The sequence below is a fragment of the Mesoplodon bidens genome (assembly GCF_964165515.1).
Source record: "Mesoplodon bidens genome assembly, chromosome: 16".
Classification (NCBI taxonomy): domain Eukaryota; kingdom Metazoa; phylum Chordata; class Mammalia; order Artiodactyla; family Ziphiidae; genus Mesoplodon; species Mesoplodon bidens.
The window spans coordinates 76,937,684-77,005,415 of record NC_138173.1 but is presented as its reverse complement, the minus strand read 5'-3'; the positions used below and the strand labels follow the sequence as shown (position 1 = coordinate 77,005,415).

Below are 67,732 nucleotides of genomic sequence, written 5' to 3'. Positions count from 1 at the left end.
GACTGGCCCGGCCCCTCACTGCCCCTCCTCCGGCCTCTGGCCCTCTTCCTCTCCACCCCTCTGGTTAGGAGCGTCTGCTTAGTTGGTTTTTTTTTGTTTATTCTTTTGGCTGCGTTGCTGCACGTGGGCTTTTCTCTAGTTGCAGCAAGTGGGGCTTCTCTTATTGCGGAGCACGGACTCTAGGTGCGTGGGCTTCAGTAGTTGCAGCGCGTGGGCTCTAGAGCGCAGGCTCAGTAGTTGTGGTGCACGGGCTTAGCTGCTCCGTGGCACGTGGGATCTTCTCGGACCGGGGCTCGAACTCGTGTCCCCTGCATCGGCAGGCGGACTTTCAATCACTGCGCCACCAGGGAAGCCCCTTCTCGTGTTTTTCAACTGTAAATTTCCATGTAAGCGTAGCAGCAAAATAAATCATTAAAGCAGTATAAACGTGAGCAATTCTGGCCATTGACGCCTTCTACAAAGGCCTGGCCTGTGCTCCAGGATGCTTACAGCCACACCTGTGCACGGGTATGGTTGTCTTCTTAAATTTAGAGCCTTCTCCTGAACTAAAAGAAGTCAGCTATGTTACGATACAACACAACGTGTGTAACCAAGCGTGACTTAAGGAGCAGGATGTTGTGGGCCGGAGGGTGGGGCAGGGTCGGCTCCCTAAATCAGTGTATCTTCCGGCGTCTCCAGGGAAGTCCATGAAGTTGAGCTTAGCAGCTGAGGAGGTTGCCACGTTTTATGGGAAAATGCTGGATCACGAATATACAACAAAAGAAGTTTTCCAAAACAACTTCTTTAGCGACTGGCGGAAGGTACGTGCTGCGCGGCCGCGGTCTCTGGGTGTCGGCCTGCTGCGGTCAGATGCTTGCCCACCCTCGCTTCTCTCCAGTGGCTGGAAGGCCAGGCAGAGCCAGGCTTGGAATCTCCAGGAAAGGGAGGTGGCGGGGTGCCAGGAGTGGCATTTTCTGGCCCCCAGGAAACAGAGATACTCGTTGGCAAGCTATCTGAATATAAGGTGCTAGTTGTTTTTTCTTTTCTCATTGAAAAAAAAACTGGGTTCTGTGTGCGTCTGCACTCATCTTGGCTACACCTGTGGACTCCGCCCGGAGAAAGCGCACCCCAGACCCCCTTCCAGCTGCTTTGGGCAGGACACCAGCGCCGCGTGTGTCCCCTTCCCGGCTGGCGGGCACCTGGGTTCTGCCACAGGGTGTGGTGCGGCCTCACACCTACCTCTGCAGGGACCTGGGGGTTGGTGGGGCTGCGGGCTGTGTGTGTGTGGCTGGACTGGGGACCGCCAAGCACGTGTGTGTTCCCACCGCGCGTGGGGCGGTGGCCGACTCCCCTGGTGGTGAGTGAGGGGCCCCCTACTGCCATGCGCAGCCCACGCGGCAGCCAGAGGGGGCAGTTCTTCAGGTGCGGCCACGGGGCCCAGCTCAGAAGGCCATTAGGAGGAAGCACTGGGGCCTCAGCTCTCCATCCGGCCACCTGCACACCTGGGCCACCTGCCTGAAAAGGCTCTCCTTAGGGGACAACTGCAGAGGCTGCTGGTCGGGGTGGCCTTGGCGTCTTTGCCCGGAGTCTGCTCCTCCTGCTTCTGGGACGTCGCCATCCCCTGTGGAGCGGGACCCCTGCCGTGGTGGGGGAGGGTCCCCACTGCCCCTGTGACTGTTGCCTGTGTTGGATGTTGCGAGCGCGCATCTGATTTGGGGCAGGAAATGACGGCAGAAGAGAGGAGGGTAATCAAGCACCTGGACAAATGCGGCTTCACGGAGATCCACCGATACTTTGTGGGCAGGACCGCCGCCCGGAAGGCCCCGTCCAAGGGGGAGAAGCAGGTCGGGCTGCTCTGGGGCTCAGTCTGGCTTGGGCCCCTGGGGCCTTGCGTGGGAGGCTGCTGGTACGCAGAAGACGACCCCCTCCTCTCACAAAAGCCGTTCCTGTGTGATTCTTCTAGACGAGCCCCTGACAGGGTGTGGCGAAGGGGCCTCTGATTCTGCTCCGTTATTCTCAGACACTTTTGAGTTAACGTGGCCCCTAAACGCGTTTAAAACGCGCTCTGCCCACCCAGAGCACGGGGGACAGTGGCCCCGCCGTGTGAACTGGTGGCTCCGTAGTTCATGCTCCGTGGTGACGGTGGACCAGCACAGCTGCAGCCGGGAGCCGGGGGCGGCCGCCTGCCTCGCTGGGCCTCCCGGGCTCCTCCCGCAGCAGTGAAGGGGCTCTGACGAGTGTCGTGCACCCGGCAGACGTGGGCACCGGGCTCGTCCTGTTTCTTCACCCCTGACGCCTACACGCTATTCTATGAACGCAGAAGCTCAAAGAAGAGGCGGAAAAACTTCAGCAAGAGTTTGGCTACTGTATCTTAGACGGGCACCGAGAGAAGATCGGCAATTTCAAGACCGAGCCCCCTGGGTTGTTCCGGGGCCGCGGCGACCACCCCAAGATGGGGATGCTGAAGAGGAGGGTCCTGCCAGAGGACGTGACCATCAACTGCAGCAGGTGCGCGCGGGGCGGGGGTGGTGGGGGTGGTGGTGGTCGGTCCTGCCTCTCACCGGGGGGAGTGGGGCCCAATGTGGGGCGCGTCTCCGCCACTCCAGGCTCTGTGGGCCGGGTGGGCGGGCACCTTCCCCGCAGATGGACGCTCCGCGGCGGCCCACGTGGCGTTTGCTGAACCAGCCCGTGTCACTCTGCCTCCTGCTTGAGGTTTCACTCCACCAAGAAGGTGTGTCCGTGTCCTTCCAACACAGTTTTCCAGAGTTCAGGTGGTCGAGATGGTCTAGTAACACGTGAGCGTTTGGGACTCCGGGCCACGCTCCAGCAGGAGCTTCGGTCCCTCCGCTGCGTGGACCACGGCCGAGCCGGGTCGGCAGAGGCGTCCTGGCAGCCTGGGCCCATCAGGCGCCCGGCGGCGGCTTGTGTCCCGTGGAGCTGCTGAGCTGGCAGTGTGTGTGGCCTCGGGGGTGGCCGTCCCGGTTCACGTGTGGTAGCCACTCTGAGTGAGCCCCTCACGTGCCTGGCGACACAGAGGCCGCGACGCGAGGGCGTGGCCTGGGCGAGGAGGCACCTATGGCGCCAGCGCAGTCGCAGGAGGCGGCGGCGTTTGGCCCGTGTCTCAGGGAGCAGAGTCTTGCATCGTCGGGTTTGGGTCACTCTCCTGCTGCAGGGACTCCGAAGTACCCGAGCCTCCGGTAGGTCACCGGTGGAAGGAGGTGCGGTGCGACCGCACGGTCACGTGGCTGGCGGCGTGGACAGAGAACGTGCAGAACTCCACCAAGTACGTCATGCTGAACCCCAGCTCCAAGCTGAAGGTGAGCCGGCTCTGACCCGCTGCCCCCGGCTGGGCCCGGGCCGCTTCGGCAGGGGGTCCCTGAGGTCATGGGCACTAGCAGGCCGGTTTTGAAGTGATACCGTGTCCAGCGGCCATTTGTCTTAAAAAACAAGGTATTTAGACTTACGCTCTCTTTAAATTTCGCTGAGTTTGGAGTCTGCCCCCCGGCCCTGAGCCGAGCAGGTGAGAGCGGCCCGGGAGAAGAGTGGGCGGTTTCCTGTCTGAAGGGATCCCCGGGGTTTCCTCTGCTACTTTTGCTCCCTTCGTCAGGGGGAGAGGGACTGGGAGAAGTACGAAGTGGCTCGGCGCCTGAAAGGAGTTGTGGGCGAGATCCGTTCTCAGTACCAGGCCGACTGGAAGTCCCGAGAAATGAAGGCGAGACAACGCGCCGTGGCCCTTTATTTCATCGACAAGGTGTGGATGGTTCCAGGCTTCCCCACCTGCTGTTCACAGACGCTCCAGTCGGTCGCAAAGACCTGGTTGCACGGGCAGCCAGGGGAGCCGCGGGGCTCGTGTGTCCTGAGCCGGAGCCTCGGGCAGGTGGAGGGGTGGGTGTGTGCCTGAGGGGGCGTGTCCGTCTGTGCCCCTGTGTGTGTGCACCACGTCCTGATGGGCCCCGTCCGCTCAGCTGGCGCTGCGAGCCGGGCACGAGAAGGAGGAGGGCGAGTCGGCTGACACGGTGGGCTGCTGCTCGCTCCGTGTGGAACATGTCCAGCTGCACCCAGAGGCCGACGGCTGCCCGTACGTCGTGGAATTCGACTTCCTGGGAAAGGACTCGATCCGCTACTACAACAAAGTGCCGGTGGAGAAGCCGGTGAGTGCCTGGTGTGGGCGGTGGCTCGTGCCCCACGCTCGCCCCTGAGATCTGGGCGCTCTCTTTCAGGGAGCATCAGAGGAAGGCACAGGGCCACGAGGCCCATTTGCCTGTCCCGTCAGGCTTGGTGGCAAGGCCAAACGCCCGTAGGCTGAACTGGACCTGCCCTCCAAGGTGCCAGTGCCGCCACTGCTCTTCTGGTGGGTTAGGGTGGCATTCTAGAGGCCAGGATTCCGAGGGCAGGGTGTTGGCAGGGCCGTGCGCCCTCTGCGGCTCTGGAGAGAAACCTTCCAGGCCCCCTGGCGTCTGGAGGTGCCCGTGCATCCTGGCGCGTTGGCTCGAGGCTGCAGCAGTGCAGCTCCGCCTCCGTGGTCCCCGCGCGTCTGTCTCTCTTCTTGGGAGGACACGGCCCTGTTGGAGTTGCCCCCCACCAACTGTGACCTCGTCTTGACTCATTGCATCTGCAAAGACCCTGTTTCCGAAAAAGGTCACGTTTTGAAGTTTTGGGAAGGACGTGAATTTGTGGGGGACGCTGTTCACCCCAAGGCACCTGGGAAGGGTCTTCTGGCTGCTGGGCGTGCAGCTCGCTGCAGCCTCTCTGGCGGTGTCCTGGGTCTCCCCTCTGTGAACGGTGAGGTTCAAGGCTTGAGCCTGCTGGCTGACCGCCGCGCCCACGGCGCCTGGCCTCACACCTGCCAATGGAGGGATGGATGGAGTCGGGGGGGCCCGGGGGGTGAAGTCTCTGGTTTGCAGAGAGTTCTGAAGGGAAATCAGGATTTCCACTCCTTCTGGAGTGATGAGCCCTAGAGTGTCAGTCACCCTGGCCTCCGTCTGGGTGGGCCCCGTGTCATAGCAAGGAGAGCAGATCCAACACTGCCCACCTGCAACTTACACACAGACATGGCTGCCCGAACACAGAACCTCGGGAGGCCTGGGGAGACCGTCGAGGGTGACAGAGAAACACCCACTCGGGAGGGGCTGCACGGCGTGCCCAGGCATCTGAAATCTGTTCCAGGGCATGAGTTGGTGGGGAGCACAGGTGAGGAAAGGGAGAGGCTTTCCTTGGGGCAGGAGAAGGGGTTTTAGTAACAGAAGATAATCACCACATATCTCAGTTCGGGCCACTCTGATGAGGCACCTGGCCTGGGCACCTCATTAACAGTGCTTCCATCTCCTGGTCTGGAGGCTGGAGTCGGGAGCTGTGAGCCGGTGAGGCCCCTTCCTGGCGTGGCCGTGCTTTCTCACTGTCCTCACGTGGCAGAGGGTGAGGGAGCACTGGGGCCACTTTCCTAAGGCACAGACCCAGTCAGGAGTCGGGGGACTTGGGGGCCGTGGTGCCGAGAGTGGGGGATGTTCCGGTCACTCTGGAGCTGGGCACCTGGTGTCCAGCCCCGTGGGGCACATGCAGAGCTGCATGGAGAGACAGGCCCAGGCCGACACGAGCCGGGAGGATGTTTGCGCTCCCTTAGAAGGACGGAAAGGAAAGTGAGGGTGGAGGGAAATTGGACAAAGGGACCTTGAAGGTCCTCTGAGGCGCTGTGGTGTCGGGCGAGTCTGACTGTGGACGTGGGGTCACCTGGAGGGACCCGGCGTGGGAGACGGAGGAAGGAGCCAGGGTGTGCGTTGTGACGGGCCGCGCCAGCCTCGCGATAGACAGCAGCCTGGATACGTGGCGCGTGACCCTGTGGTGGTGCTGACTGCTTCCTGGGAGAAATCCAGTCTGCTGGTCTCCCAGTTCTGTCGCACAGCTGGCCCTTCGGGCCCCTCGTTTACCTCCATCTCCTTGGCCCCAGGAGGCTTCTTCCTGCCCGGGGCACGAGGGGGTCTTTGTAAAGGCTTCTTCTCTCTGCCGCAGGTGTACGAGAATCTGCAGCTGTTTATGGAGAACAAAGGCCCCGGGGACGAGCTCTTTGACAGACTGACCGTAAGCCTGGGGCACTCAGAGCAGTGCTGATGGGGTGACGCAGGGCTGCAGCGCAGCTCGGCCTGTCTGCGTCCAGAAGGGCCAGGCTGACGCCACGGGGCGAGCGTGAGCGCCGACTGGCACGTTCTCCTGCACGAGAAGGCTGAGGCCATCTGTCTAACCACCAGCTTCCTTCCACCCAGAGGTGTGGGGCGGGGGGCTGGGAAGAGTGCTGTGAAACTGTCCACAAAGGAGACCACGTTTTGAGACCCACCTCCTTCCTCGTGTTCAGACCGCCAGTCTGAACAAGCACCTGCAGGACCTGATGGATGGCCTGACGGCCAAGGTGTTCCGGACCTGCAACGCCAGCCTCACCCTGCAGGGCCAGCTGAGAGCGCTGACCAGAGGTGAGAGTCCCTGGTGTGGGGACAGGGCGCCCACTTGTGGGCTGGTGCCCGGCTGCTGGGTTGGTACGGGATGCCTCGTGGCCGGTGTCCAGGGCAGAGTGGAGCTCCCCTGGCCCGCAGGGACGGGTCAGGGATGTGCGGGTCCCCAGGCCGAGCCATCCCTGCAGGGCCACCCGCACGGTTAGGCCCGCTGCCCAGTCTCCGCGTCTGCTCCTCGGCAGAGTCGGTTTTGAAGCGCCCGTCCAGCTCTGCGTGTCCCCCACTGTGTGCGGGAACCCTCTTCCTGCCACTCCCACCCCCAGCGGGGGCTCCTGGACGTGGGCCCGATGCTCTCGGGGGGGCTCTGGGGAGGCCTCTTCTCTGCCTCTTTGGTGAGGCCCTTGGACTAGGTGCGGAGCCTGAGTCCTGTCCTGTGAGCTCCTTCCTTGGGCGGCAGTGGCTGTTGTCCGGTGGCTGCCGCTGTGTAACAGACTCCTGTCTTCTAGCTGAAGACAGCGTAGCCGCTAAGATCCTGTCTTACAACCGAGCAAATCGGGCCGTTGCCGTTCTCTGCAACCATCAGCGGGCAACTCCCAAGACCTTCGAGAAGTCGATGCAGACTCTTCGGTCGAAGGTGCGCGGCGGGCACGGCGGGAGGGCCTCTGGGGGCGACTGTGCGGCTCTCCTCCTCTCTCCTCCCTGGGACCGCACGGCCCTTGGAGGTGCTTTGGCAAATCAGGGCTGCCCGGGGCCAGGTGCTGGTCAGGAGGGGAGAACTGGCTAAGGCAGGGCCAGAGGCTGTCCTGCGCGGCCTTCTGGTGTGGAAGGGCCTCTAGCCCAGGAGGGAGGTCAGCGGAGCAGGGGGCCGGGTCTGGCTGGAGCAGGTGGTATGTCTGGGGCCTCTTGGCCTCACCCTGTCCCCTGGCCACAGAGTGACCAGTCAGGGCCAGCGCTCCGGCACCCTGACTGGGCGGACGGGTACCCAGGGGACCCGGTCAGCTGGGCCCTTTCAGGGCGTAGGGCCTGCAGGCTGTGGACGGTGGTCCCTGGGGCTGGACTGGGCAGGAGCAGCCCTGACTGGGCCCCTCTTCTTTTGCAGATTGAGGCGAAGAAGCAGCAGGTGGCCGAGGCCAAGGCAGAGCTGAAGAAGGCAGAGGCTGACCACCAATCTAGAGGGGACGACAGGTCCAAGAGGTGAGTGTCCGGAGGCCCCAGCCCATCCGAGTCACGGGGTTGGCAGTGAACCTGCTTTTCTCTTCACCAGTTCTCTGCTTTTCTTTCCAATCGTATTTTCTGATTCAAACAATACAAACTATATTTGCGCCAAAAGGTGAAGCAGTGCAGAAGTGCAGGAGGAGAAACGCCTGTACTCGGGCACCCGAGCTCCGGGCCGCGTGGTTCTGTCCTTCAGAGGCTCTCGGCTCTTGACTGCGGGCGAGCGGTTCCGGCTCGTTCACAGAGCTGCGCAGCCATCGTCACCGTGCATTTTAGAGCGTTTCCATCACTGCAAACAAACCCCCTCCCCTCCCCCAGCCCCTGGACATTCGCACAAATGGAATCCCACCATCTGTGGACCTTGTCTGGCTTTTTTTGTTTAGCGTAATGTTGCTGAGGTCCAGCCGCCTTGTAGCCCGTCAGTGCTTCAATCGCCGAATATTCCGTGTGTGGCCAGACAACGTTTTACTGTCCATGTGTCTGGACATTTGGGTGTTTGCATTTTGTGACTTTTGTCGTAGAATTGTTGGATTGCTCTGTAGCGCCAAGGTTTAGCATTTTAAGAAAGCGCCACCTGTTGTCCACCGTGCTCACGTTCTCACCAGCCGTGCGCTGGGTCCCAGTTTCTCCACATCCTCGCTGGCACTTTTCTCATCTTCCCTCTTTTTGGTTACAGTCCAGTGGGTGTGGGTTTGGTTTGCGTTTCCCCGATGGCTAATGATGTGTGAGGATCTTTTCTCTGCTTACTGGGCATTTGTGTGTGGTCTTTGGAGAAATGTCTGTTCAATCCTTTTTCCGTTTTTCAGTTGAGTTCTTTGGTTTTTTTTACTGTTGAGTTACAAGAGCTCATAATTCACTCCAGATACGAGTACCTTTTCAAATATATGATTTTTTTTTTTTGGCCGTGCCACGTGGCACGCGGAACTTCCCCAACCAGGCATCGAACCTGCGCCCCCTGCAGTGGAAGCGTGGAGTCTTAACCACTGGACCACCAGGGAAGTCCTCAAATACATGATTTGAAAAGACTCTCTCCCATTCTGTGTGTTGTCTTTTTACTTTCTTGGTAGTATGCTTTGAAGAACAAAAATCTTGATAAGTCTAGTTTTCATTGCTTATTCTTTAGGTATCATGTCTAATAAGGCTTTGCCTGACCCGAGGTCATAAAGATGCATTTCTAGGTTTTCTTATAAGAGTTTTGTAGTTTTAATATTTACATTTAGGTAGTTGATCCATTTTGAGTTATTTTTTGTAGATGGTGTGAGGTAAGGATTCAACTTCATTTTTTCTCATGTGGACACCCAGTTTTCCCAGCACCACTCCCACCAGCTGAATGGTCTTGACACCTTGTGGAAGATCAGCTGATGGCAGGTGTTTCTGGGCTCCGTTCTGTTCATGTTCATCGGTCTGTCTGTCTTCCTGCCAGTACCACTCAGTCTTGATTCCTGTAAGTTTGAAATCAGGAAGTGTGAGCTCCAATTTGGTTTTCTCATTAAAGACTGTTTTGGCTATTCAGGGTCCCTTGAAGTTCCATATGAATTTTAGGGTTGCCTGGTCAGTTTCTGCAGGGAAGTCAGCCTGGATTTTGATTGGGATGCGTTGACGCTGTAGGTCAATTTGGGAAGTACTGCCTTCTTAACAAGGCCAAGCCTTCCAACCTGTGAACACTGGGATGTCTTTTCAGATGCATTGTTCTTCTTTCATTTCTTTTAGCAAAGTTTTGGAGGACAAGTTTTGCACTTTTGGGGGTTAAGTTTATTTGAAAGTGTTTTATTTTCGTTGCTGTTGTAAATGGAATTGTTTTCTTAGTTAACACTTTTGGGTTGTTCATTGCTAGCTTTGTTGCATGTCCCCGAGCCCACCCAGGTTCAGTGATTCACCAGGAGGACTCCCAGGACTCGGCATTGAGCTGAGATTCCTCACAGTGATAGGACACACGGATGGTTCTCAGGCCCTCGGGCTGTGCACACGACTCATTCCCACTCCCTGGGCTCAGCCGGTACTTCCGCCTCCTCCCCAGGGACCAGGATCTCAGGAGTGTCCCCCGCCTTGTTGTTACAAAATCATGTTCGTGGTCAGTCATCATAACTTTGCATTGCTTTCTTTCCCAGACCTTTCATCTGGGTTTTGTGCACAAGGGGCAGAAGTGTTGCCACAGAGAAATGTTTGTGTGCATCTGGGCCAGAAAGACAACACCACATCCAGGCGCTGGTGGGACGGACTCTGGATTTTTCGCAGAGGTTCTCATGTTTATGTAATGTCCACGTGTGTACGGCTGTATCCTCCTGCTGATCCGGTGAGCAGCAGAGACAAGATGGGCTGCATCTGGGGGTCCACCTGCCCCACTGGGCTGTGTGCCAGGGCAGCCCCCTCCCCTGCTACGGGCTGCCCTTACCTGGAGAGTCTCAGGTGGAGTGCCGAGGCATCCCTGGGGCAGCTGTCCCTGTGATGTGCCCCCCCTGCCCCCCGCTGGCACACGTGCAGGATCCACAGCCTGGGCCGCAGGCAGTCTCTGCATCAGAGACACACGGCCCAGTGCACTTGATTTCTGACTGCCCTGCCAGAAAAACAGGCCTTTTCCTGGGGGCATCTGCAGGTGACCCCAAGGTCCAGCCAGCGGCTACGTCTGCATGGTTAGGGTCCCGCGAAGGGGTGTCCCAAATCTGCCACAACCCTGGGGTCTGAGGTCCAGTCCTGGAGCCTCCGTCCCACTTGCTCTCCTGCTGCAGACGGTGCTGGGTTTCTGCCTAGAGTCAGGCCCAGGCAGCAAGACCCGAGGTTCCCCGCAGACCGGTGGCTTTCCTGCAGCAGCAAAGTGGAGACGCCGCCAAGTCCAAGTCACAAGGCTTCCCTGAGCCTTCAGTCACTTGTCCATCCGGAGGTTAGAAGTTGATCTGCTCCAAAGGGCACACGTCAGGCCAGAAGGTCACCAGCCTGGGTCCCGTCTCATGAGAGCTCGTTAGAAATCCACCCAGCTCTCCAGACTCCAGGACGTGTCTCCCTCTTGGGACAACCTCCTTCCTCACGTGGGCCCCTTCCCCAGAGATGTCAATCGGCAAACAGAGTAAGAAAGAATCGTTTATGGAGATGTGTTCGCTGCACTCAGAGTTGGAACTCTAACCCTCCCACAGGCTGCAGCACAAGGCTGTTGAGTCCCCTTGACACTTTTCCTGGGCATCCTTTCTGATTGGGATGATTCCTCTGGCATTTATGAAGTTACAGGGATTTTCCTTTTTTTTTTTGGCCGTGCCGTGCAGTGTGTGGGATCTTAGTTCCCCGACCAGTGGAAGTGCAGTCTTAACCACCGGACCGCCAGGGAAGTTCCAGCCATTTTACATTTTAGGTCAGCTTTTTACTCTACGTCCACACGCGGTAGCCACAAAATACAGAGCCATCGCAAGAATTGTACTGTTTTTCTTTTTTTTTAATATTAATTAATTTATTTGGGCTGCTCCGGGTCTTCGTTGCGGTACACGGGGTCTTCGTTGCGGCCTGCGGACTCTTAGTTGCGGCGCGCGTGCGGGATCTAGTTCCCCGACCAGGGATGGAACCGGGCCCCCTGCAGTTGGGAGCGCGGAGTCTTACCCACTGGACCACCAGGGAAGTCCCTGTCCTGCTGCTTCTTACTGCTAATTTTTCCAAATCCCTAGCAGGTAAACCTTCACAGGGTTAACGTTACAGCTGCCTGGGAAGATCCCAGCTGGAATGGGGGTTGGGGAGGGAGAGGCGAGGGCAGCAGCCTTTTCTAAAACTTGTTCCAGGCTTTTCTGCTTGGAGGGGAGAGCCGTGTAAACTTCTCACATTTTTGGCCCATCCAGAGCTCAATTTTGGGAATTTTTGGGTCCCTTCTCCCACCCGGAGAACAGAAGCCCAGGCATCACCTGAGCTGTATTTTCCCCCCTCACTTCAGCCATGGTGGTCAAAAGCAGCCTGAGGATCCGAGCCCAGTCAGCTGGGGTTGGACCTGTCATCTCCAGGCTCGCCTTGTCACAGCAGACAGCAGCTCTCCTGCTGTCGTACACCGAGCGAGACTCGGGGCCACCCAGGGACCGGGGGGGCGTGTCCTGCGCCAGCCCTCCGTCCGTCCTTTCCAGAACAGTGTCCTTGCCGTGTTTCACGGGTCACAGTGCTAGCAAATACCCTTTCCCGCTGACTCCCCCGACCACCTGTAGGTTCAGTGATTCCGTAGGACTCACAGGACCCTGCACAGTCACGGCTGTGATTTCGTACAGTGAAAGGTCACGTGGGCACCCTCTGCCTGGCACATGCCAGCCCTCCGGACTCCGGAGGAAAGCAGGAGCTCAGCAGGACCTGTACTGTTGGTACACGACTCTGGGCTCCGTGAGCCTCTCTTTTCTTACTGTTCAGGGAGATGGGCGCCCTCCCGACGTCCAGCCTTGTAGGCAGGCCTTCCTCTCCAGGGCTGGTCGGGCCTGCTGTGCTGACTTGTCCTCTGCAGACCACGTAGAAGTAGACTTGATGCGTGTGGGTTGGTCTCACACCCTGCACCCCACTGAACTCACCTGTTAGCCTTAGCAGTTTCTTGGCGGATTCCTTAGGGTTTAAGATCATGTCGTCCTCAAGTAGAGATGGTTTCCGTCTTCCTTTCCAACCGGGATGCCTTTTACTTCTTTTTCTTGCCTGATGCTCTGGCTGGACCCTCCAGCGCAGTGCTGAGGATGGTGACCTGTGTAGACCCCGAGTCTTGTTCTCACCTCACGGGCAGAGCTTTGACTGTTGAGGAGGAAGTCAGCTGTGGGTTTTCTTAGGTGCCTTTATCAGGGTGAGGACGTGCCCTTCTGTTCCTTTTGTCGAGGTTTGTTTTTTTCCTGGAAGGTGTTGGATTTTGTCAGATGATTTTTCTGTATCGAGACAATGCTGTGTTGCACTAATTGGATTTTGGGTGTTACATTCTTGCATCCCAGGGATAAACCCTGTTTGGTCATGGTGCAGAATCTCTTTTATACATCCTGGGTTAGGCTTGCTGCTGTTGTGATGAGGATTTTTGCTTCTGTATTTACACTGGATCATGGTGTATGGCTTTCTGGTGGTGTCTTTGGTTCAGTGTCAGGGTGATGCTGGTCTTGGAGGGACATGGGAAGCGGTCTCTCCTCTTCTGTTTTGTGAAAGTTTGTGAAGAGTTGGAGTTAATTCTTCTTTAACCATTTGGTAGAATTCACCAGTGAATGCCTCTGGGCTTGGGCTGTTCTTTGGTGGGATGTTTTAAAATTGCTGAGTAATCGCTTTGCCTGTGTTCCCTGTCGCGTCAGCACTGGTGGCATGTCTCCCGGGAGCTGGTCTGCCCCACCAGGACACGGTCGTCTGTGGTTTCCCTCATCTTCCTTGTTTCTAGCGGGGTGACCCCTTTTATACGTGGCTGCTGTGTCTGTGAAAGCATGAAAGTTTCCTCAGGCGCAGGCAGGTGCTTTTTAGTCGTGGGGTGTGTGTGTGTGTGTGTCCAGCCACTGAAGGGTATTCATGTTCAGTGAAAAATGAGGCTCCCCAGAGGCAGCTGCTGGGAAGCCTTGTGTCTTCCAGGAGGACTAGTGTGTGCCCCCTGCCCCTCCCCTCTTGGTGGCATCAGCAGCCGCCTGCCGTTTGCCGCTGGCACCTTGGCGTTCGGTTGGTGCTCTGGAGGCCACTGTAGAGCGGTGCCCGTGGCTGCGGCCCACCCTTGTGCACAGCCTGGGGACAGACCCCGCCTCACACGCTCCGCTGTAGTGTCTGTCAGGGCCGCTCAGCCTCTGTGGCGTTTCCTCCACCCGCGGTCCTTCCACACGTGTCCAGGTGGGTTCGGAGCTGGAGTTTCTGGAACAAGGACTGGGGTTGAAGTTCACGTGCACATGGATGTCGTGGCTGTGCCTGTCCTGTGCCCTCTGCAGGGTGCCCTGTCTGGCGTCTCAGGAAGGGCATGTGGAGGGTGAAAGGAGGGTCCTGCCTTGATAAATCAGCTTTTCTCTAAAACAGTAGAAATAAGGACTGAGCATCTTTCACAGATGTGAAAAGGCTTTTGTATTTGATTCTGTCCTTTGCCCCCTTTTCTGTTTGCTTGTGGCCTTTGGGTGCTTCCTGTGAAGTCAGGTCTGGGTGGATGGTCCCTGCTTCGTGCCGAGGGTGGTCTTCCCTGTGTTCCAGCCTTCTGGGACTCCCCCAGGAGGTGGAGGAGGGCAGTGAGGGGCAGCACAGGCCCCCCCGTCACTGGGCTCGCCTGGCCTGAGTGGAGCTGGGTGGTGCCAGCGTGGGGGCTTGTGCCCCTCCTTCTCTCGCCAGCTTCCTGGAGAAGAGGGGACGGCTGCTGGAGAGACTGGAGGAGCAGCTTGGGAGACTGAGCACGCAGGCCACGGACAAGGAGGAGAGCAAGCAGGTGGCCCTGGGCACGTCCAAGCTCAACTACCTGGACCCCCGGATCAGTGTCGCCTGGTGCGTGGGCCCAGGCTGCCGTGCCCACTCGTGGCCTCGAGGAGGGGACTGGACCCCTGAGTGGCCCCAGTTCAGTCCCCTGGGCCCTGTGGTCAGCGCAGGTCCTTCCTGTGATGGGACCTGACTGGCTGGTGTGTTTAATGCTGAGTCCTGGGTCACTGGTCCTCTCTGCCCGAGAGCTCTGGGGCCGTGGAAGGCTGGGGTGGGACCCCGAGCTGCATACCAGCCAGAGAGCCCAGCCTGCCCACTCTGAGGTCTGCATCACTGATACTCTTGTGTTCTCCACGTTGAGACTTGGCATCAGTTTTCCTTTGTTGTCTGTGGAGGGTACTGGGAGGTGCTTTTGCTCTGGTGATTCATGTCTCTTAGTTCTGGGAGAAAATTAACATTATTTCTCTGATAATTTCATCCTCACCATTTTGTTTCCTTTTCTTCCCCCTAGAACTCCTGTTAGTCTTAATCTTTCTGTCTTATCATCCACCTCCTTGTCTTCTTGTTCTTGTAAAAAGATGTTCTCAACTTTACCTCTCAACCGTCTTACTAGTTTTTTTTAAAAAATTTTATTTTTATTTGGTTGTACCCGATCTTAGTTGCAGCTCGAGGGTTCCTTAGTTGCAGCATGCATGTGGGATCTAGTTCCCTGACAAGGGACCGAACCCGGGCCTCCTGCATTGGGAGCATGGAGTCTTAAGCACTGTGCCACTAGGAAGTCCCCTAATTTGTGTGTGTGTGTGTGTGTGTGTGTGTGTGTGTGTGTGTTTTATTAAGTTGTATTTTTGGCTGCGTTAGGTCTTATGGCACGCAGGCTCTTCGTTGTGGTGCATGGGTTTCTCTCTAGTTGTGGTGTGTGGGTTTTTTCTTCTCTGGTTGTGGTACACAAGCTGCAGGGTGCGTGGGCTCTGTAGCTTGTGGCATGTGGGCTCTAGTTGAGGCGCGCGAGCTCAGTAGTTGCGGCGTGTAGGCTTAGTTGCCTCGCAGCATGTGGGATCTTAGTTCCCTGACCAGGGATCGAAACCGCGTCCCCTGCATTGGAAGGCAGATTCTTTACCACTGGACCACCGGGGAAGTCCCCCCTAATTTGTTTTTAATTTTGCTTATCACGTTTTTAAGATTTGTTTCCTTCTTTTGAATTGTTCCTTTTAAAATACTATTCTGTTTTTTTTTTGTTTGTTTTTTGTTTTTGCTGCAGTGCACAGCATGTGGGATCTTAGTTCCTCGACCAGGAATTGAACCTGTGCCACCTGCAGTGGAAGCGTGGAGTCCTACCCACTGGACCACCAAGTAAGTCCCCTATTCTGTTCTCTTTTAGTGGACACAGTTCCTTCTTGATCTCCTTGAAGTTACTAACTACCATCATGCTCACTTTTTCTACATTTCTTGCACTATCTCTGTTTCCTCTGAGTTTGTAAAAAGCTCCTTTTCTTTGATTTGACCTCGCACGCGCATCGAGAACCTCCTCAGCTGTCTGGTGCTGGCCTTCCATCCATGGGGACGGGGTGGGGGCGTTCTGAGCCCAGGGGAGCCTTGCTGCCTCTGGAGCAGCTGAATGCGGTTGCCACTGAGGTTGGTCTTTATGGCAGGACTTTGTTGTTTCTCTGAGATGGTTCCTGTTCTCTGGTGAGGACCCTGTAGGCCCGCCGTCTCCAGTCATGGAGCCTTCCCAGAACTTCGCACAGCAAATTGGCGGGCGTCTTACGTCCGGAGGCCCCTTGGTGGACTCCTGCCTCTGCCTACTTTGTCTTCGCAGGTACTGTGGTTCTTAGTTACAGGCTCCTCCTACTAACCTTACTGTTTTAACTGGACATTGCATCTAGTTAGGTTTACTGTGATTATGAACCTATTTGGGTGGTTTCTACCATCTTACTCTGATTAGCTTTTTCCAGATTTTTCTTTTCCTGTTTATTTTTTAGTTGATATAGTAAGTTTTTGTTCATTTTAAATTATTGCATTTTTTTCTATTGGACTGGAAACATACACACCATTTATATATAGTAATTAAGGTTAAACTATACTATGCATATTTAAAGTCTAAAATTAAAGTGTGTTACAGCCCTTCCCAACAAAGGAGGCTCTTAGGACCTGAAAGTCCCTTCTGCCCCCGTGCAGGGCCCAGTGGACGTCCTCACACAGTGTGGGTTTCACTCACATCGATCTTCTTCTTTGCTCCAATTCCATCTTGTATCGAAAGCTATCATCCTGATATCATTTTCTTTTTTCTTTTTTTTGCGGTACGCGGGCCTCTCACTGTTGTGGCCTCTCCCGTTGCGGAGCACAGGCTCCGGATGCACAGGCTCAGCAGCCATGGCTCACGGGCCCAGCCGCTCTGTGGCACGTGGGATCTTCCTGGACCGGGGCACAAACCCGTGTCCCCTGCATCGGCAGCCGCACTCTCAACCACTGCGCCACCAGGGAAGCCCTGAAATCATTTTTTTTTTTGTAGTACAAATTTTAGAAGTCCTTTCAGTGAAAATTGCTTAATGAACTGCCTCAGATTTTACTTATTTATAAATGTCTGTTTTCACCTTATCTATAAAAAATAATTTTGCTGGGTGTGCAGTTCTAGATGGACAGATATTTTCTCTCAACGCACTAAAGACACGAATCCACCGTCTTCTGTCTCTTACTGTTGGCTTGAGCAGTGTGATTGTGTGATTGTGATGGTGGTGATGGCGTGACTGTGATTGCTGGTGATGGTGTCTTTTTCTGGCTCCTCAAGGTCTTTTTCTTGCTGGTCTGTGTTCTCACTGTGTTGTCTCCAGGTGTGGATTTCTTTTTATTTATGCTGTTTCATATCATTATACTTCCTGCATCTGTGAATTTATGTTTTTCATTAAATACAGAGAAGCCTTGCTGGAACACTGTGAGTGGGGTGTAAATTGCAGAGTCACAGTACTGTGATTGTGGCACAGGGGCCACCAGAAGTTGTGGAAGTCCATCCAAGCAGTCAGGTCCTCCATTCTCAGCTGTAGGTTGGCACGACTTGTTGGTAGTTGTCCACTCTGGCTTAAACATTGAAGATAATGATTCTGGGTCTTGAGAATGGCTGGAACTTCCAGGACATAGATAACAATTTCAGCATTCTCTCCTTTAATTGATTATTTCATTGGCCTGATTACGGGGAGACTGGTTGAGGTTAAAACTGGGGATGCAGACACTCATCTTCACCAGATGGGGTTGGCTGTTGTTTCTCTGCCTGGATGGCCTGTGGGAGAGGATCTGCATACTCACGGGGGTCAGTGTAGGGTTTTGCTGTATCTCCTCTCCTTCACTCTCTTCTCCTGGGATTCTTGTCACATCTACATCAGACCTTATTCTCTTCTACAGATCTTTGAACATTTTCTTCATGTTTCCCATCTCCTCATCCCTGTGGTATTCCAGGCCTCCTTGCATGTTTCTTCCACTACACTAATGCTTTCTTCAGCTGTGTCTAATCTGCTACTTAACCTACCCATTGAATTCTATTTCAGTGATTATAATTTTCATTTCTAAAAGTTCTACTTTAAAAGCCTGCCTTTTCATGAGTGGTAGTCTCATTGCTTTCTTGTCACTGTGTCTTCTTTTTTTAAAATTGAAGTATTGTTTATTTACAATGCTGTGTTTCTGGTGTATAGCAAAGTGATTTACATTATATATATATATATATATATATATATACACATACACATATATATTTTTTCATATTATCTTTCATTATAGTTTATTACAAAATATTGAATACAGTTCCCTCTGCTGTACAATAGGACCTTGTTGTTTATTTTATATATAGTGGTGTGTATGTTAATCCCAAACTCCTAATTTATCTCCCCAACTTCGGTAACCATAAGTTTGTTTTCTATGTCTGTGCGTCTATTTGTTTTGTAAGTTCATTTGTATTTTTTTTTTTAGATTCTATATGTATGTGATATCATATGGTATTTGGCTTTCTCTTCCTGACTTACTTCACTTAGTATAATAATCTCTAGGTTCACCCATGTTGCTGCAAATGACATTATCTCATTCTCTTTTATGGCTGAGTAATATTCCATTGTGTGTGTGTGTATATACACACACGCGCGCGCACACACACGCACACATATATATTTGTTTGGCCAAAAAGTTCATTCGGATGTTATGGAAGAACCTGAATGTTCATTTTGGTCAACCTAATACCACATCTTCTTTATCCATTCACCTGTAGATGGACATTTAGGTTGCTTCTATGTCTTAGCTATTGTGAATAGTGCTGTTATGAACATTGGGATGCATGTATCCTTTGGAATTAGTTTCCTCCAGATACATGCCCAGGAGTGGGATTTCTGGATCATATGGTAACTCTATTTTTAGTTCTTAAAGGAACTTCCATACTGTTTTCCATAGTACGGAAGCCAATTTATAGTTCCACCCACAGTGTAGGAGGGTTCCCTTTTCTCCACACCCTCTCCAGTATTATTTGTAGACTTCTTGATGATGGTCATTCTGACCAGTGTGAGGTGTTACCTCATTGTAGTTTTGATTTGCATTTCTCTAATATAATTAGTGACGTTGAGCATCTTTTCATGTGCCTGTTGGCCATTTGTGTGTCTTCTTTGGAGAAATGTCTGTTTAGGTCTTCTGCCCATTTTTTGAGTTATTTTTTCTGTTAATTGAGTTGGATAAGCCGTTTGTATATTTTGGAAATTAAGCCCTTGTCAGTGACAACATTTACAAATATTTTCTCCCATTCCATAGGTTGTCTTTTTGTTTTGTTCATGGTTTCCTTTGCTGTGCTTTCAAGCTTTTATGTTTGATTAGGTCCCATTTGTTTATTTTTGCTTTTATTTCTTTTGCTTTGGGAGACTGACCTAAGAAAACGTTGCTATGATTTATGTCAGAATGTTTTGCCTATGTTTTCTTCTAGGAGTTTTATGTTGTCATGTCTTACATAGCTTTAAGCCACTTTGAGTTTATTTTTGTGTATCGTGTGAGGAAGTGTTCTAAGTAACTTCATTGATTTACATGCAGCTGTCCAACTTCCCCAACACCACTTGCTGAAGAGACTGTCTTCTCTACATTGTATATTTCTGCCTCCCTTGTTGAAGATTAATTGATGGTAGGTGTGTGGGTTTATTCCTGGGCTCTCTATTCTGGTGATCCGTATGTCTGTTTTTGTGCCAATACCATGCTGTTTGATTACTGTAGCTTGGTAGTATTGTCTGAAGTCTGGGAGGGTTATGCCTCCTGCTTTGTTCTTTTTCCTCAGGACTGCTTTGGCAATTCTGGTCTTTCATGGTTCTGTATAAGTTTTAGGATTACTTATTCTAGTTCTGTGAAAACGTCATGGGTAATTTGATAGGGATCACATTAAATCTGTAGATTGCTTTGGGTAGTATGGCCATTTTAACAATATTAATTTTTCCAATCCCAAAGCATGTCTTTCCATTTTAAATCATCTTCAGTGTTTCATAGTTCTCAGCATGTAAGTCTTTCACCTCCTTGGTCAGGTTAGCATGGGAGTTCAGGCTTAGCTTTCCATGTTACCTTGGCCCAAGAGTCAGCAGCGCAATAGCTCTGGTGCCTGAATGCACTCTGTGGGCAACTCTGCCCCTACAGGCTGCACAATCCTGTAGCCTAAGCTCACACCATAAAATAAGGTGCCAACAAGAGCCCTAGAACTGAGCTACTATTTTGGAAGTCCCAGCTGGCTACAGGACCCAAATAATTCAGTCAGTAGTTAAACTAGAGCAGACAGTTCCCACAACGTGGCACCAAACCACAGCTTGACTAGGACGGGTTTCGGTCCTGCAGCTGGACCCCCAGGACTTGTGGCCAGGTGACTGCTCAGATTTGTCTCAGTCATTACAGTAAACTTCCCATAACATGACCTTACTCAGTTTGTTACAGCAGTTTTATGATATGTACAGAGTATCATCCCCAGCAAAGACACCTGTCCCATGCTATCTGGCAAATGGCATTTGTAGCTATCTACAACACTACCGTACTGTGATATGAAATATCAGACCATGAGCAGTGAGCTCACCCAGACCACTGTTTTACATACGCTTTTTGTCTAATCATCTCCCAGCTACGAACCGGAAGGTCCTATGGGTGAGCACATTTCTTACGCTCTTCACATTCCGCTAGTGTGCCCTGACCTTTGCTTTGTACACAACATTTAATCCATCTGCTCAGGAATCCCCTCCCCTGGGTGTTCACCCCAGTTTTTCCCTTGCCCCAGTCTTGTTTACTGCCCTCCTGTGTCACTAGTTCCCTCTATATACTTCTGTTATTGGACTTTTACCTACAAAGTCCTTGAATGCAGCCATCACAGTGGCTTTGTGTTTCCTACAACAGTGGCATAGAGCCTGGACAAGCTAAGTGCTTAGGAAATGTCTGTTCGAAGTACAAACATCTTAAACTTGCTTTATCTCATACTACCTTCCTGAGCCTGAGAAGAGTTCTGTATACTCTAAAATGGCATGACAACAAGTCAATCAGTACCTCCTCCTTCCGGCCAAGCCTATGGTCTCTCCTCTATGCCTATCTTTCATAAACTCCCCTGCCTATTTCATGTACTTACTTTTTTGTGGAGTGCACATCCTGTATCTGGGGCTGTACTAAAATAATTCTAGCTACAGGGGCTCATACTTTGATAGAAAGACACAGACATAAGCATATAGCTTTGATACAGGGTAGAAAGTGATTCTTGACTTTTCAAAAGAGCTATGAAACTGAAAAAAAAAACACAAAAGAACCCCCAAAACCTACTGATACATGGATAAACGTCCAAAAACATTAAGCAAAGGGAAAAAGACATAAGAGTATAAATTATATCACTATTTATATAACATTCTAGAACAAGCAAAATGATAGTGACAGAAGCGAGATCACTGGCTGCCTCTCAGGATGAGGGGCTGACTTGAAGGGGCATGAGGAGACTTTCTGGGGTGATGGAAATAGTCTACATCTTGAGAGTGTGGTGGTCGTAAAGGTCAAAACACATTGTACTCGTTGAAACTCATAAAACCAAACACTTAAGATCTGTGTGTTCCACTGTATGTAAATTATACTTCAGGAGAAAACCCAGTGCTGTGAAAATGAAATAACTTAACTTCCGAGGCACACGTTGCCATCACGTCTCCTTCCCCAAGGCTCCTCTTTCCTTTCCGGTGCTCCTGGCAAGGCAGTGGTAGACAAACTGCAGGCCTCCACGGGCAGGCTTGGAGACCAGCAAGACAGTTTTACCCTCTTCCTGTGGGGCGAAGTACACAAAGCTGGGGGCGTGGGCAAAAAGTGAAGGGCGCTGTACCCACACTCCAATCTTATTTACTCCATTTTCCACTCCACGTTCACCCCCCAACAGGCTCACTCCGTGCCGTGAACTCGCTGGTGCTGGATAAGATGAAAGCTCAGGCGGAAGGCCCTGCCACACCTGGCACAGTGGAAAGGCTTCTCCCCAGTGTGGATCCTCTGGTGCCGGAAGAAGCCCGACAGGGCCCTGAAGGCGCGGCCGCACTCGCCGCACTCGTAGGGCTTCTCCCCGGTGTGGATGCGCCGGTGCTCGCTGAGGAAGGAGCTGCGGCTGAAGGCGCGCCCGCACTCCTGGCAGGCGTAGGGCTTCTCCCCAGTGTGGACCCGCTGGTGCTGAATGAGGTTGGAGCTCTGGCTGAAGGCTTTCCCACACTCTTTGCATTCGTAAGGATTCTCTCCGTGGTGAATTCTCTGGTGCCGGACAACGTTTGAGCTGTGGATGAAGGTTTTCCCGCACTCGCTGCACTCATACAGCCGCTCGCCAGTGTGAATTCTCTGGTGCTTAATGGCGTCTGACCTCTGACTGAAGGACCTGCCACACTCAGCACATTCGTAGGGCTTCTCTCCCGTGTGGATCCTCTGGTGTCTAATGAGGTTGAAGCTCTGGCTGAAGGCTTTCCCACACTCCTTACAAATGTAAGGCTTCTCCCCATTGTGAATGCGCTGGTGCCTGACGACGTGGGAGCTGTGGATGAAGGCCTTCCCACAGTCGCTGCACTCATAGGGTTTCTCCCCAGAGTGAATGCTCTGGTGTTTCACCACATCTGAATAGCATTTGAAGCTCCTGTCGCAGGTGCTGCATCGGTAAGGCCGTCCTTTCCAGTGGCCTCTCCTGTCGGCCGTGGAGGCTGTATTCAGGGTGATCTCTGACCCAGACACACTGTCCTCATGGCCATTCTGCCCTCCAGTTTCCTCATAAACAACTGGTCCCCGAGGGGAACCTCTGGGCCTCTCTCCAGCTTCCTCATTCCCACAAGGGTCTGGAAACCGCAGTGCCCGGGGAGGCCCCCGTAACAGTCCTGGCACAGCCTGTCCACGGTGCCTCCCTTCTTCTAAGGTTGCTTGCCGTGGCATCAGCCCTGGGCTCTGAGCCCCTTGCTCAGCCACCAAAGCAGCGTAGCAGGAAGCCGGGCTGCCACTCGGTGCCTGTGCTAGGAAAGCTGGAAAAGAGGGGCAGAGATGCACAACTTAGAACTCTGCTAACGACACACAGATGCACGGGAGAGCCACGTGATGACAGGGAACAGTAAGACGCCAGTGGGCAGCAGACACCCATTATCCCGCCTGTCCTCCTCCTGCCCAGCTCTCCTCCCCGACTTCTAACACCTGTGGTCACAGGAATGGACAAGGGACTGGGGGAGAGCTAATCAGCAGGCTTCCCTGTGACTCCAGAAAAGGCCCAAGCCTCTAACCTCAGTCTGCCTGGTCTCACGAGTCAGGGGAGACAGACCCCCAGGCTCTGGTGACACCCTGGTACGGCCTCATGGCCTGGAATGCAGAGAGAAGTGGTTGGCAGCAAAGCAGGCACGTGTGGCCACATTTGAAAACACTTCCGGTGTCACAGTGGGGAGGAGGCACTCCTGGCACCTAGTGGGTAAAAGCCAGGGAGGTTGCTCAACATCCTGGAATGCACAGGCCACCCCCAAGAGACGCACCTCCAGCCCAAAGTGCCCAGAAGTCTTCCCAGAAGGCAGAACCTGGGCTGCCAGACGTCCTGACCAAGAAGCTCAGTCCCCTGGCACAGATGCTGGTCACCACTCTGACACTGGGACCCAGCCCTCAGCCTCACCTCCCTTCAGGCCATACATCTCGTAGTATATGCTCAGGCCAGCAACCCAGACAGGGTGCTTTCTCTTTATTCCTTTTCTGAATGGGATGTTTTTAGTAACCCGTTTTCCTACACAGTCTGTGTATGGTGGCATTTGCTAAAATTTAGCCCCAAATTGTGAGACTGAAGAGTGCTGTCTGGGCCAGATCTGGTCAGGAGTAGGGTCAGACAAGGGGGGGAGACGGCCTGGAAGGACTGGGCCCAAAGGGTGGCTCCATGGCTACACCTCTGGGTCATCCCCGACTCACACCCCGAGGGATGATGTGCAGGGACACAGGGTGGCTGAACCACCCGACACAGGGGCTCCGTGACTTCCTGGGAGAGCAGGTGCAGGTGTGGGAGCCACGGTCACGTCCTCCCCAGGCTCCCACTGCTGAACCAGAACCTTAGGGTAGAGTATGGTGGGGAAAAGCTTGAAATGGCACGTATCTTTGCCAAGGGAAGACGGCCTAGTTGTTAGCACAGGTCACGTGACAATTCAACAACAGCAACAACAGGCAACTGAATACGAGCCCTCCCCCAAATGTGGCCTGAAATCTTCATGAGAACAGAGGGGCCTGGAGCCCGAGAGGGAGGTGGCCAGCCAGACTGTCATCCACCACACACTTCCTGGTCACCAACCCTGAGCCTAGGCCAGTTGACACTGCTGTACATTAACTCTCATATGTGGAACCTAGAAAAATGGTACAGATGAACCGGTTTGCAGGGCAGAAATATAGACACAGATGTAGAGAACAAACGTATGGACCCAAGGGGGGAAAGTGGTGGTGGGGGTTGCGTGGAGGGTTGTGGGATGAATTGGGAGATTGGGATTGACATGTATACACGGATGTGTATAAAATGGATGACTAATAAGAACCTGCTGTATCAAAAAATACCTAAAATTTAAAAAAAAACAGCATGGTGTTTGCACAAAAACAGACATGGATCAATGGAACAGAACAGAGAGCCCAGAAATAAACCCACACACCTATGGTCAATCTTAGACAAAGGAGGCAAGAATATATCATGGTGAAAAGACAGTCCCTTCAGCAGGTGGTGCTGGGAAAGCTGGAGAGCCATATGTAAATCAATGAAGTTAGAACACTCCCTCACACTATACACAAAAATAAACTCAAAATGGCTTAAAGACTTAAACGTAAGACAGCACACCATAAAACTCCTAGAAGATAACATAGGCAAAACATTCTATGACATAAATTGTAGCAATGTTTTCTTAGGTCAGTCTCCCAAAGCAAAAGAAATAAAAGCAAAAATAAACAAATGGGACCTAATCAAACTTAAAACCTTTTGCACAGCAAAGGAAACCATAAACAAAACAAAACAAAAAGACAACCTATGGAATGGGAGAAAATATTCACAAACATTGCAACTGACAAGGGCTTAATTTTCAAAATACACAAACAGCTTATCCAACTCAATAACAAAACAACTCAATCCAAAAAATGGGCAGAAGACCTAAACAGACATTTTTCCAAAGACATACAGGTGGCCAACAGGCACATGAAAAGATGCTCAACATTGCTAATTATTAGAGAAACGCAAATCAAAGCTACAATGAGGTACCACCTCACACTGGTCAAAATGACCGTCACCAAAAAGTCTGCAAATAATAAATGCTGGAGAGGGTGTAGAGAAAAGGGAACCCTCCTGCACTGTTTGTGGGGATGTAAACTGGTGCAGCCACTATGGAAAACAGTATGGAGGCTCCTTAAAAAACTAAAAACAGAACTACCGTATGACCGAGCAATCCCACTCCTGGGCATATATCCGGAAAAAACTCTAATTCGAAAGGATACATGCACCCCAGTGTTTATAGCAGCACTATTCACAATAGCCAAGACACAGAAGCAACCTAAATGTCCATCAGTAGATGAATGGATATGGTGTATATATGTATATATATATATATAATGGAATACTACTCAGCCATAAAAGGAATGAAATAATACCATTTGCAGCAACATGCAACAACAGATTATCGTATTAAGTGAAGTCAGACAAAGACAAATATCATATGATATCACTTATATGTGGAATCTAAAAAAATGATACAGGGGCTTCCCTGCTGGCACAGTGGTTAAGAATCCGCCTGCCAACGCAGGGGATACGAGTTTGAGCCCTGGTCTGGGAAGATCCCATCTGCCGTGGAGCAACTAAGCCCGTGTGCCACAACTAGAGCCTGCGCTCTAGAGCCCACGAGCCACAACTACTGAGCCCCCCAAGTGCCACAACTATTGAAGCCTGCGTGCGTGGAGCCCGTGCTCCGAAACAGAGAAGCCACTGCAATGAGAAGCCCACACACTGCAATGAAGAGTAGCCCCTGCTTGCCGCAACCAGAGCAAAGCCTGCGCACAGCAATGAAGACCCAATGCAGCCAAAATAATTTTAAAAATAAAATAAATTAAGGGCTTCCCTGGTGGCGCAGTGGTTGAGAGTCCGCCTGCCGATGCAGGGGACACGGGTTCGTGCCCCGGTCCGGGAAGATCCCACATGCCGCGGAGCCGCTGGGCCCGTGAGCCATGGCCGCTGAGCCTGCGCGTCCGGAGCCTGTGCTCCGCAACGGGAGAGGCCACAGCAGTAAGAGGCCTGCGGACCGCAAAAAAATAAATAAACAAAAAAATAAATAAATAAAATTAAAAAATGATACAAATGAACTTATCTACAAAACAGAAACAGACTCACACAGAAAACAAAGTTATGTTTACCAAAGGGGAAAGGGAGCGGAGGGAGGCATAAATTAGGAGTTTGGGATCAGCAGCTACGCACTGCTATATTTAAAATAGGTAAACAACAAGGTCCTACTGTATAGCACATGGAACTATATTCATTATCTTGTAATAACCTATAATGGAAAAGAACACACAAAAGAACATGCACGTATAACTGAATCACTTTGCTGTACACCTGAAAGTAACACAACATTGTAAATCAACTATAATTTAAAAAATAAAATTCTTGTTCTCAGAGGACTCCAGGTGGGGGGACCAGAGAGAGAGCAGGGTGTAGTGTGTCCAGGAGAGCAAAGGAGGAAGGGGCTGAGGGAGCACAGCAGGCATGGAGGTGGGGAGCTGTGATGGTTAGAAGCTGCCCAAGCCTAGTAACACCTCCAGAGTAGCAGCCAGGCAGATGGACTTGGGAGCCCCGATTCCTAAGCTGTCCCCACGTCCCTGACCCCTGGCTGCCTCCCTCACCTGTGCATGTGTCCATCAGGGTAGCCCTCTCTGTGGCGTTCTGTGGACCCAGGCTGGGGCTCTGCTTGCTGCTTTCTGCAGAAACACCAGTAGTGGGACACCTACCTGGAAGAAAGAGAAAGAAAGGGGAGAAAATGACAGGGAGAGTGGGGGTGAGGTCAGAGTACCTTCAGAGAAGGGAGGGTCAGAGCCTGCCCAGAGGGCCCTGAAGGAGCCACCTCACTATAAATCAAGGTCTGAATAAGCAGACATCCCAGAAACTAGTGCTCCACGGGACACGCTCTGGGAACTGTCTAGGCCATGCTGGCTCCCCCACCCCTGCCCCCCAGCAGATTAGGAGCAGAAACAGACGTGGCAGCACCTGTTACCTGCCCGCTGTGGTCTCAGCTCCACCAGGAACCAACCAGCACCTTTAGTCAGTCCTCGGATGTCTGGACAAATTTCTATGAATTTACATTTTTTCTTGATAATGACAAAAGATCTGAATATAAATACCAAAAAAGTGACGATCTGAATGGCACAATTTTGGATTGAGGAATGCTTTTGCTAAGCTTGCCACCAAAGGTAAAGTGTGACAGATTTAACTACACAAGGATATTTACTGTCAAAAACAAAACAAAAACACAAAAACGGGAGGGATATTTGCAACACAAAGATTAATATCCTCAATATCTAAAAACCCACTATATATTCGTGAAAAAGCACGAAAAACTAGTAAAAGTTATGAACAGGTAACCAGCAGAAGAAAATAAACAAGTAGCTGGGACCTCCCTGGTGGTCCAGTGGTTAAGAAACCGCCTTCCAGTGCAGGGGACACGGGTTCCATCCCTGATCAGGGAACTAAGATCCCACACGCCACGGAGCAGCTAAGCCCGAGCGCCACAACTACAGAGCCATGCACTCTGGAGCCCATGCGCCCGCAACTAGGAAAGCCCAGGTGCCACAACGAGGAGCCCGCGTGCCTCAGCGGAAATTCCCCCAAGCCACAACTGAGACCCGACACAGCCTAAAATAAGTAAAATATTTAAAAAAAAAAAAAAAGGCTTAAAAACAGTGGCACCTTATGAGCATATAGACAATTATGGGAAACAGGCACCTTCATACACCGCTGGAAGAAGAAAAAGTGCACTGGACGGCGGGTAATTCGATGATTTACAAAGGCCTTAAAATTAAACTGATTTCACTTCAGGGAACTGTCTGAGGCTGTCCCGGGGCCTTCACACTGGTCGTCACAATGGGCGGGGAAGGCTGTCCCCGGGGCCGTCACAGCGGCGGGAGTAGGGCCGCCCCCCGCTTCCGCTCTCCTCCCGGATGTGAGCCCTTTCGCAGGGAGGGCCCAGGACACACAAGGGCCCCGTGCCCCGTAGGGACGGCCCATCCTTGCGCCCATATTTCTGTTTCCCTCGCGGGCGCAGCCCAGCGTCCACCACCCCCTGCCCAAGCCCAGGTCCGCCGCCACTTACCCGGAGACCCCGCCGCCCGCCGGAAGCGCCGCCTCCCTCTCCCGGGCGGCTCGGGCACTTCCGGTGACATTCTAGGGCGCCGGAGGACCTGCACTCAGCTGCCCTGGAGGCCGCGGGGGGGCGTGGGCCTGCCTTCGCGAGTTATGCGCGGATTCCCTAGCTTCGCGTGCAAGACCCTCGGTTGCTGTCCGGCCACCTTCACACCGACCGCTCCCGCCCCTGCAGGGCTTCACTCCCCGCACTTCTGGGACGCCTCCCGGGCTCCCGACCCGGGCCGCGAGGCCTCCACCAGGTCCAGGCCTGAGGTCCGGGGAGTAAGCCGGGTTAGGTGACCTTGCTGACTGCGGAATGAGCGAATGCACGGACGGATGAAGTCAGCGCTCGTGGAGAAAGGGGGGAGCACCCCGGGGGAAGAAGCAGGCAGAACCGCAGGGACCGCTTCCCCATGGAGCAAATCCGCCGAGGGGAGGGCGCGCCGAGCCTGCCCGGCCTGGGCGCCAGAGCCTCACAGCGGCTGGTCCTCTGCAGATGGATTCCCCTCCTAAGCCAGGGGCAGCGCAGAAATCCCCTCCCTCCCGCGCGTCGGGCTGCCGCGCCACATTCTCCGGGTTTCCCTCACCGCTGGTTTTCAATGACCACACACTTAAGGGCTTGAAGCATCATGCGTTTATGATCTCATGGCTTCTTGTGTTGCACGAGTCCGGGCACAGCCTGGCCAGTCCTGGGCTGGAGTCTCCCCTAGGCTGCAGGCAAGGTGTTGGCCACGACTGGGGTCTCCCCTGGGGTCTCACGTGGCTGCGGGCAGGATTCAGTTCCCGAGGGCGGGAGTTCTCTGGGCTCCACACGTGACGCGGGGCTGCAGGCTTCCCGCAGGAACGGCGGCCTTCGGGTCCTCTGCAGAGTGGATGCTCTTGTGTTTACTCCCAGCTGAGAAACCTTCACAGCGTCTGCCTTAGACACGTGTCGTGGGGCTTAGGCGACGAACGTCCTGTCCCCAGCCCATCACTGAGTGGTCTCTCCGTGCTCTGGGCACTTTCCTGTAGGTGACTTCTGTGGTCTCTCCTCAGCCACCTCATTCTAACCTGCTTCCAGAAACCCCACAGCCCAGAGAGCCCTTGAAATGAGCCCCTGCTCCCTGACATTGTCCCTCCGCAAGATTCTCCTTCTACAGAAGTGTGCTGCTCTGGCACCCACCCCGGGTTCTGAGCCCAGACAGAAGCACGGGTGGAGACTGGCACCCTCACAGCTGGGCTGGGCCTTCGATGGTGGCCCAGTGCCCGGATAGCAGCAGGCCTTACCTCCATCAGCTTCCACCCACCTGTCCAGTGTCGCCTCTTCCTCCAGCTCCCCCAACTGTGAAACCAGTCACGGCTCCCTGAACACGCCAGGCTTGTTCCCGCCTCCCTCTGAGCTTTGCCCAGTCCCTTCCCTTTCCGCATCACTGGACACAGGTCGCACCTCTCCAGCCTGCAACCGCGTGTCCTCAGGGCGTCACGTGGAGGGGCATGGTGTCCACGGGCTCTTCACTGGCTAGTGACCATTTTGATCACACGGTCAGTGGCCTCTGGTTTTTTGACCGTGTGGGCACCATTTTCCCCTTGCAACTAATAAACCATCTCGGGAGAAAAGAAAGGTGGAGGAACTGCTCCACACTATAGATTCCTCAGGAGACACAGTGACCACAGGCAGGCTAGGATCCCAGAATAGATGCTGGGTTGGAGGGAAAATGCCACGAGCACAATGAGAAGGCTTGCTTTGTTGAGCATTGTATCAATGTCCAACTACCTGGATTTGGTACCTACACTGTGGTTTTGTAAGAGAATATCGTTGAATATAGGAAACACACACTAAAGGGTTATGGAGCCAAGAGACCTAATGGATGCAATCCATTCTAAAAAGATTCGGGGAAGAATTTGTATAGATATAAAAAAATTAAAAGGTACATTTCTGCCATGTGGTGTGAACTAGTGTGATTTCTTTCTACTTTTCCCCATTTCCCAAATTTTCTACGATATATTCTGTTTATATAATAGGGAAAATGGGCTTTGTCAAAAGTTTTATCAAAACGTGAAATCTTGACAAACAGCAGTCATTGATGATCTTGTAAAACACGGAGAAAGCCTGTTTTGTTTTTAAGCCCCAAAGCAGATCATAAACTGCATACTGAGTTTGTTTTCCGATGGTGCAGGTGAGGCCGACAGCCACACCCCCGGATGCGGGTGGCGAATGGTTTTCTTCTCCAGATGTTCCCACGTGTCCCAGTTTCCTATCACGCACGTGTCGCTTCTACAACCAGGTGCCCGGAGGGAGCTTTCTTGTTCAGAGGCTACAACGACGGCTTCCTCATGGGACACGCACTGGCTTTTCTTTTCCGACAGGTTCAGGGGTGCACCTGGGGGCCCGTGGCTTGCTTCTGCTCAGGACCCTTCCTTCTGGGGAGCGCTCCTCTCCCTCTCTTCCTCTAGGTCATTCTGGAACCCCCACCACCCGCTTCTCCAGGAGCTGGGGTGAGAGAGGGCTCTGTACTCTGCAGCCCGGGCTGAGATGGTGTCAGACCTGGGGAAGGCCGGTCAGCGCTTGGAGCCCGAGGCCACACGGGGCCTGCAGAGGTGAGAGGCAGGGAGGGGCCAGAAAATCCAGATTCCTGGGGGTCCTGAAGCAGCTCCTTAATCCCGCCTGCTGCCCGAGCCAGTGCTGAGGGGTTTCTGTCGCTGGCTTTGTTCATGGGTAGTGAGACCACTCAGCTTCCAGGCCCAGGCCCTGGGCACCGGAGAGCTGGCCGGTGCCCAGAGGGCCGGACAGGCTTCAGTGGTGCCAGGGCTGGGCCGGCACGAGGTGGGGAGGGCTGAACTCAGGCTAGCCTGAGGCCCCAAGCGCGCATGTGGTCTGTCCGTCCACTCACAGCCCCAGGGGGATACCACTCAGTCTGCCTGCGCCCAGGCACACTCTCCTTGAACAGCCCTGCACTGTGTTCATCACCTCTTCTGATATCAACCCCCAGAGAGAGACTGTGTTTCCAGAAGAAGGAGCTGGCACATAGAGAAGGCAAGCACCACACCTCACTCAGTCAAGCCTGACTGTGCTGTGCTGACAGATGGGCACTGAATCTCCCCGCTGGAAGCCAGAGGTCCCTGTTCACCACTGGTCAGCGGCTCTGCTCTGCCCGTCTTCCTCCATCCAGGGCCAACAAAACAGGCACCACTGGAATGCTGCTGCTGGTCGCTGCGGGTGCAGGACAGAAAGGTGGACGAAGCCCACTGGGTCTTCCCAGTTCCCTTTTACTGCCCAGAGCAGCTGGGGCCTACAGTCCTGCCACGACGTAGGGGGAGAGATGAAGGGCCGAGCACAGTGGACAGGCCTTCCAGCGGGCGGCTGGGCGGCAGCAGCAGGGCCAGGAGGGGAGGAACCAGGTAGTCTGGACCCCCATCAACAGCCTAAACAGTTTTCTCTTTGGGACCAAAACCAGCTTCAGAACGCAAGAGCTGAAGCCGGAGTAGCCCTGAGCCTTCTCAGTACCTGCAACCTGCAACTCGCAACCTTCCCACCTCTGGACTCCCCGCCATCCCCGGGGACCCTCTGGAGCCTCTCCCACAATCCCGCCCAAACGGGGCTCCCCGCACCAGTCTCCTGCCAGCCCACCCTGTGTGTTGAGGCTTTTCACCGCAGAGGCATCAGTAAACGCTGAGTACATACCCACCACGCACTGCATTTATTTGTAAAAATTATAAAAATCATAAAGCACACAAAAATGAAAACATCTTAAAAAGATGATCTAGGGACTTCCCAGGTAATCCAGTCGTTAAGACTCCACACTCCCAGTGCAGGGGGCCTGGGCTCGATCTTTGGTCAGGGAACTAGACCTGCATGACGCAACTGAGAGCCTGAAAGCCGCAACTAAAGATCTCTCGTGCAGATCCCCCACGAGGCAACTAAGAACCCGTGTGCTGCAACTAAGACACGGCGCAGCTGAATAACTAACTAAATATTAAAAAAGAAAAAGATGATCTAAAAACTAGAAACAAGCTTGCCGACGCATCACAAGGGAAAACCTCCAGTATCGTGAGGGCTACTCTTAGCAAAAGCAACACTCCGAAAACGCCAGCCCGACTTCCGCTCCTGACCACTGGCTCCCACAAGCCACCGGGCAGTCCAGGGGCCTCACCTGAGCGCAGGCATCCGGAGCGCCACTGCGGCCACTTCCCACGAACGTTATCCATGTCCGGGCCTGTGTTCTAGCCTCTTCTCACAGCCCCATAACCAGAAAAGAACCACTAGTCTCAGCTAAGCTCCCAACCCAAAACTCTTGAACAGTCAACTGCTCTATCAGGATCAGGGCCGCCCCTTACGGCGCTCCGCCCCTTACGGCGCTCCGCCCCTTACGGCGCTCCGCCCCTTACGGCGCTCCGCCCCTTACGGCGCTCCGCCCCTTACGGCGCTCCGCCCCTTACGGCGCTCCGCCCCTTACGGCGCTCCGCCCCTTACGGCGCTCCGCCCCTTACGGCGCTCCGCCCCTTACGGCGCTCCGCCCCTTACGGCGCTCCGCCCCTTACGGCGCTCCGCCCCTTACGGCGCTCCGCCCCTTACGGCGCTCCGCCCCTTACGGCGCTCCGCCCCTTACGGCGCTCCGCCCCTTACGGCGCTCCGCCCCTTACGGCGCTCCGCCCCTTACGGCGCTCCGCCCCTTACGGCGCTCCGCCCCTTACGGCGCTCCGCCCCTTACGGCGCTCCGCCCCTTACGGCGCTCCGCCCCTTACGGCGCTCCGCCCCTTACGGCGCTCCGCCCCTTACGGCGCTCCGCCCCTTACGGCGCTCCGCCCCTTACGGCGCTCCGCCCCTTACGGCGCTCCGCCCCTTACGGCGCTCCGCCCCTTACGGCGCTCCGCCCCTTACGGCGCTCCGCCCCTTACGGCGCTCCGCCCCTTACGGCGCTCCGCCCCTTACGGCGCTCCGCCCCTTACGGCGCTCCGCCCCTTACGGCGCTCCGCCCCTTACGGCGCTCCGCCCCTTACGGCGCTCCGCCCCTTACGGCGCTCCGCCCCTTACGGCGCTCCGCCCCTTACGGCGCTCCGCCCCTTACGGCGCTCCGCCCCTTACGGCGCTCCGCCCCGCGCGCAAAGTCTCAGCTTAGCTGAGACTAGTGGGTCTTTTCTGGTTATGGGGCTGTGAGAAGAGGCTAGAACACAGGCCCGTTCAAACATTTCGTTTGGGCATATTAATCCTATTTTTAAAATAACATACAAAGACCGTAAGGGGCGCTGGGGCGGAGCGCCGCAAGGGGCGGAGCGCCGCAAGGGGCGGAGCGCCGCAAGGGGCGGAGCGCCGCAAGGGGCGGAGCGCCGCAAGGGGCGGAGCGCCGCAAGGGGCGGAGCGCCGCAAGGGGCGGAGCGCCGCAAGGGGCGGAGCGCCGCAAGGGGCGGAGCGCCGCAAGGGGCGGAGCGCCGCAAGGGGCGGAGCGCCGCAAGGGGCGGAGCGCCGCAAGGGGCGGAGCGCCGCAAGGGGCGGAGCGCCGCAAGGGGCGGAGCGCCGCAAGGGGCGGAGCGCCGCAAGGGGCGGAGCGCCGCAAGGGGCGGAGCGCCGCAAGGGGCGGAGCGCCGCAAGGGGCGGAGCGCCGCAAGGGGCGGAGCGCCGCAAGGGGCGGAGCGCCGCAAGGGGCGGAGCGCCGCAAGGGGCGGAGCGCCGCAAGGGGCGGAGCGCCGCAAGGGGCGGAGCGCCGCAAGGGGCGGAGCGCCGCAAGGGGCGGAGCGGGCGGGCCTGAACCTGATAGAGCAGTTGACAGTTCAAGAGTTTTGGGTTGGGAGCTTAGCTGAGACCAGTGGGTCTGACGGCTGTACACAATCTTCCCCAGCGCCTGAGCTCTCGTGTAGGCCTCGGCCAGGGCTGCCATTAGGGCGACCACGGGCGCTCAGGCGCTACATTTCCCTTCGTGTCTGTCAACAGCAAAGCCGCCAGGTCTCCCAGGAAGAGCAAGGGCGTGGCCACCTTACTTCGACCGTCTGTCCCGCCCGCGACCGGGACTCTGTTCGCACTTGTTTCACTGGGCAGCCCTGGGGCGGTGAGGGTTGGGGGAGGGTGCGGGCGCCAGCTGGGGTGCAGGGGCCAGCTTCAGCGAGGGTCCGCGTGGTGCTCTCCCCGCGCCCCTAGAAGGGCGCGGCAGGCATCCATGGTGTCCACAGCGCCCTCCAGTGGAAGGTCGGCTTGGCGCGGCACAGGCCCCGGTGCACCCCTGCGGTCCCAGTCAGCGGAAAGGGTTCTCCCTGGTGAGGATGCGCTGGTGCCAGAAGCAGCCCGACAGGGTCCTGAAGGCACGGCCGCGCTCGCCGCACTGGTAGGGCTTCTCCCCGGTGTGGACCCGCTGGTGCTGAACGAGGTTGGAGCTCTGGCTGAAGGCCTGACCGCACTGCTGACACGCAAGGGGCTTCTCGCTGTTGTGGAACCGCAGGTGCTGCGTGAAGTGAGAGCTGTGCACGAAGGCCTTGCCGCAGCAGCCGCACGCGTAGGGCTTCTCGCAGGTGTGGACCCTCTGGTGCTTCACCAGGTCCGACCTGCGGCGGAAAGCCTTCCCGCACTTGCGGCACTGGGGAGGCTTCTCCCTGCTTGGAAGCTGCCACTGCTCCAGGACGTGGGCCCCTCACGGGGAGGCCTCGGAGCGCACGGCCCGGTGCAGTGCTGGTTCGTCCGCTGGGGCTCCCCACGCCTGCTGGATTCTGAGTGGCTCCTCCAGCTGGGGTCGCAGCTACCCGGGATCCCTCCTGCGCAGTCTTCCTGGCGCGTCACCAGGCTGGCGGTCATGGTTCCTCTCTTCCTCGGGACCCGCCTGGTGCGTGCAGGCCTTGTGTGGCAGCCCTGCCCGCCCCTGTGAACCCCGATGGCTTCTGCATGGCCTGGCAGGTCCCTGGCCCTGTGGCCCGGGCCTTAGGACCTTTGTCCCCGGGACACCGTGCGGTTCTGCCCCGGAATCTGCTCCTCGCTCTGAACTCCGTCCTCATGGTCTGAAACCAGAAAGGGAGGCAGCAAATGACACCGGCCTCTGAACCAGAGCATGGAGAGACTTCGGCCAAGGCCGCACCATCTCGTTTAAATCACTGGGGCGGGAACAAGGAAATTAGGCCCTCTGTCTGGGATGGGGTTATGCAGGGATCAAGGTCAGGTAGCGGAAGGGTGTTTGGTAGAAGGACACAAACTCCCAAAACACTATTAAAAAGAAATCTGGGAGCACTCCTAACCACTTCCAGTTTGGTGCTCTCTGATTCCAAACGATTTTTTCTCAAACTCTTAAAGACAAAATTAAAAAAAAAGAAAAGAATTCTGTTAAAACCTGTCCTCCTTGAGGACTAGCCTTCAATTTCCCCTGAGATCTGGAGCCTGGCTGATCCCTGTGGCAAGGCAGCAGGGCTGGGGGGAGGGCACTGGGAACAGCCCGAGGAGGCTGCACACTGAATGACAGATGTCAAGGTCAGGACCTGTGGCCCAAGGGACAAAGACCGGGGCTCGAGAGGGCAGTACCATGTCCCTGGGTCCCCGCCTCCGGAAGAGGAGAGCCTGGCCCGGTCCCCTCGGCAGGCAGAGTGGGGGTGAGGTCACAGCGGGTGACAGCGCTGCCATCGGTGAGATGAGGATTCGTGCTGATCCGTGGAGAGGTCCTGAGGAAAACACACCCCAGCTGTGCAGATGGGGCCGTGCCCGGAGCCAGATGCTCTCCCCAAGGGCACATTGGCCTGGACTTAGCAAGGTCCACCCGGACACTCCAGGATGAGCTTCTCTGAAAGGGAAACCCGGGCTTTCCCGGGATTTTCAAATCTTCCAGCGGACTCCCTAAAATAAGAAGTTGGGAGAAGCATGGTTTGGGAACCTAGCCTGTGGCCATCCAGGCCCTGGGCCCAGCAGGCCGGGGGCGCCCTCCTCGCGCACGGACGAAGCTCGGGCGCCGGGGGTCGAGACCGCCGGCCACGGTACCGAGAGCGGCTGGGGGCGCGGCTGGCTGGTCGCGCTGACGGCGGGAGGGAGCCAGGCGCGACGCCGCGTCTCCCGCCGGCCTGGCTGAGGGCCCAGCGACCAGCACCGCGGGGTATCTCACCCACCACCCCCTGGGCCCCGGTGGGTGCCGGAGCCGGAAGCACGCGCCGCGCCCACAGGGAGCCCCGCCCCGCCGGCACTTCCGGGAGCTCTAGGAAGCTCGGGGGACCCTCTCGGGGGGACCCGCCCAGGGGAGCGGCCGGGGGGAGGGCTCCTGGGGAGGAGTCCCGGGGAGAGGCTCTGGGGGACCCGGAGAGCCTCTGGGCCGTGGACCTGCGCCCGGAGGCGTGCGCGCGTCCCCGGAGCTGTCCGAGGTGCTGGGCTGCACTGCCGATGGGGCCTCTGGGAGGGAAAGAGCAAGGGGACCCGGCGTGTAGGGCCCGGAAGGCCGTAGGAAGGGCTCTGGGGAGGAATGACGCACGCTGGCTTGGACTGAGGTGAGAACATTACCGTCCATTGCTAAGGCAAGTCCACAAACCCTGCGACCAGCTGAGGGAACTGAGTGCTTAGAAAAGAACCGCAGGGGGGAGGAGACGGACCCTGGCCTGAGCACTACCTTCGAATCCTGAGGCTTCTTCCTTCCAGTGAGTGCAGCCAGGCTACCACAGGCCCAGAGGGCAGAGCTGGGGTCAGCTGGCGGTGGGAGGGCAGATCCTGGCGCGAAGGCAGAGCTGCCCGGCAGTGCGGGTGCCTCTCCAGGTGGCGTCTGAGTGGGGCTTGGACCGCTGCCTATGCAGATGCACCTGCTTTGAGGGACTAGATGAGACCGGAGGTTCCCAAGCCTGGCCCACTGTCAACATCACTGGGGGTGTCAGAACTAAATCCGGATTCCCTGGCTCCACCCCAGGCCTATTGAATCTGTCTTCCCTGGCGTGGGGCCTGGGAATCTGTGTTTTTCAGCAAGCTCTGCGCCCAGGAGGAGCCTCTGATACTCATTCCTCAGGGGTCTGGGTCCGGCATAACCCCTCCTTCAGCTCAGAGACCCCTGTCAGAGACCTCTGAAGAACAGTTTCTCTCACTTTCCCTAGTGGAGTTGGAAAAGTCCTGCCAGATCTGATTTAGCCTGCAGCCTTGGGTTTAAAAGATAAAGTCAGGGGATCTGACCATTGACACACCTGGGTGACCCCAGTGACTGTTTAACCATGCAGCAGTGCACAGGCCACCACCGTGCTGCACACCAAGGACAGAGGTGGGTGAGACGTGCTGTGCGGAAAAGCAGCTCCTAGATGGGGACACGCACAGCCCAGAGCAGGTGCTCAGAAAGGGTTTGCTGAATGAATGGGATGGAAATAAATCAGCGTAATAAACTATCACGAGGGAGGATGTATATTTTCCAGGTGGGAAGTGGATGTTAACTTCTGCTTCTGGCCTGTGCTCTGCTGGTTCTTCACATAATGATCTAATTTAGTGCTCAGAGGAACCTTGTGATGTATTCAATAGAATCACTATTGCCAATTTACCGATGTAGCTTAGAGAGGATACGGACCTTGCCCAGGTGGCATAGAAGTGAGTGGCAGAGCTGGGCTACAAAGTAGAGTGAATGTCCTTCGAAGCTGGATGCTGGGAGAGCCTGCCTTCCTGCCCACCTGCGTTGGGGCACACGGCACAGGGCAGATGAGCCCATAGACCACGTCTTGGCTTCCACCTCTGGGCCATCATTAATCTGGCGTCTCTCAAAGTCCGAAACCCTTGGAATACTGAGGTAGCCCAATATGGAATGTTGCATAGCAACTGGAAAAGACAAGCGCGTGGACAATACTGATATTGAAAACGTGTGCAGAGGACCTTATGGTTCTGTTTGCCCATCCCAGCATCCTGCAGCCAGCCATGGGTGTGACCTTGAATCAGGCTGAATGACAATCTCTGGGCCCATCTCCCTGATTACAGCCCTTGGCCCAGGGATGCACAGTGAGCAGCATGAGACCCCAGCAGGAACCAGCAGAGCCCTTCCCTGGATGCTTCCCTTACCCTTCTAGTGGCTAAAATAGATACGAATGGGTCTGGGGCTGCTTTGAGCTCTGCTCTGAGCCACGGGGAGAGAGCACATCCGTATCAGGAGGAATGAGGCCAACCCTACGGCATTAAGTACCATCTTATCCTGGCTCAAGACGCTTAATTGTATGTGTCGACGGGACTGGGCCGCAGGGTGTCCAGATATTTGGTCAAAGGTTATTCTGAGTGAGGTCAACATCTGAGGCAGCATGCTGAGTAAAGTAGGCGGTTCTCCCTGACGTGGGCGGGCCCCAGCCAATCAGCTGAAAGGCTGAGCAGGACAAGAAGACAAAGGAACACGGAGCTCCTCCTGCCTGACTGCTGAGCTGGGGCGTCACTCACTCTACCTTTGGACTTGGACTGAAACCCTGGCTTTTCTTGGTCCTGGGCCTGCCCGGCTTTCAGACTGGAACTATGCCATCAGCGGTCCTGGGTCTCTGGCATCCTGACTGCAGGTCTCAGAACTTCTCAGCCTCCGTAATCTTGTGAGCCAATTCCTAAGAATACCTACCTATCTACCTGTCTCTCCAATTGAGTCTGTTTCTTTGGAGAGCCCTAATACATCTTTCTTTTTCTTCCTAATTAGAAAACAAATTTGGAGACTAATAACTTGTCCAACCTTACACTTAAGTGTAGAGTTGGGCTTTAAGTTTCAAAGTCGATTCTCTTAACCATCATGCCACAGTGCTTATATTCAATTAAAAATAAAACCCCTTGTATCCAACTGAAAAGTGTCCACATTTAGGCCCAGCTTTGTCGTTATTTCCCACCTCACAGGCACACCCGCTCCACACTCTGCGCAGAGCCCAACATGGATTGTCAGCTCCTGGACCGTCTTCCCTGTGCGGGGCCCTGGGGGCTCCTCACAGGACCACCTTTCTTTAGGGCTCAAGCTCCTATAGGGCCGAAAGCAGATACTGCCCCTACACAAGTGACCACTTCCTGGACCCTGAAACGCACAGGGACCGCTTTCCTGGTGCCTCACTCCTTCTCCCTCAATGTTCTTTTACACTCGCCGTGGCCGGCCCTGGCCCCCGGTGGCTTTCTGCTGAGGCTGTCCATTAACAGTGTTCCTGACCTGTCCCTGGTTGTCGACAGAGCCTTTCCAGGAGCCCCTTTTATGGGTTTTTGCTGTGTGCCTGGTGGCGTGCAAAGGATTCTATGGCCATCCTCCCAATCACCCTATGCGGTACCAACAGACGGCTGTCCCTATTTCCAGAGGAGGAAACAGGCTCCGTGAGGGACAGTAAGTGCCTGGGCTGGCATCAGGGCAGGCAGACCCTAACCCTGGTCTCCCGGAGACCAGTGGGTCACTTCAGGGAAGAGCATGAGGCTGGCTGGAGCCGAGGACACGGGCCTGGGTGGGAGGGAGAGCAGCCCATGGGGTTGGAGATAACGGGGTCAGTGGGAGGCAAGGGACAGTGGCCGCTGAGCTAGAGACACTCGCAACCAGGGCTGGATAGAGGCTCCAGAGCAGGCCGGGGCACAGAGCTGGAACTGGAGGATGACGATGGCGGGGGAGGAGGGGCATGATGCCTGTGCCTGACACAAGGCAGGAGGACAATGCAGAGACTCCGGGCTGTACACACGTCCCAGGAGTGGTCAGGGGTCGAGAACTGTAACATCCTGTGCAGCCAGATACTGATAAACCTGGGCAGCCACAGCAGGCAGAGAAGATGCCCTGAGTCCTTATCTGGGTCCTGCCGGGTGTTCCAGGTTCCCGGGAAGTGCTGAATGCATCAGATGGAACCCTGGAGAGAGAACCGGTCCCAAGCCAGCAAACACAAATGCCATTCAGCCCATCTCGGCAGGCCGCATGCGACAAGGGAGGACACAGAGCCTTTGCTGAGAGTTTACCTCCTGGCACCGAGGAGCTGCAGCTGGGGGCGGTTGGTTCCACGCTCCCCTCCTCTGGGCAGCCTTCCTAGCTTGCACGCCTGCTGCTCAGTGGCCTGGGAGCTTCCGCCCTGTCCCTGTCCCGTCACCGAGGGTCTGCCGGGCCACCTCCAGGACAGTCTAGGACAGTGTGGAGGACCGCCGGGCTCTGCTCTGGGGCTGCCCGCTAAGTCCGGTTGTGGTGCAGGTATCCGAGTCCAGCCTTGGTGCTGAGGCTGCAGGATGACCCTTCTGGAGCACAGGCTGAGCCGCCGCTCCGCGGAAAGCCCTGGGGGCTCTGCTCGCCCGCTCTGCGGCCTGGCTGCCCAAGGTGGAAGCTTCACAGTACCCAACAGCCGCGTGGTATTAGGGACAGGGGACTGGGGAGAAGGCGGGTGTCCCTTGTCTTCCAGGGCGTCACAGTGCACCAGCAAAGACGACTCAAGGAGGTGTTCTGACCCTCGTGGGGGAGTCCAAAGCGCTTGATGGCTTTGGGGCCCTGGGAGTGTAGCCTGGAGAGGGGGCAGCCCAACCACAGGGCTCTCCATTGGGGTCACTGGGAAAGAGGATGCGGAGGCGAGGCGGAGTTATACGCTGGAGAGGGGCCGGACAACTCCTCCGTGTGTGGTGCAGGTGGGGGGATCCCAAAGCTGTCCAGGAAGGAGCAGGCAGGAAGGCAGGCAGAAGGCACCCCCACCCAGCTGGGCTCTCCCGTTTACCACAGGAGCTGAAGAGCTACAGGGCAGTCATGGCAGATCTGAAGCCGGCTACAGCCAATGCCCAGCTGCAGTTGCCTAGACCTGTCAAGCAGGGAACCCCTGGGGCCCCGGCTTCCTGGGGCTGGAGGCAGCTATGAAGGCTGGGCAGGGCCACCTTCCACTGAAGCCCGCTGGCCTCAGGCAGCCACCAGTAGGTGCAGAGGCAGGGTGAGAAGGCAAACAGAGCAGATCGAGGGCTTGCTGCAGAGAGAACACGCTACACACATTCTCCCAGACGCATGAAGAAACCAAACCACCAGAGACTACAGCCCAGGGTGAGAGCGGGCAGCCCGGGCCTGCCCCATCTCTGCCAGCACCCCCCAACCCCAGTCTGGAAACCACCCGTTCTGGGGTGCCTGACCCCGCCCTGGCTATGGCTCTGGTAAGTCACGACGCCTGCAGGCCTCGGTCGCTAGGGTACGCGGTGGGCTCTGCCTTAGGCCCCTCACTCCTCTACCGAGAGGAGCCCTCAGGGATGGGGGGCAGCCACGTGGCCTTCCTCCCGCGTCCATCAAGTACACAGACTTTATTCGGGACACGCACGAGACGCCGGCTGCGCCAGCCAGGAGGCGCGAAGGCGGGAGCCCTCCGCGGGAACTCGCCTCGACCTCAGGCTGCTGACGCCAGCCCCGCGCCCGCTACTCTCGGTAGTGCACCCTCTGGTGCTGGATGAGCTGGGAGCTCTGGCCGAAGGCTTTGCCGCAGGCACCGCAGGCGAAGGGCTTCTCGCCCGTGTGGGTCCGCAGGTGCCGGAAGAAGTGCGAGCGGCCGCGGAAGGCCTTGCCGCAGTCGGAGCACTCGTAGGGCTTCTCGCCCGTGTGGATGCGCTGGTGCTCGATGAGCACCGAGCTCCAGATGAAGGCCTTGCCGCACTGGCTGCAGGCGTACGGCTTCTCGCCCGTGTGCAGCCGCTGGTGCCGCACCAGGTTGGAGCTCTGGCTGAAGGCCTGGCCGCACTCGCCGCACTCGTACGGCTTCTCGCCGTTGTGGATGCGCAGGTGCTGCGTGAAGTGCGAGCTGTGGCTGAAGGCGCGGCCGCACTGGCCGCACTCGTAGGGCTTCTCGCCCGTGTGGATGCGGTGGTGCTGGATGAAGCCCGACCAGCCGCGGAAGCGCTTGCCGCACTCGTGGCAGGCGTAGGGCTTCTCGCCCGTGTGGATGCGCTGGTGCTTCAGCAGCAGCGAGTTGTACTGGAAGCTCTTGCCGCAGGCCTCACACCTGTGCAGCTTCCCGCCCCGCGGGCCACCCTGCCGGGCCCCGAGGCCCGAGCCCCGGCCGAGGCTGCCCGCCAGCTCGGCGGCGCACCCCGGGCCGCCCTCTGTCCCCGAGGCTCCCTGCAGCCCGAGCGGCCCACGCCAGGTGCCTCTCTTCTGGGGGCGGGGCCCGGCCCCCGGCCGCTCCAGGCTGCACTCCTGCCCCAAGCTGTCCCCACACTTGGGACTACGGGGAAGGCTCCTCAGAAGGGTCCTGAGCACCCCCGTGTCCTGGTCCGCCTCGTCTCCAGGATTGTGCGGCTGGGGAGACGACGGGCCCTGCTCGCGCTCCAACTGGGGATCTGAAATGAGAAACGGGAGAGGCGGAGAGTACTCAGCCGCCCACCAGGCTGTCCCTCCGCGGGGACCCCCGTCCCATTCCACGTGACAGGACCAGGGTGAGAACACACAGGGCGCGTGTGCATGTGGAGGGGGGAGGCCTGACAGGAGATTCAGACTCAGAGCCAAGCAGAAAAGCCCCTGATCCTGAGGACGCTGCCCACACGGCCCCGGAGCTGCTCCACGGATCCCCAGGGGACACCCCAAGGGCTTCTCTAGGGGAGAGAGGCCGGGGGTGGGATGTGGAGGGAGAGAAACGAGGAGCTGAGGGCCTGGATAAGCGAAGCCCCAGGGGAAGGGGGTGGGGACCAGAGCTCGATTTAGGGGACAAGTGGAGGCTGAGGGCAGTACACAGTGGGGCCAGGACGACTCCCCGATTGCTGGCCAGTGGTGCCAAGTCAGACGCTCTAGCCGGACAGGCAGGTGGATATGGGGGTCTGCGCTGCTCTCACAGCCCAGAAAGTGTCAGCAACAAGACCGGGACTGAACGGCGGGAGGGGCTGTGGCGGACCGAAGTGAGCGCTGAGCCGGGGACAAGTGGGGCCCCGGGGCCTGGCAGCGGTGGTGGGCGCTGCACGGAGCCTGGCGTGCAGCAGCCGCAGGTAAACGCGCTTCTGGGCGGGGCCCCGCAGCAGGTTCTGCTCGCTCACCTGGCCAGCAGGTGCCTCTGCCAGTCTGGACCTCCTCCACGTCCCGGAGATCCTCCTCCTGTGGTGGCTGGGAGAGCACCTCAGAGCTGCAGCCGGGGAAGCCTGGGGGTCACAGGGGGGCTGGGGCTCATCTCCCCCTCCTCTAGAATGGGTTGTACCCCCCAACACACCTCCTTGTCCTCTGGAGGCTCGCTGAGTGGGACGGAACACATCTACCTGGGCCCTCGTCCTGGCGGTCAAGAGCTTATCTGTGTCCTCGACTGTGAGGGGAGTGAGTCCAGGCCTCCTGTGGGACATGGGGCATGGAAGGGAGCCCGGACTCCCTGATGGCTGAGTGTGAGCAGGGTCCAGGGGCACCACACACCGCAGGGCTTGGACATCCTCCCCGACCAGTTGTCGGCTATTTCCACACCTGGACACCCCCAGATCCTGCCGGGGGGCGGAGCAAGGCTGATGGCTCCATCCCTGCAGGTCCCTGGGGGTCCCCACCCAAACCAGCTTGCCCAGAACTCTGGAGACCATTTTCCTAGCGTGGGATCAAAGGCTCGGAGAGGGAGATAAGGTGACTGACTCCTCTCACACAGGCCTGGCCATCGAGGCTGCTTGTTTTGCACCCCTCATCCCCTGAAGAAACACACTTCAAGGGACTGTCCTCTAGGGAGCCACTGCTCACACAGCTCAACCCCTAGCCTCAAGCACTGCTGCCCGAGTCCCGACCCAAGCACCAGGGTGCAGGAGCCCCAGCGCCCAGTGAGTTGCCTGCCTGCAGTGACGGTGCAGGGAGGTAAGTACCATGTTGATTGCCGTGGAGGTGAAGCTGGGCCTCGTGGTGGTGGTAGGCTCCAGGGGTCTCCGGTGACTCGAAAGTGACAGTGGACAGGACATGAGGGGGCTCCTGACCGTCCCCCAGGGCCGCCATCTTCCCCCAAGGCCTGCTGGAGGAGTGCACACCTGGGAGCCGGGGAAACGAAAACCACAGCGAGATGAGGGGGTCAGAGCGATGTGCGGGGTGGGGCTGATCAGCCACAGGTGAGCTGGAGGCTCCTTCCCCGGGGGAGGGACTAAACGCCAAGAGGTAACCTGTGCGGCCCACAGTGTGAGGCCACCGGGGCCCCTGGTGTGTTAGTTCCACCACGGGCACAGCACCAGCGCACCCACACGCACTGAACCCAAGCTCTCCTCCCAGCAACGCCTGCAACGTCCTCCCAACCCAAGGCCTTGCCCACGGAGAGAAGCAAGCTGGTTCTCCAGAAAAACCTCCCCCATCACGGCTGGGGGCCGCTGGCCCTGGGGAGAGCAAAAAACTGAACCTTGCCTGCCGGAGCAGGAACGTCCTAGGTTAAATCTTAACGAGGCGTCTCCAGAGAGGAAAACCCCCCTCAGAGGCTGCAGGCTGGGACCCCTCACATCCCAGCCCCGCCCAGGGTGCTCCGAGCCTCCTCTGGGGTCAAAGATACTTTTCTTTAGTCTGGTTTGCAGGAATAGCTTGATCTAAAATGAGCATTTTTCTTTCACGCTTCCATGAAGCAGGAAGCCTTATCTGGGAGTGAAAAGGGGCAGGGGAAGGACGAAAGGTAATGTACCTCCAATAACGGTGCAGGCAGTACCTGCTTCAAGGAAGCAGGGAGGCAGACGCCACAGGGCTGCTCACCAGTGGGGGCCTCCTGGGTCAGCCCCCGACAGACCTCAGCCCCTAATGATGGGAAGGCTCACCCGCAGCCAGGTAAGTGGACACACGGTGGGGCTGCAGTCCTGACATCGGGGTATGCCACATTTTAAATATCTGGGAAAGGGCACGGTCACCCCTAGCCGGGCTGTCTGAGGGGAGGTGGCGGTCACAAAGAGACGCCAGTGCAAACGTCCACGCTGCTGCAACAGGCTGAAGGCAGAGGGGACACAAACGGCACCGGCCCAGGAGCAAACCCTCCTCCACCACCCCCTCCCAGCTTGGAGCCTGTGCGCCGCCGTAAAGAGCCCGAACTCGGGGCGCTTGGCAGCGGAGAGCAGGGTGCCCCGGCTGAGTCCGGCCACGGACCTCGGGCCAGGGGCAGCTCTGAGCCTCTTTTCCATCCGAAAAGTGGGCATCACCACAGCTCCCGTCCCTGGGGCTCCGGGCGCGTGGGGAGGCGCCCTGCGAACGGACACCCGCGATCGTCAGGGGCCAGTGTGCCCCCTGCGTCCCGCCATCCGCGCCCCCCACGCCCGGCCGAGGCCAAGGTGGTGGCGGCTGCGGGGATAACGCGCGAGCGCGGGCTGGGCCGGGGGTCCCCCGCAGCCGCCACCACCGCCACCGCCCGGAGCCCACTCACCTTCCGATCGGGAGGTGGCCGCCCGCCCGCCGGCCGGAAGTGCTCCCGCGCCCCGCCCGTCCGGCCTCGCGCACTTCCGGGACGCTCTAGGTCCCCGGAGGACCGGTGCCTTGGTGACCTCGGGGGCTGCGGGCGTGGGCCCTCGCCAAGCCGGGCCGCCCCACAGGTGTTCGACCCCGTGTCTGCGGCCTTTGACCACCGCAGCCGCGCCGAGAGCCTGGGGCCGGGAAGGTCCCTTCGCGTGCCGCGGACCCGCGTGCGCCCTCTGAGCCCAGAGCCCGGAGCCCGTCGAGGCCGGCCGCCCCTGGTTCGTCTGCAGAGCTCGCTGTCTCCGGTCCACACGCTTCCAGGGCAGCGCGCGTCTGGCACGCATCCCTCCTCGCGGAGCGAGGCTTGGATCTCACACATATTCTTTTAGCCCCTGGAATTCTCCCTTCCACAATATGAAAAGTTCCATCCAAAGCATTCTTGGAGGGATTTTTCTTTCCCCAGGATGGACGGCCATCATTTGCTGGGGAACTTGCTGAAGACATGCTTCCTCCCTTTTTGGGGGTGTCTCGAATACCCCCTAAACTGCCCTTTCATTGAAGTGTGTTCCCAAACTCTAGGGCCTGAGGAGTGTGTTACAGATTTTCCCAAACGCTTTTTGTGGAATTCTTCCTGAAAACAGCTGGAGGAGGATTCCATGAACCTATCCACCAGGGATGGACGTCCGGCAGGGTTGCTTGCCCATGGCTACCCCTGAGCCTGGGCAAGTAGCGGACAGGAAGACAGCAAGGGCGGAGCCACAGCCCCAGGCCTGAGGATCTCATCAGGGAGGAAGAGACATCTGGTCCCAGGGCGGATGCCAAGGCAGCAGAAAAGCTGGATGATCAGGGACGTGTGAAGGACCAAGTGTGTGGGGAGGGGCCGTGCTTGGCGAGTGGTGAGACCAAGATGAGAGCTGGGAAAGAGGCTGGAGCACACCTGGAGCTGGAGAAAAGGTGCCTATACTTGGAGTAGCCGATTCCCACCGAAGACTAGAGGTGGAGCTAGTGGAGCCACCTGCTCAACCTGCCCCGCTCCCGGTGGGTCCCTGTCCTGTAGGTTCTGTAAGAGTTACCCCCGACCCCCTCTGCCTGACCTGGTACCAGGCCCTGGGCCACAGGCTGGGGTACAGTGTGGAACAGGACAAGTCCCTGCCGCAAAGGGCTGAGGAGGTGACATCAGAGAAGAAAGGGAGGGAGGAGGGCAAGCTGGTCACTCAAAGGCTGGAGGTGAGAGCGTGGAAAGCAGAGGAGCATGTGCGAAGGTCCTGAGGCAGCGTGGAGTGTCCCCACGGATTTGGAAGACTAGGCAAGCTGGAGTGTGGTGAGCAGAGGGAGCACACAGCAAGCGGTCCTGAAGCCAACGCGGAGCCTGGATTTCATTCTTCTTGCACCAGGAGCCACGGAAGGCCCCGGGCAGGGGAGCGAAGAGTGCGTTTAAGAACAGTCTGGGGCGGTGGGGAGGCAGGAGAGAAGGGGAGGGACGGGCTAGATGGGGAGGAGGCTCGGTGGGGCCCCTGTGGGCGGCAGGACTGACAGCACTCGCTGCCCCCCGGGATGTGGGGCACGAGGACACCCCGGGGTGCAGGCAGGGGGGAGGAGCGGGGTTGTGGTGGAAATGCACACAGCCTAATTCTCCTCGGATGTGCCCTCCCCGATGGCGGACAGCAGTGGCCGTGGGCTGGACTTTCACCCTTTCTCTTCTTCAGTCCGTCCTGCTGGTTCAGTTTCAGAGGGATGGGGGCAGCCTTCTGTTTCCCATGAGGGTGGACAGACCTGAGGGGTTCTAATTACTCCCATGGAGACTTTTAGCCAAGCACCATGTTTCTTCCCACCTCTGCCCCACTGTCAGGGTTACCCGGGCGCCCATCCCCAGGCCCTGCCAGCCTTCTCAGCCTGGACGTGCACCTTGTCAAGTGTGTAGGCTTCTGCCGAAAGCTGCTTCTCATTTTTCAGCTTCTGAAACCTCCAGCTGACAGCGCTTACTCTTCTCTCTCCGGCCTCGTGAATCTTCTCTTTAGCCCTTCGCCTAAGTCACGGATCTAACTCGGGTCCCCACCCTCAGCATCCTGGGCTCTTTAGGACATGGAGCAGCTTCCCTGCCCCCCTGCAACTGACAAAAATAGCACCTCCCCTCAGTTGTGACAACCAAAAAAATGTCCCCAGGTGTTGCCAGCATCCCCTCCTGAGGGCAGAATTGCCCCTCGTGAGAACATCTGCTCTAACAGAGGCAAAGTGAGCAGGGGCACAGAGGGGAGGACTGACAGCGTGTCAGAGCTCAGGACCTGAACGGGGTGCTGACAGGGTCTGGGGGCAGGCAAGGTCACGTCACACTGCAGGCATGAAGCAACGGCAGGGCCTAACTTTGTTTCCCAGGTAAAAATGTCCCCCTGCTTTTTTAAAGTTCTCTTTACACCACTCTGCTTTTACAAGAGACCTATGTTAGTACCTGTTTTCCGACAAATCCAAACAGGATTTTAGCTTTTTTTGAATAAAGGCAAAAAGTGAAAACAGTGCTCAGCATTTGTTTTGCAGCAGCTGCAACCGAGGCAGGAGAGCGGCCCTGCCAAGCTCCTGTGGAGCTACACTCAACACCAAGCTGCCAGGGCTGCGAGCCGCGTCTGCGGGCGTCTGCGGGCGTCTGCGCTTCGTCTCGATTTGTCTTGTGCGCCGTGAGCAACATGTGTCCTAATGAGGTAACTAAGTGCCTCTTCGCTTTATGCCATTTCGGCCTTGGAAGGTGTCACAGGAACGCTCTGCTTTTGGATAGCAGGGGAACCTGTATTCAGGCTCAGAGATGGGGTGTCTATTGAGGGACACGATATTTTGCTGCAGCAAAGGGTCATGCCCATCCTAAGTTAGTCCATTCGTTTTCTGATTTGTGTGTTGGTCTCTTACAAGTTTGGTTAAGATGAGGCGGCCCCCAAGAGACGCATCCAGAGGCAGTGACCAGCTGGGTCTCTGGCTCCGCAGGCCTGGGTCAGACCTTGGGCTGGGAGATGGTCTCTCCCTTGAGCCAGTGGCACCTCCCTGGGGAATCTGGACTGTGGGGAGAGCAGCTGACTGCAGTGAACAGGTCAGAACGGATGTTTACTGTGGGAGAAAACAAGATCCAGAGGCAGCGGGACAAGGAAGCACTGACGATGCCCAGGGCATCCGGGAAGACACGTGGGGCCAGCGCAACGCCCGTCTGGGGTAAGAGAACACCGCGTGGAAAGCAAGCCCCGGGAAAGCGAGGAGAGAACAAAGGAGAACACCTACCCCAAGTGTAGACCACACTTGCTTTCCCCGGACTGAAGGATGTGAAAATATAATAAAGTAGAAGTTCAACAAACTTGACTTGTTGGAAAGTTGCATGTCTAGGACTAAAAATAACAGTCAGAAACACTAGACTGGGGAAAGCGTCCACCCCAGCACAGGCCCAAGGCCACCTCGGTCCACCACGGGGGCATGAGGAGAGCAGCATCCCCAGTGCTGAAGCTCTCCTGGAAACAAACACGCAGTAACACCAAGAGGCAGGACACTCAAGGCAAACAGGACCAGAATGCTGCGTGGGTGAGGCTGCACGGACACAGGCCACGCGGGGCCACAGGGAGCTCGCAGGTTGTGTCGGGCGTACCTGACACCGGGGTCGCCCAGCGCCGAGATCGCTGTGGGCACTGGGGCCAGGGCGCCGGGAGCTCACCCCGAGGGACGGCTGTCCTCAGACCTTGGAAACCCCCGTCCGTGGAGTCCGCAGCGTCAGCCTCGCCCTGTGGCTGGGCCTGGATCCTGTAGGGGCTCTGGTCAAGGGGAGGACCTCCGGCTCCCGGCTTTGCTGACAGGTGGCTGGAGTTTGTGCGCAAGCAGCCAGGAGACAGTGAACTCCGAGCTCGGGGCAGGGGTCCTTGAAGGCACCGGCTGCCTCTCAGAGCACAGCCCTGACCCCAGGCAGTGGATCCCGGGTCACTCCCGCCCTGACCCCCGCCATTTCCCTCTCTGGTCCCAGCACTGCTTCCGTGGGCCTCGAGACACCCCCTTCACCCCGCCATCTTTGCTCGCTGAAAACCCCACCCTCACCGTGACCTCTGTCTGTGCTGCTCCAGAGCAAATGCCCAAGTGCCCCAGCACCAGGGGCTTCCATTGCAAGGAGGGCGACTCGGAGCCCTGGCCTTGCCCCCAGGGCCCAGGCCAGCCCAGTGTCACTCTGCAGTGCGTCTTGGTGTCTAGCTCACCGGCAGAAGAAAGGAGTGATCACATCTCGGTGCCCCAAATGGAGACAGACATGAGCGGCCATTAGAAATAAAGCCCAGGTGACATGCTGGTGCCCAGAGCCTCCCCAGGGGTGCAATGGACCTGGCGAGGGCGACCTGGGCTGAAGCCCATCAGCCCTGCCCGCTCTGTGGCCTGCACCGCCAGCCCCCCTCAGAGCACAGGATCTGGCACCAAGGACCACAGATGTCACGTCCCCGGGACATCGCAGGTGTCCCCACGGCCGTTCAAGGTCCTCTGTGTCTTCGCTCTGACGCCAGGTCATGCTGTCCCAGCGCCCTCCGTGTTGGCCCCGGCAGCGCGGAGCCTGCGCGGTAACTCAGGTGCCCTGACGTGTTTCTGCGGTCGCTGCTTTAACAGTTCTCCTGTGTTCAGTGGGGAGGGGACACCCTGAAGGGCGTTTGCCGGGACAAGCTCTGAGGCCAAGGAGGTTCTGACTTGGCCTGCAGCTGTTTCCTCCTGGAGCCTGTCCTACAGCACTCCTGGCTGAGAGGGAGGGGCTGAGCGCCTCAGAACCTCGAGACGGCTCCCTGCGGTTGCTTCCCCTTTTCACCTCACTGCCTTCACAGGGCCTATCAGACGAAACACTTCCCTCCACCGGACCCGACGGCAGGCATTGCCCGAGGGTGGAGTGTCTGCTGCCCTGCGGTGACAATGCCTGCCCTGTAGTGACAGCCCTCCGCGCCCCGTGTCCCCGCACGCGCCCCTCCTGCAGCCTAGCATGTGGACCGCAGGGGTGTCCTTTCTTACCACGGCCTTTCTCTTCCCTTCCTCCTTGATCTCTGTTCCTCCCTGGAGCTCAGGAATGTGGAAGTTTTGCTAGTTTTGAGGTTCTTTTTTACGCATATTTCATCAGGAACTTCTTGCTTTGGGGCTGATCTGCTTTCACAACCGAAAAAGGACAGAAATACCTTTTGAATAAATAAAGAAGCTCAATTATCACCTGGTTGATAATTGGGAAATTATCAACAGTTGGGAAATGCCAACGGTGTGAATAAGGCCAGGCTCTGGGTACATGGACACGCGGACGCTGGTACTTGGTGGGGATGACGGCCACAGGGGCTGGAGGAGAGCAAGGTGGGGAAGGGGGCGCGGGCTGTGGCTCAACCCATGTATCCCACCCTGGGTGGCAACAAGATTTCAAGGAAAGTGCTTCAAAACTTGGGACTTCCCTGGTGGCACAGTGGTTAAGAATCTGCCTGCCAATACAGGAAATACGGGTTCAAGCCCTGGTCTGGGAAGATGCACGTGAATATTAACAGTGATGGCAGAAACTCTGTACTGCTCTTGTTTTCAAAGAGAATGCCGTTTAACATTTAAACTTAAGGTTTAATTTGCTATAGATTTTTTTTGTTCTTTGATTTTCATTTTATATTGGAGTATAGTTGATTTACAATGTTGTGTTCGTTTCAGGTGTACAGCAAAGTGATTCAGTTATACATACATATATGTGTGGGTATATATATATATATATATATATATATATATATATATATATTCTTTTTCAGTTTCTCTCCCCATATAGGTCATTACAGAGTACTGAGTAGAGTTCCCTGTGCTATACAGTATGTCCTTGTCAACTATCAATTTTTATATATAGTAGTGTGTTTATGTTAATTCCAACCTCCTAATTTATCCCTCCCCCCAAACCTTTCCCCTTTGGTAACCGTAAGTTTGTTTCCTAAGTCTGTGAGTCTATTTTTGTTTTGTACATAAGTTCATTTGTATAATTTTAAGATTCCACAAATAAGTGATATCATATGATACTTGTCTTTCTCTTTCTGACTTACTTCACTTAGTATGATAATCTCTAGGTCCATCCACGTTGCTGCAAATGGCATTATTTCATTCTTTTTTATGGCTGAGTAATAGCCCATTGTATATAGATATACCACATCTCCTTTACCTATTCCTCTGTCAATGGACATTTAGGTTGCTTCTATGTCTTGGCTATTGTAAATAATGCTGCAATGAATATTGGGGTGCATGTATCTTTTGAAATTATGGTTTTCTCTGGGTATATGCCCAAGAGTGGGATTGCTGGATCATATGGTAGCTCTATTTTTAGTTTTTTAAGGAGCCTCCATACTGTTTTCCATAGTGGCTGCACCAATTTACATTCCCACCAACAGTGTAGGAGGGTTCCCTTTTCTCCACACCCTCTCCAGCATTTATTATTTGTAGACATTTTGATGATGGCCATTCTGACCAGTGTGAGGTGATACCTCATTGTAGTTTTCATTTGCATTTCTCTAATAATTGGTGATGTTAAGCATTTTTCATCTGCTTTTTGGCCATCTGTATGTCTTCTTTGGATAAATGGCTATTTAGATCTCTGTCCTTTTTTTTTTTTCTTTTTGCGGTACGCGGGCCTCTCACTGTTGTGGCCTCTCCCGTTGCGGAGCACAGGCTCCGGACGCACAGGCTCAGTGACCATGGCTCACGGGCCCAGCCGCCCTGTGGCATGTGGGATCTTCCCAGACCGGGGCACGAACCCATGTCCCCTGCATCGGCAGGTGGACTCTCAACCACTGAGCCACCAGGGAAGCCCTGTCCATTTTTTTATTGGGTTTTTTGATATTGAGCCACATGAGCTGTTTCCATATCTTGGAAAATTAATTCCTTGTAAGTTGCATTGTTTGCAAATATTTTCTCCCAGTCCGTGGGTTGTCTGTTTTGTTTATGGTTTCCTTTGCTGTGCAAAACCTTTTACGTTTGATTAGGTCCCATTTGTTTATTCTTGTTTTTATTTTCATTACTCTAGGTGGATTCAAAAACATCTTGCTGCAGTTTATGTCAAAGAGCGTTCTGCCTATGTTTTCCTCTAAGAGTTTTATAGTATCCGATCCTACATTTAGGTCTTTAATCCATTTTGAGTTTATTTTTGTATATGGTGTTAGAAAATGTTCTAATTACATTCTTTTACATGTAGCTGTCCAGTTTTCCCAGAACCACTTATTGAAGAGACTGTCTTTTCTCCATTGTATGTTCTTGCCTCCTTTGCATTGATTAATTGACCATAGGTGCGTAGGTTTATCTCTAGGCTATCCTGTTCCATTGATCTATAAGTCTGTCTTTGTGCCAGTACCATACTGTTTTGATGACTGTAGCTCTGTAGTATAGTCTGAGGTCAGGGAGGCTGATTGCTCCAGCTCTGTTTTTCTTTTTCAAGATTGCTTTGGCTATTCAGGGTCTTTTGTGTTTCCATACAAATTTTAAGGTTCTTTTGTTCTAGATGTGCAAAAAATGCCATTGGTAATTTGATAGGGATTGCCTTGAATTTGTAGATTGCCTTGGGGAGTATAGTCATTTTGACAATATTGATTCTTCCAGTCCAAGAACATGGTATATCTTTCCATCTGTTTGTGTCAGTTTTGATTTCTTTCATCAGCATCTTGTACTTTTCGGAATACAGGTCTTTCACCTCCTTAGGTAGGTTTATTCCTAGGCATTTTATTCTTTTTGATATGTAGGCAAATGGGACTGTTTCCTTAATTTCTCTTTCTGATCTTTTGTTGTTATAGAAATGCAACAGATTTATGTGTATTAATTTTTTATCGTGCAACTTTACCAAATTCATTGATGAGTTCTAGCAGTTTTCTGGTGGCGTCTTTAGGATTTTCATGTATAGTATCATGTCATCTGCAGACAGTAACAGTTTTACTTCTTCTTTTACAATTTGGATCCCTTTTATTTCTTTTTCTTCTCTGATTGCCGTGGCTAGGACTTCCAAAACTATGTTGAATAAAAGTGGCCAGCGTGGACATCCTGTCTTGTTCCTGATCTTAGAGGCAATGCTTTCAGCTTTTCACCCCTGAGTATGATGTTAGCTGTGGGTTTGTCATATATGGCCTTTATTACATTGAGGTATGTTCCCTCTGTGCCCACTTTCTGGAGAGTTTTCTTTTTTTTTTATCATAAATGGGTGTTGAATATTATCAAAAGCTTTTTTGTGAATCTACTGCGATGACCACATGGTTTTTATTCTTCAGTTTGTTAATGTGGTGTATCACACTGGTTGATTTGCGAATATTGAAAAATCCTTGCATCCCTGGGATAAATCCCACTTGATCATGGTATATGACCCTTTTAATGTATTGTTGGATTTGGTTTACTAGTTATTTTGTTGAGGATTTTTGCATAGTATCAGTGATATTGCCTGTAATTTTCTTTTTTAGTGGTATCTTTGTCTTGTTTTGGTATCAGGGTAATGGTGGCCTCGTAGAACAAATCTGGGAGTGTTCCTTCCTCTGCAATTTATGTCATCTATGCATCTATGAATTTGTCATCTATGAATGCAATCTGTCTGGTTAGAGGATTCTTCAGGCTATTTCCTCGAGTTCGCTTCAGTAGTTCATCTTTCTTCTATAACCCACTTCATTTGAGTCCTCACATCTCTTGGTTCGACAGTTTATCCTTCTAATGTCTGATGTATCTGCCATTATCCTCCCCTTCTCACTCCTAATGGAGCTCTCCTTTTCACTCCTAAAGGAGCTCCTTTGCTCCTTCCTTCTCTCTTTCTGGATCCCACTGCCAGGGAATGTGAATTTTCATAGTCCTGTCAGAGCACCAACCTTTATTAAAAATGCTCTCCATGGTATCCATTCCCATTAGTCGTATTAATTTCTATAATTTATTTCCTCCATTCTACTTTGAATTTATTCTGTTGGCCTTTTTTCACTTTTAAAGTTGGATGCTTAGCTTGTTGATTTCCAGCTCTTCTGCTGGTCACATAAGGCTACAAATTTCTGTTTGGCTTTAGTTGCACCAGAATTTCTGGCAAGTTGTATTTTCATTATCATCCAGGTTTAAGTATTTTATAACTTTCATTGTTTTTTTTTCTTCTCTCTTTTAAAAAATTTATTTTTGGCTGTGTTGGGTCTTCGTTGCTGTGTGCGGGCTTTCTCTAGCTGCAGTGAGTGGGGGCTACTCTTTGTTGCGGTGCGCGGGCTTCTCATTGTGGTGGCTTCTCTTGTTGCAGAGCACAGGGGGCTTCAGTAGTTGTGGCACGCGGGCTCAGTAGTTGTGGCTCATGGGCTCTAGAACGGAGGTTCAGCAGTTGTGGTGCACAGACTTACTGCTCTGTGGCATGTGGGATCTTCCCGGACCAGGGCTCGAACCCGTGTCCCCTGCATTGGCAGGTGGATTCTTTTTTATTTTATTTTATTTTTTTTTTGCGGTATGCGGGCCTCTCACTGTTGTGGCCTCTCCCGTTGCGGAGCACAGGCTCCGGACGCGCAGGCTCAACAGCCATGGCTCACGGGCCCAGCCGCTCCGCAGCATGTGGGATCCTCCCAGACCGGGGCACGAACCCGTGTCCCCTGCATCGGCAGGCGGACTCTCAACCACTGCGCCACCAGGGAAGCCCCGGCAGGTGGATTCTTAACCACTGTGCCACCAGGGAAGCCCATGTTTTTCTTCTTTGACTCAGGCTACTTAGAAGGTTTTCTTTTTCTGGAATTTAAGTTTCATTTGAAGAGCAATAGCAAAAAAAAACACCAAAAAACAAAAAACCCATCAAAATAGATTTATCTGAAAGATTTGGGTTCAGTGCTTGGTGGTGATGTGTTGTCATAATGGTTAACTCAGAAGAAATGGGAAATGAGCCCGTCTGTCTGCACCAAAATGACAGGAGGCAAAAAAGACGGTGGACTGATTTTAGTTTGATTGTGTGATATATTTTCTCATGTCTCTCTTGTTTTCCTGGTTGATTTCATTCTCTTGAGAGAGGGACTGATGGTTGTCTGCTTGCACAGCCACCTCTCATGCCTGTGGAAAAATGTCCCCTCACTAAGGACACTAACACGTGACCGGAGCTGACAGTGGCTGAACTGGGGGTCAGCACGGCACTGAGGTCACACACAGTCACTGACCAGGTTGAGCACTGCCAATGCCTCCAAGTCACCTCTGAGGAACCATAGGCACAAGGAGGTGAAGGACGGGCCCAAGGTCCCACATCTCCAAGGCACGAGGGTTGAGTCAGTAACCCCTGGCTCGAGAGACTACGCTCTTTGCCACCTGCTTCCTCTCTAGAACTCGAAGACACCAGATTAGAATGCTTCTTCTCTTCTATCAAATTGGCGAGATTAAAACCCACCTGCTGGGCCTCCCTGGTGGCGCAGTGGTTGAGAGTCCGCCTGCCGATGCAGGGGATACGGGTTCGTGCCCCGGTCTGGGAGGATCCCATATGCCGCGGAGCAGCTGGGCCCGTGAGCCATGGCCGCTGGGCCTGCACATCCGGAGCCTGTGCTCTGCAATGGGAGAGGCCACGGCCGTGAGGCCCGCGGACCGCAAAAAAAAAAAAACAACAAAAAAACCACCTGCTGCCTGTGCACTGCTGGGGCACTTATGCAGCACAACCTGGGGGAAGGTATTTGCCAGAATGATCTCCCTGTCAGCTCATTTCTGGCAACCCGTCCTGTTGGCCCTAAATGTGGAAAAGATGTTAACTGCATTGTTTTTAATGACCTAAACTGGAAACAGCCTACATGCCTTTGTTAGGAGAAGGTTAAGTCAACTTTTTATTTAATGGATCATTATGCAGCCACAAAAAATGCTTCTCGTTGGTATTAACGTGGAAACATAATAACATAGAAAACGATAATTTTTCTATAGTACGTGTGATGTGTTGTAATTTATGGTACATTTATACAATATTTTATATATAACCATATATCCATCATGGTATTTTATAAACCATCATAAATAAAAACCAAACCAAACCGAAGCAGATGCAGACACCCCTGGAACGTGTCACATACCCTTCACCTGGAACCAGCCAAATCTGGCCCACCGCCTGCTTCTGTAAATAAAGCCTCATTGGCCGTTTCTGTGCTGTGACTGCTATTGCATGTCATGGCTGAGCTGAGCTGTGGCAGAAACCTTATGGCTACAAAGCCAAGAACAGTTATTATCTGTCCCTTAACAGAAAATGTTTGTCAACCTGCCAATCTGCATTGTTGTTATTGCTTCTTTGCTCAGACTTTGAGAGCAAACTGCAGATGTCATGACCCTGTGGCCCTTAAGACCTCAGCATGCATCTTTCATGACAAGGATCTTGTCTGGGATGGCTGCAGGCCATCAAACCAGGAAGCTTTGACACTGATGTGCCCCCCACCTCCCCTGTGGACAGTCTAGACCCAACGTTTGCCAAATGTCCCAGTGACCTCCTTTATAGCAACCTTTCCCCACCCAGGATCACAGGTGTGTTTTCCCTAAGCCAGACCCTGGCACCTGTTTGAACAACTTTGCCTCATCACATCTCCAGTTCTGGGACTGTGAGAGCAGGACCACAGGTCACACCTGGGGCCTGCCTGTCGGGGTAGGAGGAGGGCCTGCCGAGCTGTGAAGTGGAGGTGCCAGCTCAGGTAGAGCTGTTATAACGTCATAGCTTTTAGAAAGAACAAGAGTAAAAATCTTAACCTGGAGGGATGTTTCCACTGGGAGCACTCTCTCCTGTCTCCTGATGGAGGAGCCCCCAAGATCAAGGCCATTATTAGTTTTCTGGGTCCAAAGAGCTGAAAATGTAGGTATCAACATTTTCCTGATAAAAAGCCCTATTACCTCCTGGATGACAGTCACCTCGCCCCTCTTATACTGTGCTGAAATTCTGAGACAAACCACACCCTTGCCCAGGAGAACATGGAGGCCCATCCAGACCACTCTTGGAGGGAAACCAAGGGCAGGCACAGCATGTGGATGTGAAGGGGGTAGGATGGAACCTGGGGGCCAAGCACAGAGAAGTGGAACTAACCTGAACGGAGAGCTGGCCCTGGGGGGCAGGCCCACCATCTCGTGTCTGAAAGGCCGCACGGCAGGCAAAGGCTGCATCCAAGCTGCTGTCAACATCCCAGGGCCTCACATGGCCAGGGCAGGAAGCTCCCACAGTGGCAGCATTTAGTGTCCTGAGTGGTCCACCTGCTCAGTCAGGCTGCTCAGCTGGGATGATGGCTGATGTGGGAGGACACACAGAGAGCCCAGTTCCTGGGAGCAGGGGCCAAGTTCAAGGAATGGCTCTCCAGAGAGGAGGGAAGGCAGAGGACAAAGCACAGCACCGCCATCACAGCCAGCCAGGGGGACAGTGGGGTCCCCAGTGCTCACTGCAGAAGCACTGCCATCCAGCTCAGGGCCACAGGCCTCCTGCCGGGCTGCACAGAGATGGACTTGGGACCCAGTGGGCCAAAGGTCTGCAGCTCAGTCTTCAAAGGAGCCGGTGGGAGGGCCGAAGCCAGCATGGGAGTCACAGGCGGAGGCGGCAGTGGGAGGTGCTGGCTGTGCTCGGGTCTGAAGCCTGTCCCCTGGACAGCAGTTTGTACACTCGCCTCCCTGGTGCCACAGCTGTGACAGCTGCCTTGTTATCATGATGTCTTGCCCCAGAGATTCTCTAGACCAGAAAGGTCTCCAGCCACACTGGTGTTTGCTGACCTGTCTGGGGCGGTTTTCCTGGTGACGGCAGGACCCCCAGCCCGATCAGACGCCAGGGCAGGAGGAGCCCCAGGCAGGCCTGCCAGGACAGTTCTCACGGGCACAAAGCTCCGAGTCTGGACGGCTTCCCCACGCTCAGTGCTTCTTCCGTGGGTGACGTTTCCGATGGCGAATAAGACACGAGCTGTAGGCAAAGGTTTTCCCACATTCCTTACATTCGTACGGCTTCTCTCCAGTGTGGGTTTTCTGATGTTTTAGGAAATTTGAACCGCAGTTAAAGGCTTTTCCGCACTCACTGCATTTAAAGGGCTTTTCTCCGGTGTGAATCCTCCGGTGCTTGGTCACATCGGAGCTGTGCCTGAATGTCTTCCCGCACTGGGTGCACTGGAAGGGCTTCTCTCCAGTGTGGACTCTCTGGTGGCGAACGTGATCCGTCTTGTGCTTAAAGACGCGCCCACATTCGCTGCATTCGTAGGGCTTCTTCCTCTGGAAGGGAGTGAACACAGGAACCCCCTCAAAGTCATCTTTAAATGAAGCACTGAAGGCCTCAAACATGTGTTCCTCGTCCTCACGACTCAGGCTGGGTTCCTTACTGTGCTTTTTGGCCAAAGTGGATCTCTGGTTTGGCTTCTTTTTCCTAGATGCTTCATCTTCCTTGGGAGTGTCCTTCTGAACACGTACTTCCTCCTCTGGGGTCTGTGCCTTCTTTTTTTTGCCTGTGGGCTTTTCCATCTTTCTTGTCCCCAGGAGAGAGGAAGGACCACTGGAAGCCGGCAAGGGCCAAGGAGAACAACCAGCAGCAAAATTCTCCAGTCTTACGAATTTCCTTGTAACTCCACTTCTTCAGAAAGGTCTTGCTTTAGACACAACACTGTATTTTTCCAAGCTGGTAACTGCAGTTCTGGAACAGAAACTCTGCAACAAAGAGAAGAGCACCGACAACCCTTCTGAGGCTGGAGAGAAACAAGACCACGAACATTAGATTAAACGAAATGTTTGGGAGGAGCACAGCCACGAGGTCTTTGAGTGCTGAGTTATGAAGGGGCACATGGACAGGGAAGGGGTGGGGGAGGCATGGGAACACGGCCCCCTTCCCTTCCCAGCTCACGTATCCCACCTGGACACCTAACGAGTCTCAGGCTGGACATGACCAAACAGAGCACGTATTTCCCAGAAACCCACCCCCCGCAACCTCACTGTTCCCAGTTTTCCTCATCTCAGTAGATGGCATCATCGTTTACTCAGTTGCTAACCAAGGAATTCTTTTTTTCTTTCATTAATTATTAATTAATTAATTTATTTTGGCTGCGTTGTGTCTTCATTGCTGCGTGCGGGCTTTCTCTAGTTGTGGCGAGAGGAGGCTACTCTTTGTTGCGGTGCATGGGCTTCTCACTGAAGTGGCTTCTCTTGTTGCAGAGCATGGGCTCTAAGCGCACGGGCTTCAGTAGTTGTTGAATGCGGGCTCAGTAGTTGTGGCACATGGGCTTCGTTGCTCTGTGGCATGTGAGATCTTCCTGGACCAGGGCTCGAACCCGTGTCCCCTGCATTGGCAGGCAGATTCTTAATCACTGCACCACCAGGGAAGTCCCAACCAAGGAATTCTTATTCCTCTGCCAGGGGCCAGCGTCTCCACACCTGCGTGCAGTAGGACTCATGTGTACCATGGACCAACGACTGCTGCGTGGTCCCCAAATTGGAGTTTTCCCCGCCCTTTACTTGCTCCTTCTCCACTTCTTGTATTTGGGACTAGACAACGTGCTTTTGGAGTTACAGGCTGTGGGAGTCACATGTGACCCTCATGGAAGGTACCTCCCATCACCTGGAGCCTGGATGAAACTCGCTCCCACCCTTACCCTGGCCCTCCCGAGTCCATCCTCCACAGAGCAGCCAGTGAACCCCCGTCACATCTCTGCCCAAATCCCCACTGGCTCCCCTCACACTGATGCCCCTGTGCTTCCCCACCCCCCGCAGCCATCCTTAGGTTTGCCACACATTCCTTCCTGCCTCAGCACCTGGCTGCTCCTAGAAACAGGTCCTGAGAGGAGGTGTTGGTGGTGTTGGCCCCTCACTCACTCAGAGCTCTGCTCTCAGGGCCCTTCTCAGGCAGTCCTCCCTGGCCCCACTCCCTGGTTTCCTTACCCGGCTCCCATTCTCCTTGTGGCACTTAACTGGAGCCAACTCATCCACTGAAGGCCAAAACCCCAGGGAACAATCAACTACGATCTTGCTTGCATTGTCTAAAAAATCTGACATTCTCTGTCTCTAATCCCATCTAAAAGAATTCCAATTTCACCACGAATTCAAACAGGAATCAGTCGGTTCCAGTGATAGGTGCTTGTAGAAGCTTCACCAGCATGGCTCATGTTTCACTGGTTAAGAACCTTCATCTATTTCTTTTTTGTATTGTTTCTGAGCATCGTTGACCTGCCTCTTCCCTCAGTGTTAACTAATGCAATTCCGGGATAAAGCCTTGACAAACTTCAGGCTCTTTAACTGCTAGCAAAAGAAATCCTCCACAAGATTAGGAGAAAGCACTTTCCAAAGAAAGCAGATCATGTTCTGAGTCCTCAAATCATCCCTGAGAAGACCTCCCATGACCTGTGCTGGTTACCCAATCTACTGGGAGGTCCATATCCTGACAGGCTGTCTCATCCTAAAATGTGGTGCTCTGGGTGATAATGTTCCAAGTGACATACGTTTTGAGATACAAATGCTTTGAATTCCCTTTAAGTTAAAGGGGGTACTTGGGCTTTCATCCACTCTCGCATGCATAGAGGCAACACATAAAATGACTGGACAGGTTTCCCAACTTGACAAGAGTTTGAGAGTCTGCTTAGATACATCTGACTTGGATTCAGGTAAACGTCATTCTCTGAAGGCTCTATTGGAGGTAGCTTCTGGGAGGTAGCTTCAGGTGAGAGCCAGAATTGAGGATGATGGAAGGCCATCTAGGCTGAGGGAAGCATGCACAAATATGGGAGCATCTCTGCTGGGGAGGTAGGCGGAACCAGGGCAGAGGATCACAGCCCCAGTCAGCCAGGCTGGAGCTCGAGCTCAGGTGTAGTGTTAGTAAGAAACAGATAAAAAGCCAAGAACCAACAGGAAAGTGCCATCAACCCTCTAGCCCACGGCTCTCCAGGGAAGGTGTAAAGTCAGCTTGGCTCTGTGCTGACCCGTCTGATGGAGGGGGTGGTCCTTGAACCCACTGAGCCTGACGACTGCCGGCTGTGCTCCAAGAGCTGTTCCCCCACCAGGACTCCTGTCACTCCACGTGCAGCTTGTCACTGATGTGGCAGTCTCCCGATGAGGCGAGGGCTCTTCAGGGCAAGGATCGTGTCTTTTTCATCCTTGAATCCCTAGTTACTTGGCTGTAGCCTGCACGTACTGCTGCTCAGGAAACATTCTAGATAATCGTCTTGTCTGCCTAATTCAAGCTGGCAGGTGCTTAATGGCAGAGACTGGACGTACTCACTTCTCTAAGTCCCATGCACACCAAGAAATAAAATATTTAATTATTAAAAGCGGCGTAGACCTGAGGTCATTGTCTTGGTCTTTTCATTTCACAGGCCTGTAGGCCTGGTGACTGCTACAGCCACGCAGAAAACTCAATCCACCTTGCCAGAGCAGACGAGAACCCTGGCCTAAAGGCCGGGGTGCTGGTACCTGCTGTGCGACTTCAGTGTAGCTCCTTCACTCTCTGTGCCAGGCCTCTTGTAACATGAAGCTTGGGTATCCCCCTGCAGCAGGACACTCTGTGGTAACCTCGCTTGTCCTCAGAAGCCGGGGGCTCAGGGAGAGACTGGATTACTAGTGGTGGGAGATCCAAGGGCAAACATGCACCCAAGCAGTGTGTGGGCCCGCAGCGGTGTCGAAGCCGAGGAGAGAGCGCCGCCTGACGGAGCCACGCCAGCCTTGGGCCCGGGGACTCCACCTCGATCCGCACGGAGCTGGTCTTCGAGCCTCGCCCTCCTCCCCGCGGCGCCCAGGAACCGAGAGGAGTGCCGTTGCTCTGGACGGGGGGGGGGGGGGGGGGGGGGGCACGCGACGCCAGAGGGACCCAGTGAATTCCTGCATGGAGGTTGGGGCAGGCGCGCCCCTCGCAGTTTTCCCGGGCCGGGAGGGACACCTCGTCGCCGAGCCCCACCGCACCCTAGCTGCCCAGTGCCGGGAAGCTGCACAGTCGAGCAACCCTGCCCATGCGCCGGCCGGAAGGGCCCGCCTCTGGCCCCGTCCCTTCCGGCGTCGCTCTAGGAAGCGAGGGCCCGGGCCTCTCCGTGGTGCTCCCGGGAGGGCTCCGCCCCTCAGCTTGTTTCCCATTTCAGGCGATCCCCGCTGGCCAGCCCGCCCGGTCGCCTTCGGTGCTCGCAGGAAGAGCCCGCTCCCAGCCGGCCGTTTCCGGTGCCGCTCTAGGTGGCGAGGCCCCAGCATCTCTGTGGTGCACCACGGCGGACTGCGCCCCCGAGCCACCTCCTCCCACTCTGCTGGGGTCCCACACGCCCCCTCACGCAGCCACCCCCCTCCATTAGCCGCCCCTCAGTCAGCTCTGCACCCGTTCCCTTACTCTTGTGCCCCCTTACTCCTGTACTCCATCACTCACCCCAGCCCCCTCCCTCACTCGTGCCCTCCCCGCCAACCACCTGCTCCTTAGAGGCAGCAGGCACGGTGTGGCGTGCGTTCAGTTGCACTGGCCACTCCCTCTGCCTGGGACACTTGTCCCCAGCTGTCTGGTTGGCTAACTCCCACTTCCGTCTGCTGAGAGCTCACCTTCTAGAGGGGACCCCTGACCACTGATTACCCTGTGTGTATTAGTTTCCTGGTTATCACAAGGTTAGCAGCTTAAGACAATACGTGTTTGTTATATCACAGTTCCTGTGGGACAGGAGTCCAACGAGCCTTAGGTGGTCCTCTGCTCAGCCTGGCAAGGCTGTGGTCATGGTGTCTGTGGGCTGTGTTCTCAGCTGGAGGCGAGACTGTGGAAGGATCTGCTTCCACACTCATGTGGTTGTTAGCAGGCTTCCTTTCCTGGTGGCTGTGTGACTGAGGGCCAGCTCTTTCTGGGCTGTTGGGAGGCTGACCTTAGGTCTTAGAGGCTGCCCACAGTTCCCTGCCATGTGGCCCTCTTCATGCTCCTTCAGGGTCCGTGGAGAGCCTCTGGCCCCAGTCTACTGGGGTGGAGTCTCATATGACCTAACGGTAGGAGCAGGTTTCTGTCACCTCTGCTGTAGTCCGCTGGCTAGGAGCACGTCCTGGGTGCTTCCTGCACTGTTGGGGGTCACATTCTGTAATACCACAGCATTCTGCCTCTTTCTCCACCTTCTGGCCCTCACCCTTCCCTGCATTTTTTTCATAGCAGTTTCCACTTTCTAACATACTATGTAATTTCCTTATTATTGTGTTTATTATGTTCATCTTCCCTTCCCACGCCAGAAAATCAAGTCTTTGGGGGCGCACGGTTTTGCTTTTTCTGGTGGGGTCTCATTACATGTGGTGCAACGAATGGGCACTTGACCCTGATGCCACCTAGATACAGCCTTCTCCCACGTATCTCTGTTTCTAGCCCCTGCTGTCCAGCTCTCTCCTGGACTTCACCCTTGCAGGAGCTTTAGGTACCTCGATTTCAAAATATTCAAGACCAAACTCAACTCTGCTTCCTTCCTTGTTGCTACTGTCAACTTCAGTAATATAATAATAGCCAGGTATTTTACCAGCAAAAGCAAGTTTATTTGGGAATAGCCAGAGGAATTGCAATTCAGGAAATGCAAGCTATGGTGGTCCATAGGCAAATCTAGAAGGAAGGAAAAGGGGGGAGTTGGGAGAGGCTGGTCCCACAGCACAAGGGATGGGATGCTGGTCCCACACACACTGGGCGTGAGAGCTCCCCCTACAGGCTTGAGAAGTCCCCTTACCTTGGCCCTCCAGCGACATGCTGGCCACCCTCTTGCCACCGCTTGCCCTTTCATGAGACTCTAGCAAGTAGTGCACGTTTCTGCAAGGCCTGGGCTTCAGGCCCTGAGCTCTCCTGCACCTGGCATATGCTCCTGCCTTCCTGCACCTGACTGACCTGTCCTCCAAGACTCTGCTCAGTTCAGCCCTCAGTATGTGCTTCTGTCCTACCTTTGCAACTTTATGTGGAGTTGTTCTGCTTGTGCGTCTGTCTCTACACATTACATACCACCTCTGACTCGGATCAGCACCTGCCTTATTCACCTGTGTATCCCCAGGACCCCAAACACGGCCCAGCCCAGAGCTGGTGCAGAATAAATATTATTGAGTGACTGATGGCTGGACAGAGAGAATGCAACTGAGAAGAAGCAGCACCGCAGAAAGAAAGGCGTTCTCCTGTCTCTGAGGAGAGACACAAAGCTTGGCCTCCTGGTGGCCCTGGTGGCTCCCTCCAGCCCCCCTTTGGTGGCCGAGTTGGTCCACCAGGAGCTCCAGGTGATGCCAACAGCATTGGTGTGTAAGGTCTGGTCAGAGGCCATTTCCCCAGCCAGGAAGCCCTGCTATCACCGAGACTCCCCCCACCAGCTGCCCTATAAATATGTACAGCAACATTGGGGGATGAGGGAGGAAGGGGATCCTCTTTCCATGAGGGCAGCCTCTGTGAGGAGGAGAGCTGGGGGACTTGGAGGCTTTTCTGGAACATCCTTTGCTCCAGGCCCCTGCCAAGTGCTCAGAATGCTCACCTTCCAGAATATCAGCTTCCTTCTCGGTGGGGCGCTGTAGCCCGGGCACCTGCATACAAGGTGCATGTGTTCTGATGTGGGAGTCATGGGTGGGGGGCCAACAGGGAGAAGAGAATTCTAGGACACGAAATGGCACATGGGAGGTAAGCTTGGCTCAGCAGGAAAGAGCTGTGCTCACCTAGATTGAATGTTATCCTAACTTGTACTGTCACCAATATACAATCAGGGAGATTTCCCGCCTCCTCCTCTCCCACCTCCTCACATTTTAGAAGTTACGTTATTTCTACTTGGTCAGAAAATACATATAAAGTACGTTCTTCCACTCACTTTTTTATTTGGCCACGCCACGCGGCTTGTGGGATCTTAGTTCCCCAACTGGGTATTGAACCCAGGCCACAGCAGTGGAAGCATGGAGTCTTTTTTTTTTTTTTTTTTTCTTTTTGTGGTATGCGGGCCTCTCACTGTTGTGGCCTCTCCCGCTGCGGAGCACAGGCTCCGGACGCGCAGGCCCAGCGGCCATGGCTCACGGGCCCAGCCGCTCCGCGGCATATGGGATCCTCCCAGACCGGGGCACAAACCCGTATCCCCTGCATCGGCAGGCGGACTCTCAACCACTGCGCCACCAGGGAGGCCCAGAAGCATGGAGTCTTAGCCACTGGATGGCCAGGGAAGTCCCACCACTCACTTTTTTTTTTTATGTTAGATCCAAGGTCAGGGCATTAAATGATCACACCATCCATCTTTTTTGCTGAAGTTCCTGTCATCTCTTGGTTGGATGAAGCTTCTGGTACATCCCTCATGTTGGGCTCAAAGGTACAGGATCCCTGAGATCACAGTGTGAGTGGATGCACAACCCTTGGTTCACAGTTTCCTTTCTTGTTTGTTTTGAAACTTCTGCTCCATTGTCGCTTTGCGTATTGTTGTGGATTTTGAGAAATTTGATGCTAGTCTAATTCTTCTGCTCCTGGAAAGTATTGGACCTTTTTGCCTGGGAACCTTGACTTTTTCTTTATCGTCAACATCTCATAGTTTTTCTAGGCGGTCTCAGACTCGGTCATTGTGGCTTATGTTTTCCTCGTACCTAGTGATCCCTTTCAAGATGTAGATTTAGGTCTTCTTTTATTTCCAGAAACTTTTCTTGGATTATAGTTTTAAGTCTTAGTTCTGTTCCATTGTTTTATTTTCTTCAGGAATTCCAGTTTTCCATATATTATCTCTTCTTTGCCTGTCATCCATCTTGATCACTTTCTCTCTAACACTTCTTACTTCTTCATTTTTGGTTTTTTTTGTTTTTTTTTGCGGTACGCGGGCCTCTCACTGTTGTGGCCTCTCCCGTTGTGGAGCACAGGCTCTGGACGCGCAGGCTCAGCAGCCATGGCTCACGGGCCCAGCCGCTCTGCGGCATGTGGGATCTTCCCGGATCGGAGCACGAACCCGCGTCCCCTGCATCGGCAGGCGGACTCTCAACCACTGCGCCACCAGGGAAGCCTACTTCTTCATTTTTAAATTCTCTTTGTTATTTTCCTGCTTTCCTTATTAATTTCATTCAAATCTGTTCTTCCTTGTGCATCTTGTCATTCAGTCTTCATTTCTGATTGGTTATTGATTTTTCTTCTATGTTTTCCTGAGTTCCCTTCTTTCTTCCTGCTTTTTGTTCATTTCTGTTCTGATTCAAGTTTTTTTTTTTCCCTTTGTTTCCATATCTCCAAATACTTGCAGATATTTGATTCAGTTTGGAGTTACAGTTTCCTTCTATTTTGCTATTGGTTATTTTGGGAATTTTCATGAGCTGAATTGTTTGATCCCCATTTTCTCTCACTTTGTGTAGTGGTTTTAGAGAGATGGTGAGCTCACCCCTGCATTTCTGTGTACAGAGGTATGGGTTGTTTTACAAGATTCCTAGCCCAAGAGGGACCTCTTGTGTCAATGTAAAAAAAAGCATAGTTTCGTTACCTGCTGGCTTTTGTTTGTGGAAGAGGGGTGTCAGTGGGGAAAGGATGTGTGATGCTTGATTTTTGAAAACTTTCTTTTGTCTCACAGGATCTTAAATTCCCCTTCTAGCTTCTTGTTTTACAGGTAACTCAAAGTTCGGTTGTTTTCTGTCTTATAGTTATGCCTAGGGCATGAGTTTCTGTTGTCTTATTTGCTCTTTATTGATATTTTGAAGGAAATGTTAGAAGATTCAGATTTATGCTGCTGCTATTACTTCAACTATGCAGAATTTCCTCAATACATATTTTTGAATGAACAATAATAGCTGATGTTTACTAAGTTTATTGAATGTTCTAAGCATTTTACATGTGTTATCTCATCTAATCCTCACAGCAACCCAATGATTTAGGTACTATAACATCTCCATGACATGGCTGAATAAATTGGGGAACAGAGAAGCCAGACAGTTTTCCAGAGGTCGTAGAGCTAGTGCGTGCAGAGCCAAGCTTCTGACTCCAGAGCTTGTATTCTTTTGTTTATCTTTTTTTTTTTTTTTTTTTTTTTTTTGCGGTCCGTGGGCCTCTCACTGTTGTGTCCTCTCCCGTTGCGGAGCACAGGCTCCGGACGCGCAGGCTCAGTGGCCATAGCTCACGGGCCCAGCCACTCCGCAGCACGTGGGATCCTCCCGGACCGGGGCACGAACCCGCGTCCCCTGCATCGGCAGGTGGACTCTCAACCACTGTGCCACCAGGGGAGCCCTGTATGTTGATTTTATACGTCAGACCTGAAACCGGAAATCTCTGTGTTGCTTTTATAAATAAGCTAACCCCTCTCCTTTGTTCTGTTTACTCCTATTTCAAATTGATAATATTTGGGGTGTTTCTTTTAAGCATACTTCTATATAGCTCAGATATTCCTTCTGAAGTCTGTAAACATGTCCAAAGTGAGAGAGGGGATTGGGAATAGATTGTTTCTCAGAAGAAAAGAGTGGCTGCATAGTGGGGGAAACAACCGCCCCTGGGCTTTGTACCCAGGCCTTTGCATTCCTGGGTCCTCCAGGCTGGCTGTGGCCTGGGAGGGCCAGGGCAGACAGCTGTCAGGGTCAGAGGAATGTGGGGACTCCCGGGTAATAAGGACAGAGCATGCTGCCTGCCCTGTGTAGCCCCCCATTGGCGCCGGGTTTCTGTCTCTCCCTTCTTGCTCTGGGCCTGCCCTGCCCGGCCTCCTTGGCTGACTGTTTATCCAACAAGGTGTGGACAGCCCGCTGTGGGCAGTCTCGGGCCTGCACAATCAGCCTGGCTGTAGCTAGCCCTCCTCTGGGGGAGGTGAACACTGCTCTCTTCCTTACCTAAAACCCACCCCACCCCCTCTCCAGCCCGAGCCGTCCAGCACCAGGCCAGAGCCACAAGCAGCTTCTGAGCC

At 54.6% G+C, this 67,732-nt stretch overlaps 4 protein-coding genes across 17 annotated transcripts; 1 reads left to right on the top strand and 3 right to left on the bottom strand.

Annotated features, from left to right (window-relative positions):
• Window positions 1–734: 734 nt before the first annotated feature.
• Window positions 735–14,175, top strand: TOP1MT (DNA topoisomerase I mitochondrial; the record flags this gene model as incomplete). Its single annotated transcript, XM_081258427.1, has 11 exons — window positions 735–800; window positions 1,701–1,823; window positions 2,300–2,487; window positions 3,152–3,296; window positions 3,587–3,730; window positions 3,945–4,130; window positions 5,986–6,054; window positions 6,326–6,440; window positions 6,926–7,053; window positions 7,519–7,613; window positions 13,902–14,175. 11 exons carry the CDS (start codon window positions 735–737, stop codon window positions 14,173–14,175), a joined length of 1,533 nt encoding a protein of 510 aa, XP_081114553.1.
• Window positions 14,176–19,497: 5,322 nt separating this feature from the next.
• ZNF696 (zinc finger protein 696) lies at window positions 19,498–32,164 on the bottom strand. Of its 8 annotated transcripts, none has more exons than XM_081258260.1 (3): window positions 31,965–32,164; window positions 26,340–26,444; window positions 19,498–22,477 (listed from the first exon to the last, which is right to left on the bottom strand). In XM_081258260.1, the coding sequence occupies exons 1-3, from the start codon at window positions 32,017–32,019 to the stop codon at window positions 21,372–21,374; spliced, it is 1,266 nt and encodes a 421-aa protein (XP_081114386.1). In that variant the 5' UTR covers window positions 32,020–32,164; the 3' UTR covers window positions 19,498–21,371. The 8 variants fall into 8 exon arrangements, 7 of the variants coding, with proteins under 7 accessions (XP_081114386.1, XP_081114385.1, XP_081114389.1 ...); XM_081258259.1 differs by lacking the exon at window positions 31,965–32,164 and adding an exon at window positions 27,803–27,906; XM_081258263.1 differs by lacking the exon at window positions 31,965–32,164 and adding an exon at window positions 27,436–27,782.
• An 8,787-nt stretch (window positions 32,165–40,951) lies between these two features.
• Window positions 40,952–46,506, bottom strand: GLI4 (GLI family zinc finger 4). 4 transcript variants are annotated; one of them, XM_081258591.1, is made up of 4 exons: window positions 44,992–46,506; window positions 43,475–43,633; window positions 42,683–42,784; window positions 40,952–41,995 (listed from the first exon to the last, which is right to left on the bottom strand). In XM_081258591.1, the coding sequence occupies exons 1-4, from the start codon at window positions 45,362–45,364 to the stop codon at window positions 41,079–41,081; spliced, it is 1,551 nt and encodes a 516-aa protein (XP_081114717.1). In that variant the 5' UTR covers window positions 45,365–46,506; the 3' UTR covers window positions 40,952–41,078. The 4 variants fall into 4 exon arrangements, with proteins under 4 accessions (XP_081114717.1, XP_081114720.1, XP_081114719.1 ...); XM_081258594.1 differs by lacking the exon at window positions 44,992–46,506 and adding an exon at window positions 44,718–44,971; XM_081258593.1 differs by lacking the exon at window positions 44,992–46,506 and adding an exon at window positions 44,266–44,711.
• A 223-nt stretch (window positions 46,507–46,729) lies between these two features.
• ZFP41 (ZFP41 zinc finger protein) lies at window positions 46,730–61,707 on the bottom strand. 4 transcript variants are annotated; one of them, XM_081258596.1, is made up of 3 exons: window positions 57,022–61,707; window positions 50,019–50,147; window positions 46,730–49,911 (listed from the first exon to the last, which is right to left on the bottom strand). In XM_081258596.1, exon 1 carries the CDS (start codon window positions 58,422–58,424, stop codon window positions 57,828–57,830), a length of 597 nt encoding a protein of 198 aa, XP_081114722.1. In that variant the 5' UTR covers window positions 58,425–61,707; the 3' UTR covers window positions 46,730–49,911; window positions 50,019–50,147; window positions 57,022–57,827. The 4 variants fall into 4 exon arrangements, with proteins under 4 accessions (XP_081114722.1, XP_081114723.1, XP_081114724.1 ...); XM_081258597.1 differs by having other exon boundaries at window positions 46,730–49,633; XM_081258598.1 differs by having other exon boundaries at window positions 46,730–50,147; window positions 57,022–58,607; window positions 61,356–61,707.
• Window positions 61,708–67,732: the final 6,025 nt, after the last annotated feature.

What these genes read in the sequence shown, in the direction of transcription:
- GLI4 (XM_081258591.1), bottom strand. Translation starts at nt 45,364, where the DNA reads ATGCGTGCCAGACGCGCGCTGCCCTGGAAGCGTGTGGACCGGAGACAG. An exon ending in CCTCCACGGCAATCAACATG is followed by an intron (nt 42,785 to 43,474) that starts GTACTTACCTCC and finishes TGTGACCCCCAG; the next exon opens with GCTTCCCCGGCTGCAGCTCT. An exon ending in CAGAGGCACCTGCTGGCCAG is followed by an intron (nt 41,996 to 42,682) that starts GTGAGCGAGCAG and finishes TTCTCATTTCAG; the next exon opens with ATCCCCAGTTGGAGCGCGAG.
- ZNF696 (XM_081258259.1), bottom strand. Translation starts at nt 27,872, where the DNA reads ATGTCACCGGAAGTGCCCGAGCCGCCCGGGAGAGGGAGGCGGCGCTTC. An exon ending in GCGGGCGGCGGGGTCTCCGG is followed by an intron (nt 26,445 to 27,802) that starts GTAAGTGGCGGC and finishes TCTTTCTTCCAG; the next exon opens with GTAGGTGTCCCACTACTGGT. An exon ending in CCTGATGGACACATGCACAG is followed by an intron (nt 22,478 to 26,339) that starts GTGAGGGAGGCA and finishes CCTCTTTTCCAG; the next exon opens with CTTTCCTAGCACAGGCACCG.
- ZFP41 (XM_081258596.1), bottom strand. Translation starts at nt 58,424, where the DNA reads ATGGAAAAGCCCACAGGCAAAAAAAAGAAGGCACAGACCCCAGAGGAG.